Source organism: Hemiscyllium ocellatum, chromosome 3, assembly GCF_020745735.1.
Source record: "Hemiscyllium ocellatum isolate sHemOce1 chromosome 3, sHemOce1.pat.X.cur, whole genome shotgun sequence".
NCBI lineage: Eukaryota > Metazoa > Chordata > Chondrichthyes > Orectolobiformes > Hemiscylliidae > Hemiscyllium > Hemiscyllium ocellatum.
This window is the reverse complement of record NC_083403.1, coordinates 63,470,881-63,542,969: the sequence shown is the minus strand read 5'-3', so window position 1 is coordinate 63,542,969 and position 72,089 is coordinate 63,470,881. Positions and strand designations below refer to the sequence as shown.

The following is a 72,089-nucleotide window of genomic DNA, read 5'->3' as shown; positions in this document are numbered from 1 at the left end:
TGATAGGGTGGAGGATAGGAGGAGGAGTAAACAATAGGTGGAGATGAAGCCAGAGAAAGAGAAATGAGCAGGCAAAGAAATAGGTAAGGTTCAGCTTGGGAAAATGAATGGGGACCATTAGCAGCTGACAGTGTTATGGACTAGGCCAGATCATTCAAAACATTCTCAAGCAGGCAGCCTAGACCATAACTTTGCAATTTGTTTTGGTAAGTGTAAAGTGAAAATTACCTGGATTAAATTACTAAGATTGACTACTAGATTTTAAATCAGACAAAAATTTATTCACAAAATTACACAATGCAACACAAAGAACAGAATAAAGAACTCCTACAGATCTCAATGTATCCAAGTAGACTTAATTATGCTGTTCCAAATATACACAACAGTCCCAATGAGCAAACTCATTGGACCTAGTGCTATGTCATGAACCAGACTTTATAAAAAATCTTAAAGTAAGGGAACACTTAGGAAGCTGCGATCATAATATGGTAGAGTTCAGTCTGCAGTTTGAAAGAGAGAAGGCAAAATCAGATGTAATGGTGTTACAGTTAAATAAAGGTAATAATAAAGGTACGAGGGAATGAGAGAGGAATTGACGAAAATCGACTGGAAGCAGAGCCTAGTAGGGAAGACAGTAGAGCAAAAATGGCAGGAGTTTGTAGGTATAACTGAGGACACTGTACAGAGATTCATCCTCAAGAAAAGAAAGATTATCCGGGGAGGGATTAGACAGCCATGGCTGACAAAGGAAGTCAGGGAATGTATCAAAGAAAAAGAGAGATCCTATAAAGTGGCCAATAGCACTGGGAAATCAGAGGATAACAAAGAGAGAAATAAGGAAGGAGAGGATCAAATATGAAGGTAGGCTAGCCAGTAATGTTAGAAATGATAGTAAAACTTTCTTTCAATACATAAGAAACAAACAACAGGCAAAAGTAGACATTGGGCCACTTCAAACTGATGCTGGAAGGCTAGTGATGGGAGATAAGGAAATGGCTGGAGAACTTAATAAGTACTTTGTGTCAGTCTTCACAGTGGAAGACATGAGTAATATCCCAACAATTAAAGGGAGTCAGGGGGGCTGAGTTGAGTATGGTTGCATTACAAAAGAGATAGTGTTCGAAAAGCTAAACATTGACATATTTCCTGGCCCCGATGGGCTACATCCTAGAGGTCTGAGGGACGTGGCTGAGGAAATAGCGGAGGCATCGGTTGAGATCTTTCAAAAGTCACCGGAGTCCCGGATTGGAAGATCGCTGTAGTAACCTCCGTGTTCAAGAAAGGATCAAGACAAAAGATGGAAAATTATAGGCCAATTAGCCTAACCTCGGTTGTTGGTAAAATTCTAGCATCCATCGTTAAGGATGAGGTTTCTAAATTCTTGGAGGAGCAAGATCGGATTAGAACAAGTCAACATGGATTTAGTAAGGGGAGGTCGTGCCTGACAAACCTGTTAGAATTCTTTGAAGAGGTGACAAGTAGGTTAGACCAAGGAAACCCAGTGGATGTGGTCTATCTAGACTTCCAAAAGGCCTTTGATAAGGTGCCACACAGGAGGCTGCTGAGTAAGGTGAGGGCCCATGGTGTTCAAGGTGAGCTACTGGCATGGATTGAGGATTGGCTGTCTAACTGAAGGCAGAGAGTTGGGATAAAAGGTTCTTTTTCGGAATGGCAGCCAGTGACAAGTGGTGTCCCACAGGGTTCAGTGTTGGGGCCGCAGCTGTTCACGTTATATATTAATGATTTGGATGAAGGGACTGGGGGCATTCTAGCAAAGTTTGCCAATGATACGAAGTTAGGTGGACAGGCAGTTAGTACTGAGGAAGTGGGGAGGCTACAGAAGGATCTAGACAGTTTGGGAGAGTGATCCAGGAAATGGCTGATAGAATTCAATGTGAGCAAATGTGAGGTCTTACTCTTTGGAAAAAAGAATACAAGCATGGACTACTTTCTAACCGGTGAGAAAATTCATAAAGCCAAAGTACAAAGGGATCTGGGAGTGCTAGTCAAGGATTTTCTAAAGGTAAACATGCAGTTTGAATCCGTGATTAAGAAAGCGAATGCAATGTTGTCATTTATCTCAAGAGGGTTGGAATATAAAAGCAGCGATGTGCTACTGAGACTTTATAAAGCTCTGGTTAGGCCCCATTTGGAGTACTGTGTCCAGTTTTGATCCCCACACCTCAGGAGGGACATACTGGCACTGGAGCATGTCCAGCAGAGATTCACACGGATGATCCCTGGAATGGCAGGTCTAACATACGAGGAACGGCTGGGGATCTGGGATTGTATTCATTGGAGTTTAGAAGGTTAAGAGGAGATCTAATAGAAACTTACAAGATAACACATGGCTCGGAAAGGGTGGGCGCTAAGAAATTGTTTCCGTTAGGCAAGGAGACTAGGACTCGTGGGCACAGCCTTAGAATTAGAGGGGATAAATTCAGAACAGAAATGCGGAGAGATTTCTTCAGCCAGAGAGTGGTGGACCTGTGGAATTCATTGCCACGGAGTGCAGTGGAGGCTGGGACGCTAAATGGCTTCAAGGCAGAGATTAATAAATTCTTGATGTCACAAGGAATTAAGGGCCATGGGGAGAATGTTGGTAAGTGGAGTTGAACTGACCATCACCCATGGTTAAATGGTGGAGTGGACTTGATGGGCCGAATGGCCTTACTTCCACTCCTATGTCTTGTGGTCTTATGATCTTGAAAACCAGTATAAATGGAACGCATGCTTGCAGGTTGAAGTTGAAGGGCAGAAAAAGAGAAAAAAAAAGAAAAAAAAGAAAAAAATGACTGAGCTAATATGCTCAGCTAAAGAGCTGACCACTCCCCTTTCTTTATACAGGTCACTTCTAAAACATGACCACTTTGGCCTGAAGTCTCATCTGTTTACATATTAACAAAAGGCCTCTCAAAACCCTTTTCATCTCTGTACCAAACCAGGCTGATCAAAACCTGGCCTGATTTATTAGCCCTCTGAAAAAAATCAAGGCCAGAGTATCCTTGAGCCAAGGAGCAGCTTTTAGAGAAAAAAGAGACTAATTTTGTGACATTTGCTACCACACTGTTTATTTGTTCACAGCCCTTGTAGTGTAATTTCCACCCTCAGAGTGGGGAAGGTTTGTTGTGGGCGACCTAACTGCCTAATATATAATTTCATTGGGTACATTGAATACTTCCACCTCCCACCCCACCCCCAACCTTTGTGGTGCATCCTGATTATTACAAAAGGTTTTGACAAAGTTTCATATAAAATAGAAGTGCTGAATGACTACAGCGCAGAGGGAGGCAATTTGGCTAATTGTATCTGTGCTGTCAATTTGCAAGAACACCTAACGACATTCCTTCACCCTTATCTGATAGCCTGCAAATTTTTCTTCTTCAGATTAAAATGGGGCTTTTGAACTGGACAGCAATTATGGGGTTAAAATGATTCTTGTCCCTGTATTTCCCATGGCTAACTCATCCAGTCAGCACATCCCTGGACCCCTGGACACTATATGGGCAATTTAGCACGGCCCATACACCTAAGCTACACATCTTTGTACTTTGGGAGGAAACTAGAGCACCAGGAGGAAACCCATGCTGACCCAGGGAGAATGTGCAAAACTCCACACAGACAGCTGTCCGAGAATGGAATTGAAACTGGCTCAATGGTTCATGCACTTCCTCACAGCTCCAGGGACCTGGGTTCGATACAGCACACAAAGGAACCTACTATGTCGAGCTGTCCCTGGCTCCAAAGCTGACCTTCGTCTGAAGGATTCCTCTCCCAGAGTGGCAGTGGTAAATAGAAGTTGTCTGGTGTCATTTGGATGTGACAATAGCCTCCTCCATTAGATTACATGATGGTGGTTATCCTGTGTCATTACTGTGCTGTTCTTAATCCCACACCTTCTTAATAGCACCTGTTCTATTGTTGGCGGCACTGTGACTAGCATTGCATAGAAGTGACTTGAAACTCTGCAAATGTTGTAGATGCCTGCTATGGTGACCAATGTAATGTTATCTCCCAAATAGTGCAAATAGAAACAGAAACTGCTTGAAAAGCTGAGCAGGTCTGGCTGCATCCGTGAAGAGAAATCAGAGTTAACGTTTGGGTCTGGTGACCCTTCCTCAGAACCCTTCCAGTGCAAATAAAATCTGTTTCAAAGTATTAACCTAGACACCTCAAAGTTGTATGTTTATTTCAAAGAGTCTATCATTAGAGGTTAATCAAAAGCTGTTTTGACAGTTATTATTAATTAAACTCAAAGCTCTGGCATTAAGGGTCTCGGTTTTTTATGGATAGAAGGATAACAGTAATCTTCTTCAGAAGGTTTAATGGGTTTATAGTGACAGAGAAATAAGCAGTAGTGAGTATGTTTTACCAAGATGATGTTTATTGCATTATAGCAATTAAGTCCAAAATACAATAGTTTATTCAGCAGTTATTAGACTATGAGGAGGTCTGTGGATATAAAACACTGTGCAAGCCACTCAGACATTCTGCCTTATTCCCAGCCAAGCCTGAATGATATAATTAGATTGTTTGGAGCTTAATAAAATCTCCAACATTAACCTTTTTAGAACTATTACATTGTACAGTTGTGTCTTAGATCCCTAGGAATGGATAAAATAGTTGAAGAATTGAAAATAATAAATACTCATTCAAGGACATATTCAAGTAAATTTGGGAATAGTAATAAATTCAGGATTGTCTCCAGTGCTGTTTCTAACTTACATCCATAATCTAGATTCAGGCCAGTCATCAAAATTGTGGAGAATGGAATTGGAGGAGGTAGATCAGAAATTGGATATAGCAACAACAAATTAAATTTGCTGAAAAGGATGATGAATATATGAAAAAGAAACAAGTGACATTCATACTCTGTAAATGTATTAAAGTAGCTAAGAGGGTCTCTTGTAGTGCAATGGTAGTGCCGCTACCTCTGAGTCAGAAGGTGCAGGATCGAGTCACATCCTGCTCCAGAAGTATGCAATAACATCTTTGAATAGGTGGATTAGCAAATACTTGAAGTGGCTAAAATTGAAGTTGAATATGACCTGAGGACTTCAACTTGAACAAGCATCAGTCAAAGGATGTTGTGGCACAGCTAAAACAGTAAAATGAGAGATGAGAATAAGTGAACTTTGCAGAGCTGCTGTCAGACTGCATGTTGAATACTGAATCTATTTGGAATGCCAAGAAATAAGAGAGCAGCAGGGAGAGATTGCTGGCTGGATTTCTGGGTTAAAAACCTGGAGCAAATCATTTCCCTATGACCCCAGTTCACTGCAGTTTGTTTTATCTTTTTTTCTTAAGCAAATTTATTACCTGTCTAACAGACTGGCTGCCTGCCAGACAAGAAAGAAACCCAAGAAGCAGATGCCAGATAGAAGGGGTGTTAAAAATGAGGAGATTTGTGATTAATGGGGGAATCAGAGATTGTAGTACTAGCATTTGGAGGTTGAGGTGAGAGAATCCAAGTCAGAGATTGCAAGGAGTGGGAGCGTTGCAGATTGCTGAGGTGAGGATCAGAGGTTGGTGGGGGGTTGTGAGAGCATTGTCTCCTGTAAACCCCGTAAATGCTTTTCTTATGCATAGTCTGCTCATTTGTATGTATGGTGCCTTTACACAATTCTTGGTCACAATTAGTATCTTAAAGGAGGCAACTTGTGTGTAGGCTGCAGAATCCCTTCTGCATTACTGACTGGTGATGCATGTGGTTTGTTTACAGTGAATGATATTGAAGGGACAAGGCTCAGGGATTATGATGGAGTGGGGTCAGAAATGTTGGTTGGTTGGAAGGTTAGAGTTTACAAAGATGAGTACATGGAGGCCAAGTGTAGAGAGTCCTAGAGCATGAAAGGCAGAGGGTGCAAACTGGAGGTACAGATATAATTGGAGTATTAAGGCAATAACATTTGGTGTGGAAGAAATATTGCTGTTCTTAGTCTCAAGGAGTTTGTAAACGTAATAACCTCAAAGGATTTGGTATTTCTTGCTAATTTTAGCTGCTGGATTTCCTGAGCCTTGGGAAACCTGACTGACATAGACCTTTTTTCAATACAAAAATATACAACCTCCTTAAAAAAAATTGCGTTGCTCACCTCCTTTATCCTACCTTTAACCATTCCCACCAAGACAAGTCAGATTCAGCTGAAAGGAGGCAGCCTGTGGCCTGTCTGATGTCAAGTTTAAAATATTTTATTCCCACCCATCTCAAACTCACTTGACCTGGAGGAATAGAGTGCATACTTTGAACCCAGAATTTGAAAACAAATGAGTAATGTCAGGGTTACTTGAATGTTGCGAGTGTAGATTTGAGAAACGCAAATCACATTTGACAAATTTAATGGCCTTTTTTGAAGGAGACAGCATCAATGGAGAAATTAAATGCAATAAATATGAGGTTCATGAATTTCATGCGTAGGGTATGAGAGGAAATTAAAGAATCAGTTTTGCTGGGATTGATGAAGAATCGGAAGCAGTGTACCCCAGGAGCCTGTCTAGATCCACCTACCTTTTTTTGTTTTTACACTCATTGGACCTCAGTTTAGAGGGTACAATATCAAACTTTGCTGATTAATGCAAGAGTGGAGGTTTAGCCAATGGTGAAGAGGATTGTAAGAGATTTCAGGAAGACAGTTTTTTTTTGTGGAGAATATTGAAATCATCTCTGGAAGGAGTAAGAAAAGTGTCAACACTCAGCTCACTCCACAAGCATGGTTCCATGAAATATATAGCTCCATGGTCTTTGCTGATACATTTTGTGCTCATCAAAGGTGAGCAGTATTCACATCCAAGTGAGATCGTGTGTGGCATAGATTGAAGGAGGCCTCAGTGTGGAAAAATGCATGAAAAATGCAGCATAATGTGGATAAATGTGAGGTTTCTATTTTGCTCACAAAAACTGGAAGGTAGATTATTACCCGAGTGGCAATAGCTGGGAAAGGGGAATGTGCAATGAGATCTGGGTGTCCTCATACTGAAAATGAACATGCAGGTGCCGCAGGTGGTGAAAGCAGCAAATGGTATGTTGGCCTTCCTAGCAAGAGGATTTGACTACAGGAGCAAGGATGTCTTGGTGCAACTGTACATCGCCTTTAGTGAGACCACACCTGGAATATTGTGTGCAGTTTTGGTTCCCTTATCTAAGGAAGGGTGTTTTGGCTATGGAAGGAATGCAGATTGATTCCTGGGAGGACTGATATGGCAGGACTGATGTATAAAGAGATATAGGTTGGTTAGGACTCTATGGCTAAAGTCAGTTCTTCTGTAAAGCAATGGGTGTGTTCTTGTGCAATGCCATGTTATAGAAAATTCACACTTTAGAAAGAGCACTTAAAATGTTGGATGATGTAATCACATTACAGCCAACACACCTTTTAAAAGTTCACGCTTTAGAAACAGCACACGCAGTTCGTCAATTGCATTACAGGAAATTGGCATTAACAAAATGCAGATCAGAGCAGAACAACCTGTTTTAGAAGGATGAGAGGAGTCTTATTGAAACCTATCAGATTCTAACAGGACTAGACAGGGTAAATGCAAGAAAGATGTTCCTAATGACCAGGGATCCAGAAGCAAGGATCACTGTTTAAGGATACAGAGTAGGTAATTTAGGACACAGATGAGGAGAAATTTCTTCACTTAGAGGGTGTAATTTTCTGTCACAGAAACCAATTGGGACCAAAGCATTGAATGTTTTTAAGAAGAAGTTAAATTTATTTCTTCGGACTAAATGGAACAAAGATTATGGATAGAAAGCAGGAAAAAGATATTGAGTTGGATGATCAGCCATGATCATATTGAATGGTGTAGAAGGTTTGATGGGCAAAATGGCCTGATCCTGCTTCTATTTTCTGTAATTCTATGTTACCATGTTTGATGCAGAATAAAGCTCCAAAGTCTCATAAGTCTTTCTATTATTAAACCAGTATGATCTCTCAGGTAGGCTAGAGCAAGGTAAAAACAATGACTGCAGATGCTGGAAACCAGATTCTGGATTAGTGGTGCTGGAAGAGCACAGCAGTTCAGGCAGCATCTGAGGAGAAGTAAAATCAATGTTTTGGGCAAAAGCCCTTCATCAGGAATAAAGGCAGAGAGCCTGAAGTGTGGAGAGATAAGCTAGAGGAGGATGGGGGTGTGGAGAAAGATGGGTGAGTGGGGGAGGGGATGAAATGAGAGGTTGGGGGAGGGGTGGTGGATAGAGCAAGGTCTGCTGTACAGAGACTCTATTGGAGTTTTAGAATTAATTGCCCAATACTTTTGTTCCTCATCAGGATGAACGCTCAGTTCACACAAAAACATCCCACTTCAGTAAACAATGAATTGTGCGAGTAGGGCTCTATTCTACTCAACTCATTTGTTGAGTTTTGTTCATATTAGTGACTTATACCCAGCTGTTTGGCAGTATTGCTTAGAATCACTTTCAAATACGTACACAGGCACTTTCTGCTCAATTATATTGTCAGTTATATAGTGTATCTAACCCATGCTAAATTTTACTTTTTTTGTGGGCATGATGTTTAACTTCTTCTTTCATGCTGTGTTCTTACCTTAGTTAATCTTTCCCCTAGAAACACATCTCTTCATCCTTGACACAGTGTATTAACTACATTTAGCAGGTGTAGTGAACTTTTCTCATTTTATTTATTCTTTTGAGATCAATTATATTTCTTTTCCCTTTGTCTCCATTTCTTATTAGCTTGCTTTGCTTTCTTTGTTAGCCATTGTTTGTCTTTTATAGTGAACAAACGTCCTTGTGTACTAGAACTGGGGAAATCCTAAAGAGGATTTATATTTGGGACAGGAAGCAAGGCTAATATTAAAGGTGTTAAATGAATACTTTGTATTAATCTTTACAAAACAGGAGGGTGCAGCCCAGGCCGTAGTGACAGAGATGGAAACGTTGTCACTCGAAGGGTTCAAAATTAATAAGGAAGGAGTCTTGATATTTAAAGTTGGCAAAGTAACAAGACTGTCTGTGACAAATTGAAGGATTATGAAGGAAGTGAGTGTAGAAATTATAGGGGCACATCTTTAAGTTGTCTTGGACTTGGGGGAAGTTACAGAAGATTGGAGAATTGCAAACATTGTGACCTTGTTCAAAAAATGCTTGTGAAGATAACCCCAGCACCTGAATTTATGTTTTATAGTGAACTAAGCTGAAGCATGTTTACTTGAGTTAATAAAAGAAAAGCTGTAGCTGAACAATAGGCTTCCTTCAAAAGAGACATGGTTCTGCACAGTTGAGGTACATTTCCTTAAAAGGGAAAGGCAGGATAAACACACCCAGTGATTCCTCAATGAGAACGGGGCTAATGATTAAGATAAAGAACAAAAAGTGTGTTTGTATCAGATTTCAGATGGAAAATACAATTGAGAACCTAACTGAACACAAAATGTTTCAATGGGATATAAAAAAAACTAATCAAAGTAGCAAAAAGGAATTATGAAAAATGTAGGAATGAACACAACAGGGAATCCTAAAGTCTTCTATCAGCACAAATAGTGAAAGTATAAAAGGAGGAGGATGGCCTGCTAGAAAGGCTTCAAACTTCATGCTTTCTCTAACAGTGTATCAATGGTATTTTCTTTGAATTTATCTAGAAGTGCTTTTCTGAAGGATTTTATGGGTATAGAGGCAATAACCAGTTTCATATTTCATTCAGTTATGTTAACTTTGGTAAGATCAAATTCTGACTCTTCACATCGACACCACATTAACTGAGTTGCTGGATTAATAGTCTAGAGATAATGCCACGAGGCCATCACCTCTTCCCTTTAGAAGTAGCTGTTATTTTATCTCTTTCCTTGTTGTAGCTTGAGATTGCAAATGTGTTAGAGCAGGATTTTGTCTATAGGTGGTGTTCATGCCAAAAAAAGTAGTAATGACATAATGTGGGTTTTTAAACTTTCTGCATGATTTCTGAAAAAAGAAAATGGAAGAATCGATAAATGTTTTGTTATAGGATAGGCCTCCTTAAGATAAAAAACTTTTGTTTGGTGTTGTGAATTTGTATTTACTTCTAGGACCAATTAGGAGTATATCTTTCAGAACCATTTAAACATTGTTCTTTTTTAAAAATGCAGAGCAGCACTTTAGTGCAATAACAGCTTATTTCGTCTGTTGGGTAGCTGCATAACCTTGATTGTTTATAAGAACTATTCTCTTATGTAGTTAACATGGGACTACCTGGATGATGTTTTCAACTTACTGTCTCTTTTTATTAAGAGAGGGTAAGTATTCACTGTGTTTCTATATGGATTTATAACCTTTAATTTTGGTTGTAGCACTTCAGTTTTGGTTGCATTATAATTTCAGCTCTGAATGCAAATGGATTGAAGGATAACCGTTATTAAGTTTATTCTCACAACTGCTACACTGTTGTTAGTTTTTCAGCCATCTATTGCCACTAACTAGCTGTCACAACTAGCTTCTAGTGTACTCTGACTGCCACCATGAAGCTGTTTGTGGTTTTCTATATGATACCTGATGTATCTCACACCACAAAGAGTCAGGTTAGATGAGGCAGATATCCTGAAACTTATATGCAACACTAACTATTTACAGAGGTGAAATATTACAGATTTTACACACACAGTCTGAATCCTGTGCTTTCTGATGTTACTAAACACACAGCATTGACTCTGTGATACAAGAGAGAGAGAGAGAGAGAGAGAGAGAGAGAGAGACTCAAGGTGAGACAGGTAGTTTTATACCAGAACATTGCATGCCACATCATATAACCATCTTAATACACAGACCTGTATGGTTTGGAATTTATGCCTTAGAACAAAAGTAGTTCCCAACTTTACTCATCTACGTCTATTACCATAACCTCTTATTCCTTTTCTCCCTCACATTTTAAGTTGAAGAATACTAATTGCTTCATCTGCTCCCTGTGCTAAAGAGACTAACAATCTCACCAATCATTGTCTGAGATATTATGCTGCAGGAGGTAGGTGGGGTCGGTAGTTGGGTTGGGAAGGAATGTTGGATTAGGTTGGAATTGTTAGTTGAGTCTGGTCTGTTGGAAAATTGCTTAAAGATTGGAAGTAGTTGAGTGGCTGATCTGATAACGCTCATGGCCACTTTCCTGTCCTTTCCCTTAACCTTTGAGTCTCGTGGTGACAGAGAATCTATCTATCTCAGCTGTAAATATACACAAGGACTCTGCCCCCACAGCTGTCTTTGGTAAGGAGCTCCAAAGTCTTAAAAACCCTGAGTGAAGAAATTCCTCCTCATTCTCTGTCTTAAATTGGCACACCTTAATTCTGAAAATATGCCCTCAAGATTCTCCCAAGAGGGGGAAACATCCTCTCGGCATTTGCCCTGTCAATTCCCTTACGTATCCGATATGTTTCAATGAGATCACCTCTCATTCTTCTAAACTCCAGTGAGTAAAATCACAACCTGTTTAGCCTTTGCTCATAAGACAACCCCTCCATACAAGGGATCATCCTAATGAATTTTCCCTGACCTACTCCAATGAAATAGTATATTTTCTTAAATAAAAGCCACTACTCACGATATTCCAGATCTAGTCTGACCAGCACCTTATACGGTTGTAGTAAGATTTCCTGACTTTTATACTCCAACCCCCTTGAAATAAGAGCCAACATTCCATTTGCCTCCCTGGTTACCTGCTGCACCTGTGTGCTTTCTGTGTTTTGAGCAAAAGTGCAGTTTTTTTCCATTTTAATAATATTCTGTTCTTTTATTCTTCCTTCCAAAATGAACAACTTTTCATTTTCCCACATTATCCCAACATTTACCAACTTTTTGCTCACTTACTTAGCCTATCAATACCTCTCTGTATACTCTTTGTCTCCCACTTTCATCTATTTTTGTGTCATCTGCAAATTTGGCTATTCCACACTCGCATCATGCCTCCGGGTCATTAATATATATTGTAACCTATTGCAGTCCCAGCACTAATTCCTGTGGAACCCCACAAGTGACACGTCACCAACCTGGAAAAAAACCCTTATCTGCACTCGCTGTTTCCTACCCATTAGTCAATTCTCTACCCATACCAATATACTGATTCTAAACCTCATGGATTCTTCCTTATGTGTGATTACATCCTGAGTAATTGATTCCAATATTTTTTACAATAATAGAAATTAGACGAATCAGCTTATAATTATCTCTTTTTTGCCTCCCTTGATTTTTGAATAGGGGAGTCACATTGATAGTTTTCAATCCTTAATATTCTTCAGAATTCAAGGATTGTTGGAAAATTACAACCAATGCTATTGTTGTAGCTACCTCTTTTAGGATTCTAGATGCAAGCAGTCAGAGCCAGGGACTTAGCTGTCTTCAGTGCCTTTCACTTGTCTAATACTATTTCCCTAATGATGGTAATGTGATTTACTCCACTGTAATCTTTAATATTATTAGGATGTTAGAAGTATTTCCCATATAAATATTGATGCAAAACATCAATTTAATTCAATTGCCACTTCCTTGTTCCCCATAACTCTCCAGATTCATTTTCTAAGAGGTCTTTGATCACTTTTACCTCTCGACAATTACAAAATGTAAAAGACATTTGGAAATGTACATGAAAAGGAAAGGTTTGGAGAGATATGGGCCAGGAGCAGAGAGGTGGGACTAGTTTACTTTGGGATAATGTTCGGCGTGGACTGGCTGGCCTGAAGGGTCTGTTTCTGTGCCACGTGAGTCTATGACTCTCTTCCTTTTCATATATTTAAAGAAGTTCTTACTTTCAGTTTTTATATTCCTCAATAATTTGATTTCATAGTTTATTTTCCCTCCCTTTATTATCTTTTTAGTCCTCCTTTTCTTGATTCTGAATTTATCACAGTCTACAGGGTTATCACTGATTGTTACCTCTTTGTATGTCTTTTTTAATTTAATATCTTCCTTAGTTAGCCATGATTGGTTTTTCCCTCTTCTAGAACCTTTTCACCTTCTGGAATGTACTTTTACTGATAGTCATGAATTGTAGACTTAAATGTCTGCCACAGCTTGCTTAGTATCTTTTAGCTAATCTATCTGTCCTGTTCACTTGAGCTAACTCTACCTTCATTTCATTGTAATGCACCTTATTTATATTCAAAACAGTTGCTTCAGATGTAAGTTTCTCATTCTCAAAATGAAAATTAAATTGTATCACATTATGATCACTGCTTCCTAGGGGATCTTTTACTCAAATATTTGTTAATTTCTAGCATCAGGTATGGACAAGATAGCTCGAGTGAATCCTTAGAAGAGTATAAAGGCAGTAGGAGTATACTTAAGAGGGAAATCAGGAGGGCAAAATGGGGACATGAGATAGCTTTGGCAAATAGAATTAAGGAGAATCCAAAGAGTGTTCACAAATATGTTAAGGACAAAAGGGTAACTAGGGAGAGAATGGTGCCAGGCAAGGCAGCCTTTGTGTGGAGCCACAGAAAGTGGGGGAGATACTAAACGAGTATTTTGCATTTGTATATACTATGGAAAAGGACATGGAAGATATAGACTGTAGGGAAATAGATGATGACATCTTGAAAAATGTCCATATTACAGAGGAGGAAGTGCTGGATGTCTTGAAATGCACAAAAGGGCATAAATCCCCCAGGACTTAATCAGGTGTACCTCTGTGGGAAGCTAGAGAAGTGATTGCTGGGCCTCTTGCTGAGATATTTGTAATCATTCGATAGTCACAGGTGAGGTGCCGGAAGACTGGAGGTTGGCTAATGTAATGCCACTGTTAAAGAAGGTGGTAAGGACAAGCCAGGGAACTGTAGACCAGTGAGCCTGACCTCAGTGGTGGGCAAGTTGTTGGAGGGAATCCTGAGGGTGAGGATATACAGGTATTTGGAAAGGCAAGGACTGATTAGGTTTAGTCAATATGGCTTTGTGTGTGTGAAATCATTTCTCACAAACTTGATTAAGTTTTTTGAACAAGTAACAAAGAGGTTTGATGTGAGCAGAGCAGAAGATGTGATCTATATGGACTTCACTAAGGCAATCGTCAAGGTTCCCCATGGGAGACTGATTAGCAAGATTAGATCTCATGGAATAAAGGGAGAACTAGCCATTTGGATACAGAACTGGCTCAAAGGTAGAAAACAGAGGATGGTGGTGGAGGGCTGTTTTTCAGACTGGAGGCTTGTGACCAGTGGAGTGCCACAATGATTGGTGCTGGGTCCTCTACTTTTTGTCATTTGTAACAATGATTTGGAAGTGACATAAGAGGTACAGTTAGTAAGTTTGCTGAGGACACCAAAATTGGAGGTGTAGTGGACTGCAAAGAGGGTTACTTCAGATTACTACAGGATCTTGACCCCCCCCCCCCACCACCTCCCCCACCACACCCACACACACACACACACACACACACACACACACACACACACACACACACACACACACACACACACTTAGGTTTTGAGCCCTATCTACAGCATTAATTATGCAATTCACCAGGACTCTGATCCCAGCATGATTCAGGTAGAGCCCATTCCATTGGCGCAGCTCCTTCCTTTGCCAGTACTGGTGTCTGTTTCTCATGAATTTGAAACTATTTATCCAACACCAATCTTTGATTATTTTAAATGTTGGAAAATTTGACAAGTTCCTATGTGAATCTTAGCTTACTGATTCAAGAGGCAATTCTAATATATTGAGCTACAATGCTGTAGTGCCTTCAGCTGTATTACCCAAATTTTAGTAAAAGGACATTGGATAGGGAGGTTTCCTATTTAATGCCCTCCCAAAGAATGGGATAAAGTTATGATAAGGTTGTTGGAGGGAGAGAAAGTAAACATTCCATCCATTGTAAACCTGCAACCGATGACATAGAAATTTAGCCTCAGACTCCATGCAGAAATGAATTTTAGCTGGCTAATGATAGATTGATTATGTAATAAAGCAAATCAAATTCAGTATCCAGGCAATATACCTGTAGAACTGTGAGATAATTCATATTTTAAAAAAGGCACATCCTGTTTGAATAAATGAAAAGTTTCAATCATTTATACCATTTTAACTCCAGTGATATATCTCATTAAATAGTGGTAGTTTAACAAGGGAAATAGCATACAGCCTAATACAATCTTTTGTAGACAGGGTGCACTTTAGGAACTTTGGAATGTCAATTTCTGCATAGTTGCAAATGGCGGAAGCACCTGACATTTAAGAAAGACAATCTGTTAACTAACTTGATTTTGTACAAAACAGCAGTGTTTTTTTTTCTTTAATATCTAATCTGATGAACAAGAATAAACATCATAGTCATAACTGATTGTCATAAATGTATGTTGTTTCCTGTCTTGCTACATTCCACTGAAGAATAACATTCTCTGTGGTGTACTGATTAATTTGAAACATCAATACAGGTCAGTTCAAAAATATCATAATAATTGATTTAAAAAAACAGTACAGCATAGGAACAGACCCTTCAGCCCACCATGTCTGTGGTTACCATGATGTTACCATAATCCCATCTGTCTGCACTTGGCCAGTCCCTATCTATTCATGCGTGTCTAAATGACAACTAAACATTGCTATCATATTTGCTTCAACCACCTAGTGCATTCCAGGAACATTAGAAAAATTGTTTTGCACATCTCCTTTTAAACCTTCCTCCTCTCACCTTAAACTATGCCCCCTAGTATTTGACTTTTCCACCCTGGGGAAAAAGACTCTGACTATCCATCCTACCCATGCTTCTCATGATTTTATTTACTTCTATCGGATAGCCCTGACAACCATTGACTTTCTAGTGTTGCAACGTTGGTTAGAATAATTGTAGGTTGAGAGACCGGAAGACAGAATTTGGTTTGTAAAATTGTAAAGTTGTAAAATGCTTGGTGAAAAAGCATTGTGTGGTCCCTTTAAAAGATGGTGTTTTTCTCGGTGCTTATAGATTTTAAATGTCTGTGAGCAGTAGCTAGGGGGTTTGAAGGTGCACAGACTGCACCTAAACTGAAATATTTGTATTAAAAGTTAGATGGCCAAGCAGCAGTTTTTAATCAAGACAACAGGTTTTGAATTTATCCAATTAGAACCAGGCACCTGCATACCAAAAACCTATTAAATTTAAACTTGATGGTTTTGACATCAGAGGACCAATCCTATATATGAAATATTGTTATGTCACCACCGGGTATAAAAGAAGGGTACAGTTGGACAGGGACCCCAGAGCTAACACCATCCACCAGATTTAACAGCTCTCAGCTCTCACAAGAGAAATTGGCTCTCACAGTCATCTATGTATTAGAGAAAGCAGTATCCAAGTAATAATGCTATCAAAGATGAAGAAATGACAGAGAAAGGCTTTCCTGACAGAAGAATTGGAGGAGGCATTCCTGACAGAAGACTCTACAGAAGAATTCCCAGATCATTCCAGAATTCACATCACCTGGCTGTAATTTTGAGAGACTAAGTTTTTTTTAGTATATGAGTGGGACTTGTATTTATTGGAACAACATATCATTAGAATCTTGTTTTAGTTGGGAATAGTTAGTCAGTAAAAGGGATTCATTTGGTTTGTTATTGGTTTAGTTAATTTGTTCACTGTTTGGGTTAGATAAATAAATTGTTACTTGTTGATTTTAAAGTGAGTGTCAGGGACGTAATTTATTTAGCCACGAGAAGTTGCTGAAGAGCAGATAACACTACATTTCACGCTCTTTTTATGGATTATAGGGCAAGGCACTCCTCTTTGGATATTTCAGTTTTACATGTCAGAGGGGGTTCAACTTCCGCCTTATAACATTAGTGAAAACAATCCAACATGTGTCCAATATCTCCTTTTACTTGCTAACGTCTATACTCACTGCACTGACTGATGAAGAGAAGCATGCCAATTGCTTCCTAATCACCTTATCTACTTGTGTTGGCATTTTCAGGGAGCTGTGGACCTGCACCCCCAAGGTCCCTCTGTATATTAATGCTCCTCAGGATCCTGCCACTTACTGTATACTATCCCCTTGTATTTGACCTCCAAAAATTGGATCACTTCACACTTATCTGGATTAAACTCCATCTTTCTGGATTAGTGGTGCTGGAAGAGCACAGCAGTTCAGGCAGCATCCGAGGAGCAGTAAAATTGACGTTTCGGGCAAAAGCCCTTCATCAGGAATAAAGACAGACAGCCTGAAACGTGGAGACATAAGCTAGAGGAGGGTGGGGGTGGGGAGAAAGTAGCATAGAGTACAATAGGTGAGGTGAGGGTGGGGATGAAGGTGATAGGTCAGGGAGGAGGGTGGAGTGGATAGGTGGAAAAGAAGATAGGCAGGTAGGACAAGTCATGGGGACAGTGCTGAGCTGGAAGTTTGGAACTAGGGTGAGGTGGGGTAAGGGGAAATGAGGAAACTGTCGAAGTCCACATTGATTTCTCCACTCAACTCTCCAACTGATTTATATCCTGTTGTATTCTTTGTCAACCTTCCTCACCATCCATAACTCCACCGATTTTCATGTTGTCTGAAGACTTGAGTAATCAGGCAATTTATATTTTCATCTAAATCATTTATATAAATATATATTTCAAGCAACAGAGATCTCAGTGTTGATCCTTGCAGAACACCAATTGTCACAGACCTTCTTTTGGAAAAATATACTTCCACTACCACCTTTTGTCTTTCATGACAAAGTCAATGTTGTATCAGACTTACCAACTCTTTGTGAATGCCATGTGACTTAATCTTCTGGACCAGCCTACCATTTGGGACCTTGTCAAACACCTTAGTAAATGTGTAGACAACATGTAGATGGGTACAACATCCACTGTCCTACCTTCATCAATGATCTTTGTCAGTTACTCAAAAATCTCAGCCAAATTTGTGAGACAAGACCTTCCCCACAGAAAGCCATGCTAACTGTTCTTATTATTATTTCAATCCATTCTACAAAGGTTCCCAATGAGTGTAATTGCCACAGAAGGGCAATTTATCTCAATCTCTTTTGAGTGTATTTATTAGTTCTTATTGACATAAAGACCTTCAATAATTGAAGTGAATAAACATTGTTTGACCAACTATTGTTAGATGTAGTTTGGTTTCCTGATGAAGGGCTTATGCTCGAAACGTCGAATTCTCTATTCCTGAGATGCTGCCTAACCTGCTGTGCTTTGACCAGCAACACATTTGCAGCTGGCTTAAATCATGCTGCAACTTGTCACATGAAAGTAAATTCCCACACTAGATGTTCTGCGGGAATGGGAATGTTGAAATATACTCTAGACTATTTGCTGTGCTGAATCTGGGTGCACAGATTTCCCCTGAGAAGGAGACTGTGTGTGCTGGGTGGAGCAAGGAAAAGGAGGCTGCAAAGGGGTTTATTCTTGTTCTATTAAAAATGGGAAGTTTAGAAATGTAATGCATGTCTGGCAGCATTATGCGGAGAGAAGCCAAGGTCAGTGACCCTCTATCAGAGTGTATACAAATCATAGAGCTCAAGTGGATCTACTTCTCTCTCCACAGATGCTCCCTCCCTGCTCAGTATTCTTGACATTTTCTCATAGTTCATTATCCTATAATATGCTTGGTGCTGGTAAGTGAAGTTCATTTTAATTTAAAATGAGAAAAAATTGTTACTCATTGCAAAATGTAATCTTTCTGTTAAAGTCTACATGGATGGATAGATATAGCATAATATTGTAAGTGAATTGGTTAGTGCTAATTTGCCATTTTTATACTTGGAAGTGAAACCAGGAGTTACGCGGCAATTGAATATGTCACTGCGAGTTCAAAATATTTTAATTTGTTCCTGGAGTTATTGTTTGTGTGATTGTGAGGTTTTACTCCGTTGGATGTTGTTCTCTAGTCATTACATTGGGTCAATTCAAAGAAGCCGAGGTACTTCCATAATATGAACAACCAAGTTGTGTGTTATTGTTGACAAATTTGTGGATGTAGAGTGCACCACACTGCACTTTATAAATAGAGGCGTAGAGTACAAAGATGAATCCATTTTGCTGAACCTACATAAAACAATTTAACCTTATTGTGACTATGATTTCTAATTTTGGGCATCAGAAGGATGTGAAGGTTTTGTAGAAGGTTCAGAGAGATTTATTAAAATGGAGTCAGAAGCAGGAGAAGCACAAATCTCCATGTTTTCTCCCCAGGGCCCCAATTGAATCTTTATTCTAATAATAATGACTGAACATGCAAGTTATAATCATGTGGAACTGGAACCTGAGAGTTTGGGATTCCAGAGACAATTCCATAAATACACTGACTCATGGACTTCTTTAGCACAGAAGGAGGCCATTCAATTCAAGATATCTGTGCCAGTTAAAAAAGATCTGACAACATCAGTCCCGTTTTCCAGGTTTGACCAATAGCCCTGAAGGCTATGGCAATGCAAATGAATATTTAAATGCTACTTAAATACCATGGGTTTCAGACACAACCAACTCTTTCAAGTAGTACGTTTCAGGCTCATATCACCCTCTGAGTAAAAAGCTATGTCTCCAATCTCCTCTTAGCCTTTTATCACCTATGCTAATGGAAAAAGTGCTTTCCAATCCTCTTCATCTATACCGCTCATTATCTTATATGCCTCTACCAGGTTCTCTCTCAAGAGCTGCTACTCCAAGAAAGCAATCACAACCTATCTGATCTTTTCTCATAGCTCACACCCACCAGTCCAGGCAGCATCCTTTTACTCTTTTCTGGATATGGTGTTCCCTGAAGAGGATGCAGAAAGTGTGGCACAGTGGTTAGCACTGCTGCCTCATAGCACCAGGGACTGGGGTTCGATTCCAGCCTTAGGCAACTGTCTGTGTGGAGCATGTATGTTCTCACCGTGTCTCCATGGGTTTCCTCCTATGTGCAGGTTAGGTGAATTAGCCATGCTAAATTGTCCATAGTGTTCAGGAATGAGTAGACTAGGTGCATTATTCAGGGGTAAATATAGGGTAGAGGACTGGGTCTGAGTGGAAGGGTCAGTGTGGAATTGTTGGGGCGAAGGGCCTGTTTCCACACTGTAGGGGTTCTTATTCTAATTAATGGCAATCTAGCCCTGATGGAGGAAACTTCAAATACCCACAAAAGGCAATTGAGAAGAAGGAGGCAATTTATTCTGTCTATGACTGGAATTTGACAGCAGCAGTGAAGACAGCAAAAGGATCTGAGCTGGGCAGGGCTGCCTGATTCTTTACGCTACAGTCGGCATCAATGCTGAGTTCTGAAAACAGGTGGGAATATAGAAGGAAGCTCGAATAAAGTATTGAAAGAAGACATAACCAAAGCTGCAGTTGCACATGAAATGCAGCCCCTTTATGGAATCCATTATTGTGTGAAGGAGATCACTGCAATGTAAATGGAATCCCAGTTGCTCAGATGAATACACTGGAAGCATGAGCTCAAATCTGAGTGAGGCAGCTGGTAGCATTTAAATGTAATTAATTATAACATCTGAAATATAAAGATAATATGATGTAACTACAGGATTATCATAAAAAAACATTGGTTTACTAATCTCTATCAAGTGTGGAAATTTCCAAATGTGGATAATAGTTGACCCCACACCAGAAGCTAAAATCATTCTTTATTTTCCTCTGAAATGGGAGATGCAAAATTGTGAAAGCTTTCCAAAAGGATAGTTATCTATTCTGGTATGTCCTGTCTAACTAGTATGACAGATCTATCAAAGGTGTCAGCATCGCGATATACAGTCAGGAGGGAATGGACATGAAAGTCCTTGAGCTGACTCCCAATTTATAGAGTCATAGAGATGTACAGCATGGAAACAGACACTTCAGTCCAACCTGTCCATGCCAACCAGATATCCCAACACAATCTAGTCCCACCTGCCAGCACCCGGCCCATATCCCTCCAAACCCTTCCTATTCATATACCCATCCAAATGCCTCTTAAATGTTGCAATTGTACCAGCCTCCACCACTTCCTATGGCAACTCATTCCATACACGTACCACCCTCTGTGTGAAAAAGCTGCCCCGTAGAGCTCTTTTATATCTTTCCCCATTCTCCCTAAACCTATGCCCTCTAGTTCTGGACTCCCCAACACCAGGCAAAAGACTTTGCCTATTTACCCTTTGGATCCTTGTGGCACTCCACTGGTCACAGGGCTCCAGTCTGAAAAGCAACCCTCTGTCTTCCACCTTTGAGCCAGTTCTGTATCCAAATGGCTAGTTCTCCCTGTATTCCATGAAATCTAACCTTGCTAATCAGTCTCCCATGGGGAAACTTGTCGAACGCCTTACTGAAGTCCATACAGATCACATCTACCGCTCTGCCCTCATCAATCCTCTTTGTTACTTCCTCAAAAAACTCAATCAAGTTTGTGAGACATGATTTCCTACACACAAAGCCACGTTGGCTATCCCTAAGCAGTTCTTGCCTTTCCAAATACATATACATCCTGTCCCTCAGGTATTCCTCCAACAACTTGCCCACCACCGATGTCCGGCTCACTGGTTCATAGTTCCCTGGCTTGTCTTTGCCACCTTTCTTAAATAGTGGTATCACTTTAGTCAACCTCCAGTGTTCTGGCACCTCACCTGTGACTATTGATGATACAAATATCTCAGCAAGAGGGCCAGCAATCACTCCCCTTGCTTCTCAGAGTTCAAGGGTATACCTGATCAGGTCCTAGGGATTTATCCTCTTTTATGTATTTCAAGGCATCCAGCTGTAATATGGACATTTTTCAAGATGTCACCATCTATTTCCCTACAGTCTATATCTTCCATATCCTTTTCCACAGTAAATACTGATGCAAAACACTCATTTAGTATCTCCCCATTTTCTGTGTCTCCACACAAAGGCTGCCTTGCTGATCTTTGAGGGGACCTATTCTCTCCCTAGTTACCCTTTTGTCCTTAATGTATTTGTAAAAACTCTTTGGATTCTGCTTAATTCTATTTGCCAAAGCTATCTCGTGCCCCTTTTTTGCCCTCCTGATTTCCGTCTTAAGCATACTCCTACTTCCTTTATACTCTCATACTCGATCTATCCTGTCTATACCTTACATATGCTTCCTTCTTTTTCTTAACCAAACCCTCAATTTCTTTAGTCATCCAGCATTCCCTACATCTACCAGCCTTTCCTTTCACCCTGACAGGAATATACTTTCTCTGAATTCTCGTTATCTCATTCCTGAAGGCTTCCATTTTCCAGCCATCCCTTTACCTGTGAACATCTGCCCCCCATCAGCTTTCAAAAGTTCTTGCCTAATACCATCAAAATTAGCCTTTCTCCAATTTAGAACATCAACTTTTAGATCTGGTCTATCCTTTTCCATCATTATTTTAAGTCTAACAGAATTATGGTCGCTGGCCCCAAAGTGCTCTCCCACTGACACCTCAGTCACCTGCCCTGCCTTATTTCCCAAGAGGAGAAAGTGAGGACTGCAGATGCTGGAGATCAGAGCTGAAAATGTGTTGCTGGAAAAGCGCAGCAGGTCAGGCAGCATCCAAGGAACAGGAGAATCGATGTTTCGGGCATAAGCCTGACTGTTTGACTCGCTTCTGTTCTCAACTGTACCAGTCTCAGATTGATCTCTTTCCTCACTATCTCCCTAGGTCCCACCCCTCCCACCTTACTTGTTTAAATCCTCCCGAGCAGCTCTAGCAAATTTCCCTGCCAGTATATTAGTCCCCTCCCAATTTCGGTGCAATCCGTCCTTCTTGTACAGGTCACTTCTACCCCAAATGAGATTCCAATGATCCAGATATGTGAATCCTTCTCCCATACACCAGCTCCTCAGCCATGCATTCATCTACTCTATCCTCTTATTCCTGCCCTCACTAGCTCGTAGCACTGGGAGTAATCCAGATATTACTACCCTTGAGGACCTCCTTTTTAAATTTCTGTCTAACTCTCTGTAATCTCCCTTCAGAATCTCAACCTTTTCCTTTCCTATGACGTTGGTTCCAATGTGGACAATGACCTCTTGCTGGCCCCTCTCCCCCATGAGAACATTCTGCACCCTCTCTGAGACATCCTTGATCCTGGTACCAGGGAAGCAACACACCATTCTGCTTTTTCATTGCTGGCCACAGAAATGTCTGTCTATACCTCTGACTACAGAATCCCCTAACACAATTGATCTCTTGGAAGCCGACATACCCCTCAGTGCATTAGAGCCAGTCTCAATGCCAGAAACTTGGCTGTTTGTGGTATATTCCCCTGAGAATCCATCACCCACTACATTTTCCAAAACAGCATACCTGTTTGAAATGGGTATATCCATAAAAGACTTATGCACTAGCTGCCTATGTCTCTTACCTTTCCTGGAGTTAACCCATCTATGTGACTGTGTCTGAGATGTCCCTCCTCTATTTCATGAAATTTCATGCCTCAAGTAAAACATGGGCAAGGAAACCTCCTGCTGCTCATCACCTATTCTTCTTCTTCTTCAGCTGATGAATCAGTATTCCTCTGGTGAATGCCACTCAAAGGAAGTACTGCAGGTGGCAAGGGCAAAGAATGTACTCTGGGTAAGGATGTTTGAATATTGAAGTAGTTTGTATTTATATGCAGCAAGACTTAGACAACAATCAGATGTGGGCTGATAAGTGGCAAGTAATGACTGCACGATACGAGTGTCAGGCAGTGAACACCTCTAACACCTCTTTCTTATTGTTCATCACTGAACTCCCCCACCATTAACATCTGGAGGTATTAATTAACCTGAAACTTAACTGGGCCACCATATAAATACTGTGCCTATAAAAGCAATTCCAGACTTTGTTAGCACTGCCTTGACATTGAAATTGCTGAAAATGAACAGATAGCAAATAGGTCGAGTGCTGTCTGTTTCACAATCGATGGGTGTTGCTTAACTTACATGCTAAAATCCCATTATTTTCAGCACCTAACCTTTTTAAACACATGTGAGATTTTCTGGTTTCTACTTACACAAGGACATAAATCTGTTGAAATATGCTATGAATATTTTTGTCGCTCAGCTGCTAAAGCTGTTTAAATGTCGTCACAATACCACAAAGGTGAATTGTTCAAATATCACTGCCTGAAACAAAATCCCCACCCTAATGCAAGCTTTGTCATGGATCCAGTATATAATTGAGACAGAATAGGAATGTCATGAATGCAATTCAATATACATCTGTGCTCGTATCTTCAAATAGTTTAGATTCTATGAAATATAAGTTAAACAGGTTTGACCACTAAAACTTCTTCAAGCCAGTAGAGACACAACAAAACAAGCTTAATTTATGGACAAAGCTTTGTTTTTAAGTTATTAAGGCAGTACTTCCCAAACCTTTTCCCATTGCAATCTCATTTTAGTGCATGAAAACTGTTGTGGCCCTCCCAATCACAACTGTGAGAACCGAGGATAGTGTTCAGTGGCAGTGTACCTGTGAGACCAGCAGGTGTTTGGGGGAGAGTGGGTGGGAGTACGCAGGTCAGGGATCTGCAACAGCCAACGCTCTCTTGGAACTGATGGCTCCAAATTTTTAGCTTATGACTCTGCTTGGTGACCCGAAACGTCAAATTTCCTGTTCCTTTGATGCTGCCTAACCTGCTGTGCTTTAACCAGCAACACATTTTCAGTTGGTGACCTGATGACCTCTTTGAGAAGCCCTAACTCGAAAGGTTATCAGCATAAAAGTATCTGAATAAAACTGAGTGTGTTAACATTTAAATTAATATTTGTATCTTGTACAGACTTTTGCCAAATGTAGCAGTCCAATACTATCCCAGTGTGTCCACAGCTTTTGTTTTATTTCATTTGAAGATAATGTCGTAGTAATCGAGGGGAGATGATGGCCTAATGGTATTAATGCTGGGTTACTAACTCGGAGATCACCATATTGTTCTGGAGATTTGGGTTTGAATTTTGCCATGACAGATGGTGGAATTTGAATTCAATAAAAGTTTGGAATCAAGAGTCTACTGACAACCAAGAATCCATTGTCAAGTCTCGGAAAAACCCATCTGGTTCACTAATGCCCTTTTGGGAAGGAACCGTCATCCTTATTCAGTCTGGCCTAGATATGACTTGAGACCCTCGGCAATGTGATTGACTGACTCTTAACTGCTCTCAGGGATGGGCAGTAAATGCAGCCTCTGGGTTGGGCAATAAATCTCAAACTAGCCAGCCATGTCCTCATTAAAAAAAGAAAAAAGTGCCATTGGGCGAGTAATCCGGAGGTGCAGTCTAATGCTTAGGAAACACAGGTGCAAATGCCACCACAAGAGCTGGTGAAATTTAAATCTGAGAAAGAGTCGCACTAATAATGACCATGAAGTTATTATAAATTGTTGCCTAAACACATCTGGTGCATTAATATCCTTTATGGTGTACGAGGACTTAAGCTGATTGTCGTGGTGTTTGTAGTGTTACATACTTGCATCTACAGGAAGCCACATATTTTAATCCACACATCCACCTCTTTGAAGGCCGTAAGAACATGTACATGCCCTGTGTCTGTTTCAAATTATTAAAATAGGTGACAGCAATTTGCTAGTTTATTTCACTGAGCAATGCCCTAAGCAATTGGTCAAGCTGCCCTGTTTACAAAGCCTTATTGGTAAGATCAAGTAAGATCAATCAGCATTAATGAGTCCATTCTACCATAACAGTGCCTCTGTGACTCAGAGTTCAGGTGCTAACCTCCTCTTATGTAGCATAAATGTTTGAATTTATATATTACTGAATTTACGTTCTTGAATTTATATATTCTTGGAAAATGCCTTGAGTGCAAGACGAAAAGCTTTGATAAACCATGTCTTTTCTCAGCAATACTAAAGAAACCTTTTTGATAGACCTTAATATAAATAAAATAAATAATTGACCAGAACATTAACTGGTTAAAACATTTAAGTGTATGTTGTGACCAGTGGACAGGCGGGACAAGATAAACTTTGCACATCTCCAGCTCCATTGACAACATAACATTGTGGGCTCATCCAGCAACACTTAATTGGAAGTGGGGTCATACTAACTGAGAAGGATCAAAGAAGTACACCAGGTTTCTTGGCACTGAAGTGATTCTTATAAAAAAATCAGACGCAAACACAAAAATCTATAGAAAAACTCAGCAGGTCTGGCAGCAATTGTGGAGAGAGAAACAGAGTTAAAGTTTTGCATTAATCCTCATGCTTCTTCACTACTGGCTTTGTCAGTTTCCAAATCTGTTCAGAAGAAGAAAGGTTAAGCCCTGAGTGATTTGCAAAAGTTAGCCAATGTTATTTGTAGATAGTTTGTTGAGGAGTTTAATTCTGGACTGCTCATAAATTCCTGATTTGTTTTCTTAGATATGACCAATTATATTATTTATCCGTATTACGTTGAGTATAAAAAAAGCAATCATCAGCTTTCTTTGATAAACAACAAAATTATTGATTTTTGTAAAGCTGATTAAGACGTAAGAGTATATAAACATTTCGTTTTATAAATTACCCAACACAACCAAACATAGCAATTAAAAAATAACAATGCAGAAATTTTTTTCACAGACATTCATTTTAAGAAATCATTTGGCTAGTAGTTGTTAGGCCTTGAAGGAAAAAAAATCATAAGTTGTGATTGTTCCAGTTGGCTTTCAGTAGACATCCTGGCACATGTCAATGGGTGTAACCAAATGTAGCCAGATGTTACTTGGATTTTTAACAGCGTTCATCAGGAATAATCAACAATCAAGAGGCTTTTTAGGTGAACAGCTACATCAGATTTTTCACTTTGGTCTCTTCAAGGCAGTTCTCCCAGAAAAGCAGAGGATATGCTGGGAGCTGCGTAACTTCTTTCTCTCAGCAGGCTCTATACAACTAAAACTCAAGTAATGTCCAAAGCAAAGCCATGAACTGAGGCATATGATTTCCAGTAAATAAGTCCAAGCAATTCAATGAAGCCATGTGACTTGCAAAAAGTATCTTATGGGTAATAAAAATCTAGACTCTGTTTCGCAACCTCTTATTAAAAATAAACTTATAAGAATGTACTCATCACTCCAAATGGACCATTGTTGGCAAAGCTTTAAGGATGAAGCCTCTCAAAAATATTTTACTAATGAGGCATTTACATTAACAATGTCTGAGCATTTGACTCTATTTTAGTTAATTCATTTCCTTATGTGTTTACTTTGCATTTAGATGGCTGCTCTCCAGCCATCCACACGCCATTTGGTCATAACTTCTATATCATCATTTTACCCTTTGCCAAAATGCCTTTAGTCATTTAATCTTTCCTACTCTCCACCCTATTATAGACCTTTCCATTTTATTCTGAACCTTAACGCATAGATTGCACAACTGCTCAGTGATTTGTACTGCTGCATGACAACGCCAGGGACACAGGTTTGATTCCAGTCTAGGGTAACTGGCTGCACATTCTCCCTGTGTCAGTATGGGTTTCCTCTGGGTACTCTGGTTTATTCCCTCAGTCTAAAGATGTGCTGGTTGGGTAGATCGATTGTGCTAAATTGCCTGTAGTATCCAGGGATGTGTAGGCTAGATGAGTTAGCCCTGGTGAAATGTGGTGGTACTGGTCTGGGTGGGATGCTGTTTGGAAATTTAGTGCAGACTGGATGGGCTGAGTGGCCTCTTTCTGCACTGTTGAGATTCTATGTTTTTCACCCACTAATCCAAGATGGAGGATGGATTTGTGGCTATAAGACCTACTGTTTTGAGGTATTTTAGGTGTTGGAGGTGACTATTATTATTTAATATGCTGTTGTATTGTTTTGGAATGTTAGAGAAAGAAAAGTCAAAACAATGGCACTTCTAAAAGGGAGAAGGACAGATAATAGGCAGCATGCGGTTAGTGAAGGGGAGAGACAGAGAGAAAGAAAACTGACACAGCAGTGAATCAGCACAGTTACCATCGTTGCTGCTTGAATTCATGTATCTCTGGACATCGGAGTGTGTCTAGGAAAACTTAACAAACAACGAAATTCACAACTGATCTTGGAGAAAGCTATTTAAGAGAGGTCACAGCATAGAAACAGTTAAGTGCATAGCATTATTGTGAATCTACAATAGTGAGTAGAATGGGTTCTTTCTTGATTATATGTTTTATTGAGATCTGTCTCTTGATTAACTTTTAAAAATATAAGCTACAGGATTAAGTTAGCCTGGAGCAGTAATTTTTAGTGCAATAAGAGGTGCTATTTACTGGGTCATAGATTGTGAAGAAGCAAAAATGGCCTTTGGTAGAGTGAAACGTTGGATGTGGGAGTTTAGGGAGAGTTTACGTGTTACTCAGGATTATATCTGCAATAAATGCCTTTGGTTGCGAATCCTATCAGACTGAATGGATCGATAATTAGAGGCAAAGTGGAATTTATAAGAGCAAGGGGGTGTAAGGGGTGGCAGTTATAGGTAGGGAGAAAAATCACAAATACTGTGAGATAGATAGGTTAACTCTAGGAAAGGTAAGAGAGGTAGACAGAGTCTTCTGTGGCTATCCCCATTTTAAACGAGTATGTTTTGGAAAATGTAGGGGATAATAGCCTATCAATGGAATGTAGCACAAACAGCCAAGTTTCTGGTATCTAGATAGGATGTAATGTAATGAAAGGTATGTCAGGTTCCAAGCGATCGATTGTGATAGACGACTCTCTAGTCTGAGGCACAGACAGATGTTTCTGCAGCGTGCAGCAAAAAATCAGAATGGTGTGTTGCCTCCCTGGTGCCACGATCAAGGGTGTCTCAGAGAGGGTGCACTATCTTCTCAATGGGAAGAGGGATCAGTCAGAGGTCATTGTATACATTGGAACCAATGACCTAGGAAGAGAAAAGGATGAGATTCTGAAGGGAGAATATAGAGTTCAGCAGGAATTTAAAATGGAGGTCCTCAAGGGTAGTAATATCTGGATTACTTAGTGTTACGAGCTAGTGAGGGTAGAAATAGGAGGATAGAGTGGATGAATGTGTGGGAGCTGGTGCATGGGAGAAGGGTTCATATTTTTGGATCATCGGAATCTCTTCTGGGGTAGAGATTCTTTGAGAAGGTGACCAAGGAAGTGGACGAGGTAAAGCAGTAGATGTGGTGTATATGGATTTTAGCAAGGCGTTCGATAAGGTACCCCATGGTAGGCTACTGCAAAAATTACGAAGGTATGGCATTGAGGGTGCATTAGAGGTTTGGATTAGGAATTGGCTGGCTGGCTGGAAGGAGACAGAGGGTAGTAGTTGATGGTAAAGGTTCATCTTGGAGTGCAGTTACTAGCGGTGTTCCACAAGGATCTATTTTGGGACCATTGCTGTTTGTCATTTTTATAAATGACCTGGAGGAGGGGCTTGAAGGCTGGGTGAGCAAGTTTGCGGATGATACGAAAGTCGGTGGAGTGGTGGACAGCGAAGAAGGATGTAGCAGGTTACAGCAGGATATAGATAAATTGCAGAGCTGGGCAGAAAGGTGGCAAATGGAGTTCAATGTAGCTAAGTGTGAAGTCATTCACTTTGGTAGGAGTAACAAGAAGATGGATTACTGGTCTAAAGGTAGGCTACTTGGTAGTGTGGATGAGCAGAGGGATCTTGGTGTCCATGTACACAGATCTCTGAAAGTTGCCACCCAGGTAAATAGTGCTGTGAAGAAGGCATATGGCGTACTGGGCTTTATTGGTAGAGGAATTGAGTTCCGGAGTCCTGAGGTCATGTTGCAGTTGTATAAGACTCTGGTGCGGCCTCATCTGGAGTATTGTGTGCAGTTTTGGTCGCCATACTATAGGAAGGACGTGGAGGCACTGGAACGGGTGCAGAGGAGGTTTACCAGGATGTTGCCTGGCATGGTAGGAAGATCGTATGAGGAAAGGCTGAGGCACTTGGGGCTATTCTCATTGGAGAAAAGAAGGTTTAGGGGTGACTTGATAGAGGTGTACAAGATGATTAGGGGTTTAGATAGGGTTGACAGTGAGAACCTTTTTCCGCGTATGGAGTCAGCTGTTACTAGGGGACACAGCTTTAAATTAAGGTGGGGTTGGTATAGGACAGATGTTAGGGGTAGATTCTTTACTCAGCGGGTTGTGAGTTCATGGAATGCCCTGCCAGTAGCAGTGGTGGACTCTCCCTCTTTATGGTCATTCAAGCGGGCATTGGATAAGCATATGGAGGTTATTGATTCCTGATGAAGGGCTTATGCTCCAAACGTCGAATTCTCTATTCCTGAGATGCTGCCTGGCCTGCTGTGCTTTGACCAGCAACACATTTGCAGCTGTTATTGGGCTAGTGTAGGTTAGGTAGGCTTCGGTCGGCGCAACATCGAGGGCCGAAGGGCCTGTACTGCGCTGTATTTTTCTATGTTCTATGTTCTAGAAGTGACCTGTACATGAAGAATGGATTGCACCTGAATTGGAAGCAGACTAACATACTGGCAGGGAGATTGTCAGAGATGCTCGGGAGGATTTAAATTAATAAGGTTGTGGGGTGGGTGGTGGGATCCAAGAGATAGTGAGGAAAGGGATCAATCTGAGACTGGTACAGTTGGGAAAAGAAGCAAGTTAAACAGTCAGGGCAGGCAGGAACAAAGCAGAGAACAAGGTAGCTGCAAATGTGTTGCTGGTCAAAGCACAGCAGGTTAGGCAGCATCTCAGGAATAGAGAATTCGACGTTTCGAGCATAAGCCCTTCATCAGGAATAAGAGAGAGAGAGCCAAGCCGGCTGAGATAAAAGGTAGGGAGGAGGGACTAGGGGGAGGGGCGATGGAGGTGGGATAGGTGGAAGGAGGTCAAGGTGAGGGTGATAGGCCGGAGTGGGGTGGGGGCGGAGAGGTCAGGAAGAGGATTGCAGGTTAGGAGGGCGGTGCTGAGTTGAGGGAACCGACTGAGACAAGGTGGGGGGAGGGGAAATGAGGAAGCTGGAGAAATCTGAATTCATACCTTGTGGTTGGAGGGTTCCCAGGCGGAAGATGAGGCGCTCCTCCTCCAGCCGTCGTGTAGTTGTGTTCTGCCGGTGGAGGAGTCCAAGGACCTGCATGTCCTCGGTGGAGTGGGAGGGGGAGTTAAAGTGTTGAGCCACGGGGTGATTGGGTTGGTTGGTTCGGGCGGCCCAGAGGTGTTCTCTGAAGCGTTCCGCAAGTAAGCGGCCTGTCTCACCAATATAGAGGAGGCCACATCGGGTGCAGCGGATGCAATAGATGATGTGTGTGGAGGTACAGGTGAACTTGTGGCGGATATGGAAGGATCCCTTGGGGCCTTGGAGGGAAGTGAGTGTGGAGGTGTGGGCGCAAGTTTTACATTTCCTGCGGTTGCAGGGGAAGGTGCCGGGGGTGGAGGTTGGGTTGGTGGGGGGTGTGGATCTGACAAGGGAGTCACGAAGGGAGTGGTCCTTGCGGAACGCTGATAGGGGAGGGGAGGGAAATATATCCTTGGTGGTGGGGTCCGTTTGGAGGTGGCGGAAATGGCGGCGGATAATACGTTGTATGCGCAGGTTGGTGGGGTGGTAGGTGAGAACCAGTGGGGTTCTGTCTTGGTGGCGGTTGGAGGAGCGGGGCTCAAGGGCGGAGGAGCGGGAAGTGGAGGAGATGCGGTGGAGGGCATCGTCGATCACGTCTGGGGGGAATCTGCGGTCCTTGAAGAAGGAGGCCATCTGGGTTGTGCGGTGTTGGAATTGGTCCTCCTGGGAGCAGATGCGGCGGAGACGAAGGAATTGGGAATATGGGATGGCGTTTTTACAGGGGGCAGGGTGGGAGGAGGTGTAGTCCAGGTAGCTGTGGGAGTCAGTCGGTTTATAATAGATGTCTGTGTTGAGTCGGTCGCCCGAGATAGAAATGGAAAGGTCTAGGAAGGGGAGGGAGGAGTCTGAGACAGTCCAGGTGAATTTCAGGTCGGGATGGAAGGTGTTAGTAAAGTTGATGAACTGTTCAACCTCCTCGTGGGAGCACGAGGCAGCGCCGATACAGTCATCGATGTAGCGGAGGAAAAGGTGGGGGGTGATGCCAGTGTAGTTGCGGAAGATGGACTGTTCCACATATCCTACGAAGAGGCAGGCATAGCTGGGGCCCATGCGGGTGCCCATGGCAACTCCTTTAGTTTGGAGGAAGTGGGAGGATTGAAAAGAGAAGTTATTCAGGGTGAGGACCAGTTCAGTCAGTCGAAGGAGGGTGTCAGTGGAAGGGTACTGGTTAGTGCGGCGGGAAAGGAAGAAGCGGAGGGCTTTGAGTCCTTCGTGATGGGGGATGGAGGTGTACAGGGACTGGATGTCCATAGTGAAAATAAGGCGTTGGGGACCGGGGAAGCGAAAATCCTGGAGGAGGTGGAGGGCGTGGGTGGTGTCCCGAACGTAGGTGGGGAGTTCTTGGACTAAAGGGGACAGGACCGTGTCGAGGTATTGGGAGATGAGTTCGGTGGGGCAGGAGCAGGCTGAGACAATGGGTCGGCCGGGGCAGGCAGGTTTGTGGATTTTGGGCAGGAGGTAGAAACGGGCGGTGCGGGGTTGTGGGACTATGAGGTTGGAGGCGGTGGATGGGAGATCCCCTGAGGTGATGAGGTCCTGGATGGTCTGGGAGATGATGGTTTGGTGGTGGGAGGTGGGGTCGTGGTCAAGGGGGCGATAAGAGGAGGCGTCCGCGAGCTGGCGTTTGGCTTCAGCGGTGTACAGGTCAGTGCGCCAAACTACCACCGCGCCTCCCTTGTCTGCGGTAGTCCCACAACCCCGCACCGCCCGTTTCTACCTCCTGCCCAAAATCCACAAACCTGCCTGCCCCGGCCGACCCATTGTCTCAGCCTGCTCCTGCCCCACCGAACTCATCTCCCAATACCTCGACACGGTCCTGTCCCCTTTAGTCCAAGAACTCCCCACCTACGTTCGGGACACCACCCACGCCCTCCACCTCCTCCAGGATTTTCGCTTCCCCGGTCCCCAATGCCTTATTTTCACTATGGACATCCAGTCCCTGTACACCTCCATCCCCCATCACGAAGGACTCAAAGCCCTCCGCTTCTTCCTTTCCCGCCGCACTAACCAGTACCCTTCCACTGACACCCTCCTTCGACTGACTGAACTGATCCTCACCCTGAATAACTTCTCTTTTCAATCCTCCCACTTCCTCCAAACTAAAGGAGTTGCCATGGGCACCCGCATGGGCCCCAGCTATGCCTGCCTCTTCGTAGGATATGTGGAACAGTCCATCTTCCGCAACTACACTGGCACCACCCCCCACCTTTTCCTCCGCTACATCGATGACTGTATCGGCGCTGCCTCGTGCTCCCACGAGGAGGTTGAACAGTTCATCAACTTTACTAACACCTTCCATCCCGACCTGAAATTCACCTGGACTGTCTCAGACTCCTCCCTCCCCTTCCTAGACCTTTCCATTTCTATCTCGGGCGACCGACTCAACACAGACATCTATTATAAACCGACTGACTCCCACAGCTACCTGGACTACACCTCCTCCCACCCTGCCCCCTGTAAAAACGCCATCCCATATTCCCAATTCCTTCGTCTCCGCCGCATCTGCTCCCAGGAGGACCAATTCCAACACCGCACAACCCAGATGGCCTCCTTCTTCAAGGACCGCAGATTCCCCCCAGACGTGATCGACGATGCCCTCCACCGCATCTCCTCCACTTCCCGCTCCTCCGCCCTTGAGCCCCGCTCCTCCAACCGCCACCAAGACAGAACCCCACTGGTTCTCACCTACCACCCCACCAACCTGCGCATACAACGTATTATCCGCCGCCATTTCCGCCACCTCCAAACGGACCCCACCACCAAGGATATATTTCCCTCCCCTCCCCTATCAGCGTTCCGCAAGGACCACTCCCTTCGTGACTCCCTTGTCAGATCCACACCCCCCACCAACCCAACCTCCACCCCCGGCACCTTCCCCTGCAACCGCAGGAAATGTAAAACTTGCGCCCACACCTCCACACTCACTTCCCTCCAAGGCCCCAAGGGATCCTTCCATATCCGCCACAAGTTCACCTGTACCTCCACACACATCATCTATTGCATCCGCTGCACCCGATGTGGCCTCCTCTATATTGGTGAGACAGGCCGCTTACTTGCGGAACGCTTCAGAGAACACCTCTGGGCCGCCCGAACCAACCAACCCAATCACCCCGTGGCTCAACACTTTAACTCCCCCTCCCACTCCACCGAGGACATGCAGGTCCTTGGACTCCTCCACCGGCAGAACACAACTACACGACGGCTGGAGGAGGAGCGCCTCATCTTCCGCCTGGGAACCCTCCAACCACAAGGTATGAATTCAGATTTCTCCAGCTTCCTCATTTCCCCTCCCCCCACCTTGTCTCAGTCGGTTCCCTCAACTCAGCACCGCCCTCCTAACCTGCAATCCTCTTCCTGACCTCTCCGCCCCCACCCCACTCCGGCCTATCACCCTCACCTTGACCTCCTTCCACCTATCCCACCTCCATCGCCCCTCCCCCTAGTCCCTCCTCCCTACCTTTTATCTCAGCCGGCTTGGCTCTCTCTCTCTTATTCCTGATGAAGGGCTTATGCTCGAAACGTCGAATTCTCTATTCCTGAGATGCTGCCTAACCTGCTGTGCTTTGACCAGCAACACATTTGCAGCTGTGATCTCCAGCATCTGCAGACCTCATTTTTTACTCGAAGAGAACAAGGTAGGACTGATAAATTAAACGGCATTTATTTCAATGCAAGAGGCCTAACAGGGAAGGCTGATGAATTCAGGGCATGGTTAAGAACACAAGACTGGGATATCATAGCAATTATAGAGATGTGCTCAGGGATGGACAGGACTGGCAGCTTAATGTTCCAGGAGACAAATGCTCCAAGAAAGATAGAAAGGGAGGCAAGAGAGGAAGGGGGTGGCATTTTTGATAAAGGATAGCGTTGCAGCTGTACTGAGGGAGGATTTTCCTAGAAGTACATCCAGGGATGTTATTTGGGTGGACTGAGAAATAGGAAATGAATGATCACCTTAATTGGATTGTATTATAGGCCTCCTAATAGTCAGCAGGAAATTGAGAAACAAACTTGTAGGGAGATTTTAGGTATATGTAAGAATAATAGGGTGGGTATGGTAGGGGATTTTAACTTTCCAAACATTGACTGGGACTGCCATAGTGCTAAAGGTTTAGATGGAGAGGAATTTGTTAAGTGTGCACCAGAAAACTTTCTGATTCAGTATGTGGATTTACCTACAAGAAAAGGTGCAGAATTTGACCTACTCTTAGGAAATAAGGCAGGGCAGGTGACTGAGGTGTCAGTGGGGGAGCGACCATAATTCTATTAGTTTTTCAAATAGTGATGGAAAAGAATAGACTGAATGTAAAAGTTGAAGTTCTAAATTGGAGGAAGGCTAATTTTGATGGTATTAGGCGAGAACTTTCAAAAACTGATTGAGGGCAGACGTTCGCAGGTAAAGGGACTACTGGAAAATGGGAAGCCTTCAAAAAAGAAATAACAAGAGACCAGAGACTGTATATTACTGTTACAGTGAAAGGCAAGGCTAGTAGGTGTAGGGAATGCTGGATGATGAGATAGGTTAAGGGTTTGGTTAAGAAAAGGAAGGAAGCATGTGTCAGGTATAGACAGGAGAGATTGAGTGAATTCTTAGAAGAGTTTCAAGGCAGTCGGAGGATACTAAAGAGGAAAATCAGGAGGGCAAAAAAGGGACATGAGATAGCTTTGGCAAATACAATTAAGACAAAGCCAAAAGGTTTTGACAAATAGCTTAAGGACAAAAGATTAACTAGGGAGACAATAGGGCTCCTCAGCAAGGCAGCCGATGTGTGGAGCTGCAGAGATGGGGGAGATAATAAATGAATATTTTGCCTCTGTGTTTACTGTAGAAAAGGACATGGAATATCTAGAATGTAGGGAAATAGATGGTGACATTTTGAAAAATGTCCATATTATAGAGGAGGAAGTGCTGGATGTCTTGAAACACATAAAAGTGGTTAAATCCCCAGGACCTGATTCCTGAAGAAGGGCTTATGCCCGAAACGTCGAATTTCCTGTTCCTTGGATGCTGCCTAACCTGCTGCGCTTTTCCATCAGCACATTTTCAGCCCTGATCAGGTGTACCCTAGAACTCTGTGGAAAGCTAGAGAAGTGATTGCTGGGCCTCTTGCTGAGATATTTATATCATCAATTGTCACAGGTGAGGTGCCGGAAGACTGGAGGTTGGCTAACGTGACACCACTGTTTAAGAAAGGTGGTAAGGACAAGCCAGGGAACTATGGACCAGTGAGCCTGACCCCAGTGGTGGGCAAATTGTTGGAGGGAATCCTGAGGACAGGATGTGCATGTATTTGGAAAGGCAAGATGTGATCAGGTTTAGTCAACATGGCTTTGTGCATAGGAAATCATGTCTCAGGAACACGATTGAGTTTTTTGAAGAAGTAACAAAGAGGATTGACGAGGGCAGAACGGTGGACATGGTCTATATGGACTTCAGTAAGGCATTCAAGAAGGTTCCTCATGGGCGACTGGTTTGCAAGGTTAGATCACATGGAATAAAAAGGAGAACCAGCTATTTGGATACAGAACTGGTTCAAAGGTGGAAGACAGAGAGTTGTGGTGGAGGGTTGTTTTTCAGACTGGAGGTCTGTGACCAGTGGAGTGCCACAAGGATCATTGCTGGGTCATTTATATAAATGACTTAGTTGTGAACATAGGAGGTATAGTTAATAAGATTGCAGACAACACCAAAGTTGGAGGTGTAGTGGATGGCGAAGAAGGTTTACTTAGATTATAACTGGATCTTGCTCAGATGGGCCAATGGGCTGAGAATGGCAGATGGAATTTAATTTAAATAAATTCATGAGGGGCATGGATAGGGCAAATAGACAAAGTCTTTTCCCTGGGGTGGGGGAGTCCAGAATTAGAGGGCATAGGTTTAGGGTGAGAGGGGAAAAATATAAAAGAGACCTAAGGGGCAACGTTTTCACGCAGAAGGTTGTGCGTGTGGAATGAGCTGCCAGAGGATGTGGTGGAGGCTGGTACAATTGCAACATTTAAAAGGCATCTGGATGGGTATATGAATAGGAAGGGTTTGGAGGGATATGGGCCGGGTGCTGGCAGGTGGGACTAGGTCAGATTGGGATGTCTGGTCAACATGGACAAGTTGGACTGAAGGGTCTGTTTCTGTGTTGTAAACAGACCCTATGACTTCTGCCTACCCAAACTCTATTACATATTTGTCAATGTTCCAGGTCTGATAGACTCTTTTACCCAAATCTTAACTTTGTTTCTCTCTGCACAGGTGACTTAGAGTAACTGAGCTTCTCAGCACGTTCCTTTTTATTTCAGATCTCTAGTTCCCACAGTATTTCTCTTCATCATACTTTAACCTTTGCTTAGTTCCGATGATACATTGCCCTTGATCTGAAACATTATCTGTGTTTCTTTCTCAGACATTGCTGTTTAAGATTCTGAAGAGGATTAACAAAGTAGAGACTGAAAGTCTATCTTCCCTGACTTAGGAATTTGATCATGGAGGCTCAGCCTCAGTATAAGGGGTTTCTTATTAAAGAATGAAATGAAGAAAAACTTATTCATGCAGTGGGTTGTGATTCTTTGGAATTCTTTCAGACAGAGGATCGTGGATGCTTCATCAATGAATACATTAGAAGTTGAAATAGTTAGATTTCTAGTCTCTTAGGGAATTAAGAGATATAGGGATTGGCTGAGAAAGTGCAACTGTTGAAGATCATGTTGAAAGGCAGAGCAGGCTTGAAGGTTGTATTCATAAATTCTTCTGGTACTTTTCTTTGTTCAAGTCAGGATATGGTATGCACCCTACACCATACATACAGCTTTGATTATGGCAGCATTGTCAAAGCATGCTGAACTGATTTCTGCACTTATATATTTTGTCTAAAATTAAACTATAGATTGGAGCAAATAATCTGTAAGGTATTGTGATATGTAGATACAGATTCAGGTTGGACATAGATAAGATGAGTGACAAGGGTGGAGGCGTTCAAAACTAGGAGAGATATTTTTAAGATCAGAGGAGAAAGATTTAAAAAAGACATGAGGGGTAATGTTTTTGATCAGAGAGTGGTTCATATGTGGAATGAACTGCCAGAGAAAGTGGTAGATGTAGGCACAGCTACAACTTTAAAAGATATTTGGATAAGTTCACAAATGGGAAAGGTTTGGAGGGGTATGGGCCAAGCACAGGCAGATGGGACCGGTTCAGTTTGGGAACATGGTTAGTGTTTCTATGCTGTGTGACTCTAGGACTCTATGACCTTGACCCGGTGTACAGAAATTTATTTTTATACTATTAGCTAAATATAGAAATCAATGTAGATGTTCTTTTCTATGATTTAGACTTGGATGGAGTTATTCACCAGAAGGTGAAATTGTTGACAGATAGAAAAAAAACATAGTAACATAAGTACAATGATCCAAATCAGGAGAGCCCTCATGAGACAGAGGCAGATGAAGCAACAAAGTTTACAATATCAGATGCGAAGAACGTTTTGAAATTGATGAGATCAAGAAAACTACAACCATAGATAATGAAATGAAAGGACATCTGAAAACCATTGGAGGAACAGAATTAGAAGTGATAAAAGAAATTTGTTAGTTTTATTGGTGACATGAGTAACACTGGAGAAGACAGCATTTGTTGCCTTTGTCTAACTGCCCTTGAACTGAGTGGCTTGGTTAGCCATTTTAGAGGGTGAGTATGAGTCAACCATGAGGCCAGACTATTTCAGGATGGCAGATTTTCCCTCCGAAAGGACATTCGTGACCCAGTTTTTTAAAATATCAAGTGAAATCAACGATCATTGTCATTATTATCGTGACTACCTTTATATTCCAGATTTATTAATTGAATTTAAATTCCACAGGTGCTATGGTGTGATGTAAACGTATAGGCCCAGAACATTGCAGTGAGCCTCTGGACAATTATTCCAGCAACAATGATATTACATCAACATTACCCATTCAAAAACGTTCAAAGGTACAGGCCAAAATTATTTTGGGCATTCAATAGTTAAGTACTCTAAAAAATCTTAGACAATGGGCTGTAATATTTTTAGAACCTTAATTTAATGAGTCATCTCATTACCGTGATCTTGAAAATTATAGCATAAAGAAATAATAACACACTTGCAGCAGAGATTAACAAAACACAGTGCAAATTTACATCTGGTGTGGGAACAAAAGTGAAGTAAGCAAGACTATTCATAAACAGTTCAAAAACTATGAAAAAGCATTTGACTGTATTTCTCACCAAATGTTGATGCAAAAGTTGCTGAAATGTGATGTTGGCACCAAAGATCTGAGAGTTATCCAGAGCCTGTAATGGGACCACATAACAAACACCAGTCGAGGAGAATAATCAAGATGGGTTTAAGTGGGAGGGAGTACAAAAATCTGTCTACTGCCACCTAAACAATTCAATCTGTGCACTGGACAAATACTTAGTGAATTAGATATATTTTCAATTAGACAATTTAGATGTACTTAAAACCTGGAGGCAAGAACATAACAAACTTGCAGTACTCTGATGACACAGCATTTCTTGAAGATTCAGAAGAGGCCTGACAAAATATTGTGGACCTAGGGGCATGATTAACCTTTCCCTGGAATTGGCAAGCAAGGTGGTGAGGAGGACATATTTGGGTGATTGACTATAGAGAAATACTTACCCTCCTCTTTACACCTTAACAATTAAACGCTGTGAGAAAATGTCTGTTGGAGACTTTCTCGACTTGCCACCAATTTGCACCCTTCAGTGAGCATTTAAGCTCTTGGTGGAATAATGTGAGGCAAGTTACTGATGGAGGATTCCTAGCTTCTGATTTGCTCTTGTAGTGGCAGTGTTTAGACAGCTCGCTTAGTTCCATTTCTGGTCAATGATAATCCTCAGGATGTTGATTGTGGAGAATCACTATTGGTGGTACTTGAATGCCGTGTGGTGAGGTTAGATTCCCTCTTGTTTGAAATGTTCATTGCCTGGCACTTGGATGGTGTAAATGTTACTTGCCAGTTGTCAGCCTGAACCTGGACATTGTCCAGGTTTTGCTGAATTTGGACATAGACTGCTTCAGTATCTAAGGAATTGTTAAAAATGCTGAATATTGGTGTTGATCATAAGAATTTGTTGCAGAAGTAGGGCATTTATCCCATTAAGTCTGCTGTGCTGAAAAATGAGATCGTGGGTGATCTGAGAATTCTCAACTCCACTTTCCTGCCTTTTTATTATAACCCTTGATTTCTTACTAAGTAAAAAATCTGTCCATTCAGCTGTGGAAATACCACATGACTCAGATCTGCAGCCCTCTGCAGTAAAGAATTCTACAGTTTCACTATCTTCTGAGGGAAGAAATAATTCTTCATTTCTGTCTTAAATGTGTGAGATTGTGCATCCTGCTTTTAGACTCTTCCCCAAGGGGAAACAAACCTGTCCTCAACTACTCTGTCAAGCCTCCTGAGAATCTAAATTGTTTCAATAAGGTCTCCTCTCGTCGCTCCAAATTTCACTGAGGATGGGCCCAATCTACTCAACCTCTCTTCATAATAAAATCACTCCATATCTGGGTTGCTGATGGTGGTGCCTGGGACATTGTGTAAGTTATGATTCTTTACGTACGATTCTGCTTTGTTGTTGTTTGATTAGTCTGTAAGATGGATTTCCCAGTTGTGACACGAGTCCCCAGCTGCTATTAAGGTGGACTTTGCATCATCAAAGTATGCACAAATGGGTCTTAGATTTGCAAGATGTTTGCACTCAGGCTCGGCCTTTTACAATTCACATCAATGACTTGAACGAGGAGATCCAACACACAGTGGCTAAATTTGTGGAACACACCAAGATAGGTGGGATAGTGTGTTGTGAAGATGAGATAAGAAGGATGCAGATAGAGATGGATAGTTTTAGTAAGTCGGCAAAAATCTGGCAGCTGGAGAATATTGCCATGATCTTATTCAATGATGGAGCCTGCTTGAGGGACTGAGTGGGCAATATTTGGACCTATTTCACATATTCATAACAGTTAGATCTCAAGACCCAGCTAAATGTGAAGTAGTTCACATTGTTTGGAAGAACAAAATAAAATTGATTACTTAAATGGAGAACAGCAGCAGAATTCTGGGGTGCCGAAGAATCAAGATGGCCTACAGTATGCAAGTCATTAAAAAGACTAATAGGATACGATTCTTTATTATCAGCAGTTTTAAACAAAAAAGATAGCATGCTTCAGTTTTGAACATACCGAAGAGACAACACCTCCATATCTCCAGCTTTGATCTCCTTATTTAAGGAAGGATCACTTGACCCAAAATGTTAACTGATTTCTCTCCACAAATGTTGCCAGACCAGCTGAGCTTTTCCAGTAAGTACTAGCTTTGTTTATGATTTTCAGCATCCGCGGTTCTTTCAGTTTATGTTTTGTAAATACATCAAGGAGATTTACTAGATTGATAGCTTGAATGTGTGGGTTGGCTTATGAGGAAAGGCCAGGCTTGTTGCCACTGGAGTTTAGAATAGTGAGGGTAACATGACTGAAGCATGTAAAGTTATGAACAGTCTTGAGAAGGTGGATGCGGAAAGGATGTTTCTATCAATTGATAAGTTCAGAAGTAGGGGACTTAAAAGTTAGGGGTCACCTTTTTAAGACAGAAATTAGGTGCTTTTTATCCTGTCAGAGGGTTTAGAGCTCTCTGCATAAGCACTGACAATGGGGCTATTATTTATATTTAAGGAGGGTCTAGGCAGATTTTTGTTAAACAGGGAACCAAAGGTTTTCAGGGGTGGATGGGATTTTGGAATTCAAAACACACACAGATCAGTTATGATCTTATTGAATGGTGGAGCCAGTTTGGGAGGCAACACAGCTGACTTTTGCTCCTATTTCATATATTCGTAACACTCATGTCTCGAGAGCCACTGCACTAGTTATGTGTTTTCTGTCATAATCCCTTGGGAAAGCGTACTGACCCCTGAATGCCCTACTTACAGAATTGTCACAAAAGTTAAAGATTTAATCAAATTAATCAAGATACCCAATTTTTCTGTCTGATGAACCCAGTTTAAAGAAAACACTAACCAGGTTTCTGTATCTAACAAGAAATGACTATTTAATGCAAATAAATTCATTCCAACCACAAGCAAAGGAATTGTGAAATATAAACTCTGACTTAAACTCTGTCCCTCCTTAAAATATTGCACACACATGCAGACAAATAAATGGAAGAACATAGATGTTATGCCTAGAGAAAACAAAATTGAAACACCATTCAATAGCTCCAGTCCAGAGGACTTAATGAGATGTCCTCTTCTTCCTTCCAAGTCCTTCTGCTCTTCTTCCTTCCAAGTCCTCTCTTGTCTTTAGTGAAGACACAGGGCAGTTTGTTTTTAGTGTCCCACTCACTGGTTCGATGTAGCACCTTATGAGAAAATGATGAGTGAGAATAGAGTCATAGAGATGTACAGCATGGAAACAGCCCTTCGGTCCATGCCGACCAGATATCCCAACCCAATCTAGTCCCACTTTCCAGCACCTGGCCCATATCCCTCTAAACCCTTCCTATTCATTAACCCATTCAAATGCCTCTTAAATGTTGCAATTGTACTAGCCTCCACCACTTCCACTGGCAGCTCATTCTATACACATACCACCCTCTGTGTGAAAATGTTGTCCCTTAGACCTCTTTTATATCTTTCCCTCTCACCCTAAACCTATGTCCTCCAGTTCTGGACTCACCCACCCTAGGGAAAAGACTTTGTCTATTTATCCTATCCATGTCCCTCATGATTTTATAAACCTCCATAAGGTTGCCCGTCAGCCTCCAACGCTCCAGGGAAAACAGCCCCAGCCTATTCAGCCTGTCCCTATAGCTCAAATCCTCCAAACCTGGCAACATCATTGTAGACCTTTTCTGAACCCTTTCAACTTTCACAACATCTTTCTGATAGGAAAGAGACCAGTAACTAGCTATCTTTCAATTTGTTATTACTTCTCTGCAAGGAGAGAGTGGATGTCGTCATTTTTGAGTCCTGAGGCTTTCAGCTGCTGCATTTTTTGTAGACAAGGCTATCCACCTGCCCAGGAGCCAATCATGTTGCTGTCAGGTTGATTCATGCAATAGTCCTGACTGAAAAACCAATCAACTGACTGTCTCTGTTGTGCCAATCACACAATCATGGTGACAGAGTTCTGCAATCTTCTCCCATTGTTTGACAAGGTGACCATATAAATGCAACTCATAATGCATTCCAGTCTTGTGTTTTAAAATGATGATATTTCTTCCCACAGGTTCCTTGGTTGAAAACACTATCCTTTGCCCATTTGGTCCACAATCCATAAGTAAAGAAAAAATGAAAAGATGCAGTCCTTACATATTGTGGAACCTGATACAACAGGATATTTTATGTTTTCTGTTGGGAAAATGTGTCATTATAATAGCATTAATTTGAAAATCTAAATTGGATTTAATGAAAAAAAATAATTAGTTAAAATTACCTTTAACATTCTCGCTGGTGTCTGAGTTCAGTCACTGCAATACTGAATGTTGTCTGCCATGCTGAAGTGTGTTTCATTAGAGAGAGGTGATTGATGAAAAAGTATCCCTGTGGGGGAGAATTTTAACTGGAGAGTACAAATGGTTTGTCTGTGGGTTGTTTGGTTAAAAGCATGGTATTTGACTGGTTCAGGAATTTAGCTCCATCCTATCAACCCCACATTTAACTGCATAGGTGTTAGTCTGCATTTGAGAAACTCCACCTTAGGATAAATAGTTTGTCATTCAAATGTCATAATGCCTCATTGTCGGGTACTTTAACAGTAGCATTATACTTGAATTTAGCACAGTGCCTGTGATTCCTCAACCTGCCGAGGAAAGCAAGACAGACGACATGGCTGCAGTAATGACATATTAGGTATTCCCCAAAATATTGAGGCATCACAACTCTGTCTTTGCCTTATGCTCACATTAACTGTACTGAGAGTGTGACCTCACTGAGTTGGAGATCATTTTTACGACACCGGAGGCAATGTTCCATCATTGAATGTTATTTTTATTACTTGGCAGAATTACTGAAGGTCAAGATGATCAACAGCAGTTGAGAAATCAGCAGCAGAGAGAGGCAGAACAGCAGCAGAAAAACTAGCAACAGATAAACAGAAAAGCCAGCATTAGAGAGAATAGTTGCGGAAAGAAACAGCATCAGGAACTCCAGCAGCAGAGAGACACAGCATCAAGGAGTCACAGCAGGAAGTCACCACAACAGTGAAGCACAACAAGCACTCAGAGAGTCAGACAGCAGAGGAGGAGACACAGTATTAGCAGCAGCAGCAGCTGGAATAGCAGCAGCCATCTCCAAAGGATGAGCTGACCAGGGCTCTCTAGTCCTTCGAAAAGAATAAAACTCCCGGAAGCGACAGCTTACCGGTCAAGATCTATTCTGCTCTTTGGGACTTGATTGGCCGGGACCTGCTGGAGGTGTACATCAATATGCTTCGGGCAGGTACCCTGAGTGTGAATCCATGAGGAAAGGCATCATCACTCTCATCTACAAGCAGAAGGGGGAGAGGGAGGAAATTAGAAATTGGAGACCGATCTCACTGTTAAACACAGACTACAAAATCTTGTCAAAGGTCATCGCCAACGGGGTCAGGTCTGCTCTGGGATCAGTGATCCACCCCAACCAAACTTGTGCTGTACCGGGCAGGAAGATCGCTGAGAGTCTTGCACTCCTCAGGGATACGATTGCCTACATGCAGGACAGAGGGTTGGACCAAGAGAAAGCCTTTGACAGGATATCGCATACATATATGAGGGATGTCCTCTCCAAAATGGGCTTTGGGGAGGGAATCGGAAATTGGATCAGACTGCTCTACACCAACATTGTCAGTGCAGTCTCAATCAATGGGTGGGAATCAGATAGCTTCCCTGTAAGATCTGGAGTCAGGCAGAGCTGCCCCCTCTCACCCACCTTGTTTGTGTGTTGCATCAAGCCATTTGTCGAAACCATCAGGAAGGATGAGAGCCTGAGAGGGGTGACTATTCCTGGCAGCAGGGGCCTACAGGTTAAGGCCTCCCTGTACATGAATGACGTTGCCGATTTCTGCTCTATTCTGCTGTCCGTGCACAGACTTATGTGCATATGTGACCAGTTCGAACGGGCCTTGGGGGCCAAGGTAAACTGAGGCAAGAGCGAGGCCATGCTCTTTGGGAACTGGGCCGACCGATCCTCTATCCCTTTCACCATCAGGACTGACCACCTGAAAGTGCTGGGTATTTGGTTCAGGGGGGCTGGGGCATGCGCCAAGACCTGGGAGGAGCAGATCAGGAAGATGAGACAGAAACTAGGCAGATGGGAGCAACGGTCGCACTCCATCGCGGGAAAAAACCTGGTCATCAGGTGTGAGGTACTCTCTGTATTGTTATATGTGGCACAGGTCTGGCCTATCCCTAGAACCTGTGCCGCCGCAGTCACCCGGGCCATCTTCCACTTCATGTGGAGATCAAAGATGGACCGGGTCCAAAGAGACACAATGTACAAAGACCGGTGCAATGGGGGAAAAAACACTCCCAATGCCAACCTCAACCTGATGGCCACCTTTGTGTGTGGCTGCATCAAGCTGTGCGTGGATCCCCGGTACGCAAACACCAAGTGTCACTATGTACTCAGGTTCTACCAAGTGTTGCGAAGGATGGGCCTGGCCTCGCTGCAGCGGAACGCTCCGAGTAGTTGGACCGTTCCGTACCACCTGTCCTTCATGGAGAAATTTATGAAGAAAAACACCTTTGACTACAAGTCCATGAGGAAGTGGTCAGCACATAGTGTCCTTGAGACCCTTCAGGAAAAGGAGAGGGCGGATCCTGTTGAGTGGTTCCCTGAGCAGACTGTCAAAGCTATTTGGCAGAATGCCTCATCGCCAGAACTTTCCAACAAGCACCAAGACATGGCTTGGCTGGTGGTGAGAAGGGCTCTGCCCGTGGGATCCTTTATGCACGCCCTAACTCTCTGCCGCACCGCACGCTGCCCTCAAAGCGGCTGCGGGGGGATGAGACTGTCACACACCTCCTTCTGGAATGTGCCTATGCAGAGGACATCTGGAGAGGAATGCAGTGGTGTTTGTCGAGGTTCATCCTGAGCAGCGCCATGACGCTGGACTCCGTGCTCTACGGCCTGTTCCCTGGGACTCACACCGAGACGAACATCAACTGCGCCTGGAGGATCATTAACTCGGTGAAGGACGCTCTCTGGGCGGTCCGAAACCTGTTGACCTTGCAGCTGAAGGGGTTGACCTCGATTGAGGGTTGCATATTCTAAGGTCCAGGGCTACGTGTTGAGGGACATGCTGAAGCTTGGGGCAGCTACCGCCAAGGCGCGGTGGGGAAAGACCACCATGTAACATCTGCCTGCCGAAAGAAGAACAGGGGGCCCATGCAGTTGTTTGGGCTCTGCTGACGCCTCAGCTAAATAAATGGGCATATGACCTGTATATAACAAGGATAATTTCTGATCTGTGTATGTAAATGTTGACATATGTATGGCATGACTAAATGTACAGACCATCAAATTATTTTATGAATAAAGTATATTTTTGAAATTAAAAAAAAGCTGTTAATAGTTGTACCTTTAATTTCTACCCTAAACCATTCCAAATCATTACCTCTTTTCTCCCCCTTCATAACTTTCATTAAACCTACATCTTCTACCCAATGTTTGGTTAGTGGCCTGGTATTTCATCGTGTGATGAGGTTTCAAATGTTGCTGTCCAATGTTGCTTTAAAACCTTGAGCATTTCATTTTGTTAAAGGCATTATATAAATAAAGGTTGCTTAGAGCTAGTGAAAGAACATAGTGGTGCAATTTAAAGGAGACAGTATTTCAGTAGAGGCACACTTCTAACATTCTAAACATTCCTCCAGAGGTCCATGGCCTGTAACTGGCCATTACAAACATTTGAAACCTAATAGGAATCATATTGTGAATTAAGGGTAACTATGTCTTTAAACTAAGAGCTACTCACATGTGTATAAAGACCTTTGTCATCAAGATGGGACCCAGGTTTGATTCCAGCCTCGGCTGACTGTAGCGTCTGGAGTTTTGTATATTTTCCCTGTGTCTGGGTGGATTTCCTCTGGATGCTCTGGTTTCCTCCCATAGTCCAAAGATTGTGCAGTTTAGGTGGATTAGTCATGCTAAATTGCCCAAAGTATCTGAAGATGTTTAGGCTACGTGGATTAGCCATGGGAAATGCAGGGTTACAGGGCTAGGATAGGAGAGTGGATGTGGGTGGGATGCTTTTCAGAATGTCAGTGTTGACTCAATGGGCTGAATGGCCTGCTTCCACACTGTAGGGATTCCAAGGTTCCATATCAGAACAAGATGGAGCCACACTGACTGACCAAAGGATCTGACATACATGCTTTACCAATGTCTATCGAAATGACCACCTTCTTTACTTCAGGCAAATTCTGGGGGAGTGCAGGAACTTTTTTCGTAGAATTCCATCGTCTACTATCCATTAATGATTCACACAGTTGACTGTTGCCATGTTTTTGAAGTCAGGATGTGTCAGTTCACACTCCCTGATCTGTTCAGGTGTCAAAATAGACAATGACTAGTTACCCGGAGACAAGAAACACCCACTTAAAATGTGGTAGATTACACCCATAAGGAGTTAAAGAGTTTACAATCGTAGCTACCATGAGACAATGAAATGGCAATAGGAGCTAAGGCGCCCAAAGAAATATTGATGGATTCAATCTTATTCACTGGCCAAGATCATCAAATTATTCTTTGAATTGAACAATCAGTGCAGCAGTAAGGTTTAGGATTGAAAGACCAGAAGGCCATAAGACATAGGAGCAGAAATTAGGCCATTTAGCCCATCAAATAAGCTCTGCCATTCAATCATGACTGATAAGTTTGTCAACCCCATTCTCCCACTTTCTCCCTGTAACTCTTGATCCTCTTTGTAATCAAGAATCTATCAATCTCCATCTTGAACATACTCAATGACCTAGCCTTCTATGGCAGTGAATTTCATAGATTCACCACTCTCTGGCTGAAGAAGTTTCTCCTTAACTCCATTCTAAAAGGTCTCCCCTTACTCTAAGGCTGTGCCCTCAGGTCCTCATCTCTCCTATCAATGGAAACATCTTCCCAACATCTGCTTTGTCCAGGCCATTCAGTATTCTGACTGTAGGAAAAGCAAAACGCAGAATGCAGTTCCTCTTCAGAAGAGGAAAAAAAAACAAAAGGAAGTTGTAGAGGAATATCAACCAACCTTGGAACCAGTAAGAAGCACAAAGATGCTGGGAATGTTCACATCATTTCACAGTTCAGTTTGATTGCACCAATGCACCTATTTGGAAGCTACATGCTGCACCCATTTCCTCCTAACTTTGATAGCTCCAGCATCTCAAGATTGGGCAATCATTGGGCACTGTGTGCTGTCATCAGCAGCAATACTGTATTTAAAAGCAATCTGCAACCTCATAGTCTGGCATATCCCCGCTCTGCTGTTATCATCAAGCTAGGAACAAAGTCTGGCTCAAGAAGGAATGGAGCAGGGTATGTCATGAGTAAATAACACCAGGCATACTTAATAATGAGGTGTTAGCCTGGTAAAGCTAAAAAGCAGGTTTACTCATGTGTCAAATAGCATAAGCAGCAAGTGGTAGACAGGGCAAAGCAGTCCACTAGTAATACCAGTGCTAAATGATTCCACGGTCAACGGATCATATTTAAACTTTGCAGTTATCCCACATCCAGTGGACAATTTAACAACTCAACGGAGGAAAAAAAGGAATGGGGTCAAGTATGTTTTTCCCGCTTGTTGCTTCCCTACAGTAATTGCCCAGAAACAATGTCACATGAGAAAAACATGAATACAAAAATGATGCAGAACAATTTAGTTGTATTGTATGCTAAGTGCAATCATCTGTAGTCTGCATTGTTTAATGATGCAGTAGGTAATCTCTGTTTACTTCAAAACTAAGTTATGTTACTAAGGACCTTATGTCTGTGCCTAAGGCTGAGTAATTGTAATTCCCCAGAATTTTGGATAAAATGTTACATTGTGTAATATGATCCTTCATATGTTATTACATTCCTGATGTTAACTTAGATAGCATGAAAGATTTAATGTTCTTGCTCAATATTGATACAGAGGAACATGATCTGATTGTACTTGGTGTTCAGGTGTCCAAAGTAATTTACAGATTTATGATTTCACTGGATTAAAGTTTCAGCAATATTTTAGATATCAAACATTGACATTTTGAAGTTTTTCTCACTCGCTGACTGACATTGGCTCCCAGTCAAGAAATGTTCATTTTAGAATCTTTTTCTTTGCTGTCAGCAGTTTGATCCCTTCCTATCTATAAGACCATAAGACATAGGAGTGGAAGTAAGGCCATTTGGCCCATCGAGTCCACTCCGTCATTCAATCATGGCTGATGGGCATTTCAACTACACTTACCAGCATTCTTCCCGTAGCCCTTAATTCCTCGTGACATCAAGAATCCATCAATCTTTGCCTTGAAGACATTTAGCGTCCCGGCCTCCACTGCACTCTGCGGCAATGAATTCCACAGGCCCACCACCCTCTAGCTGAAGAAATGACTCCACATTTCTGTTCTGAATTGACTCCCTTTAATTCTAAGGCTGTGTCCACGGGTCCTAGTCTCCTCGCCTAACGGAAAAAATTTCCTAGCGTCTACCCTTTCCAAGCCATGTATTATCTTGTAAGTTTCTATTAAGTCTCCCCTTAATCTTCTAAACTCCAATGAAAACAATCCCAGGATCCTCAGCCATTCCTCGTAAGTTAGACCAACCATTCCAGGGGTCATCCGTGTGAATCTCCACTGGACACGTTCCGGTGCCAGTATGTCCTTCCTGAGGTGTGGGGACCAAAACTGGACACAGTACTGCAAATGGGGCCTATCCAGAGCTTTATAAAGTCTCAGTAGCACATTGCTGCTTTTATATTCCAACCATCTTGAGATAAATGACAACATTGCATTTGCTTTCTTAATCACGGACTCAACCTGCATGTTTACCTTTAGAGAATCCTTGACTAGCACTCCCAGATCCCTTTGTACTTTGGCTTTACAAATTTTCTCACCATTTAGAAGGTAGTCTACGCTTTTATTCTTTTTTCCAAAGTGCAAGACCTCGCATTTGCTCACGTTGAATTCCATCAGCCATTTCCTGGACCACTCTCCCAAACTGTCTAGATCCTTCTGTAGCCTCCCCACTTCCTCAGTACTACCTGCCTATCCACCTAACTTTGTATCTTCGGCAAACTTCGCTAGAATGCCCCCAGTCCCTTCATCCAGATCATTAATATATAATGTGAACAGTTGCGGCCCCAATACTGAACCCTGCGGGACACCGCACGTCACCGGCTGCCATTCCAAAAAAGAACCTTTTATCCCAACTCTCTGCCTTCTGTCAGACAGCCAATCCTCAATCCATACCAGTAGCTCACCTCGAATACCATGGGCCCTCACTTTGCTCAGCACCCTCCCGTGTGGCACCTTATCAAAGGCCTTTTGGAAGTCTAGATAGACCACATCCACTGGGTTTCCCTGGTCTAACCTACTTGTCACCTCTTCAAAGAACTCCAACAGGTTTGCCAGGCATGACCTCCCCTTACTAAATCCATGTTGACTTGTTCTAATCAGACTCTGCTCTTCCAAGAATTTAGAAACCTCATCCTTAATGATGGATTCTAGAATTTTACCAACAACCGAGGTTAGGCTAATTGGCCTATCATTTTCCATCTTTTGTCTTGATCTTTTCTTGAACAAGGGGGTTACAACATGATCTTCCAATCATCTGGGACTTTCCCTGACTCCAGTGACTCTGTAGTTTCCACCAATCCTGCAATTTACCAAGATATTTACAATCCTCTAATACTGGCCTAATTTGTCTGATTTTAATGTCTTCAACATTTGTAGTTGTGTCAAGCTTCCATGCTCTGGAATGACTTTTCTATACCCTGCTGTGACTCGACTTCACTTACCTTGCTAGGGCTTCTTGTTGCTACATTCGGTCAAGTGTGGCCTTGATGTTAAGGACTATCACTCTCACCTCATCTCTGTGATTCAACTCTTTTGCCCAGGTTTAAAAGAAGGCTGTAAAGATATCAAAAACTGAGTTGCTCTGGCAGAACCCAAACTGAGCATCTTTGAGGATGTTTTGCGAATTCAGAAGTGCTTGATCACACTGTTGATGATCACCTTCCACCAACTACTAATGATTGAGAGTAGGCTGACGGAATGATAACTGACTGGGTTGGATTTGTCTTACTTTTTATGTACAAGACATACCTAGGCAAATTTCCACATGTTAGGGTAGGTGCCAATTTTGTAGCTATACAGGAATAGCTTTGCAAGTTCTGGAGCACAAGTCTTCAGTGCTATTGCCGGAATACTTTTAGGGTCCAGAGCCTTTGCTGTATTCAGTGCCTTGAGCCATTTCTTAATATCACATGGAGTGAATTGAATTGGCTGATACTGGCATCTGTGCTGCTGGGGACCTCTGGCAGAGGCTGGGTTGGATTACTTGCCATGTCTGGCCAAAGATTGCTACAAATGCTTTAGCCTTATCTTTTGCATCAATATGCGGGGCTTCCCTGTGATAGAGGAAAGAGATTTTTATGGAGCATCCTCCTCCATCAAATTGTTTAATTGTGCACCACTATTTTCAATTATATGTGACAGGACTGAAGAGCTTAGATCAGATCTGACAGTTGTAGAATTGCTTAGCTCTGTCTATTATTTACTGTGTATGCAGTTTGACATGCAAGTAGTCCCATTTTGTAGCTTAACTAGATTAAAACCACATTTTTAGTAAGCCTGTTGCACTCCTGTACCCCTCATTGAATTCTGAATGGTTATAAGCTTTGCTCAAACTGTTACTTGATGCAAGACCCTAAATAATTTTTCAGGTGCTTTATTTGCTGTTGATTCTCTTTCAGCAATCTTATTTAGAATTGCATTGCATTTTGTTATATCATCAATTATTTGTTTATGGAGTCAGAAACTATTCAATAAAAACGCAGTTGGACAAGCTGGAGTTTCTGCTAACTATGTTGATATTTTTAACCACAATTCACCTAAAATAATACAAAATGGTTGAAACATTTTAAATACAATTGTGTTTAACTGGACTTGGGCTCAAATCTGGCTCCACCTACACAACTGGTACACTTGTAAATCAAACTGACCATTGCTAGATTACACTAATAACTTCTGTTTATTGATCATCAAGGGAACTCTTAGAACTAAACTGTTTTAAGACAAGGATATGAATAGGAAAATTATAACTTTTGAATGTATTTTTTCTTAATTGACATATGCCAATATAACTAACAAATGGTCCTGGACACAACTTTTTAAAGTCATTTTGCATTATTTAAAGTTATGTTAATTGCAGTTAACGCACACACACTGATCAATAATATTTATAATTTCTGATAGACACACCTTAAATAAACCAAATTGCATAATTTATTATTCTTTAGAAATATTTTAAGACACTCTTCTTCTTCAAAAAACTGAAATATTGCCAAATATGCAAATGACGTGAGCAGTAACTCGACAGAAATAAAATCCCTCACGCATTCAGGGCAAGTTTGAGTGCACCTTATGACTGGATAAGTGATGGCTCCAATGGTGAAAACTTCAGGCTATTGTGTTTAAAAGCTCTTAATGATGTTCTGATGGCTTTTTATTGCATTAGTGAGACAAAGCATGACCTAAAGAAGAAAGTTAGCATTTGTTTTGTGTTTTCATTAAGCCACTTTTTTTTATGTATAAGTTCCTACTGCAAATGTGATGTGAGAAACTGGTCTAAATGTTCATGTAAACACAAATCAGGAAACTCCTGGCCAATTAAGAATACCACTAACAAAGAAAGTAATTCAAATTTAGGTTTACTTAAACAGTAATTTTCAATGCATTCAAAAATATCAATGTGTTAATTCTGTACATATTTTTGATCAGGTATTTATACATACTTTGTTATATTTAAAAATTAAAATTAAAATATATTAATAAAAATAGAGCGTAATATACACAACTGTAAAAGTAATAATTGAACTACTTAACATGAATGTGATTCCAAGTTGCTAGTGGCTAGACTCTAGTGCTATCAATATTACTTAGAATATTAGGACTTTCCGGTTTCTACATTTTCATTAGTTTTGCCGATTTTATTGGCCAATATTAATAGCCATACAGTACAATTGCACTAAATATGAGATATTAATAAACAATATACTCAATAATTATACAAATTTCAGAAACCATAGCATATTAATTTAAAAGTAGTTTTGATTGATACATAAATGGTTGTAGCATGTTACTCATCCCTTTCCTGTATTAACTTGCTGGCTTACTCAACCCCATCTACCATTGCTGCAGGTGAAACCATTTCAAAGTTTATTTTGGCAAATTTCTTTCTCTGAAGTATAGTCAACAAACTGTAAGTTGTTGATCATCCTGTATGATGAAGTATAATGTACTTCAGGATCACCTGCAGGTTTTCCATACCAAATAAATGCATCATCATTTACTTTCAGACAGAAAAGTCAGCATTTTTGCTGACCAGCATCTCACCCAGAAGTGAAACTTTGTGAAAGATCTGAAAACAGGCCAGCAAGCACCACCCAAGTTATAAAACGAGGTGGAATTAAGATGTGAGTCAACACCTTTTTATATGTTCTTCTGTTTGGGGTGATAACTAACATCCTTGCCATTCATGAAAGGATGCTTTTGCTCTTCCTTATATTACTGCAAATTGCTTGGTGGTGGTGTGCAAATGATGGTATAAAGAAGGGAAAATTAAGAATAAGAGATATTCATTTTCAAATGATACTTATGTTTCCATAGCATCCTATAGAAAGAATCTTAGTCATTGTTTCACATTGGATAAGATATAAAATTAATATATTAGAAAATATATGTAGTAAAATATGACATTATATGCATCCTCTGATATCTAATAATCTCAATATTTAGAAATTTTACATTCAAATAACTTGGATCATTTAAACTCTAATCTTTAAAAAGGTAGGAAAGATTAGAAATATTATAAACATTCCTTCTCCGGCCATGATCATTAATTATATGAATTATTTCCTCATCAGGAGGACAGGTATGAGGTAAGAAGTGACTTTGCTTCTGTAAATTAATAATGCCCACTACGTGGAACTGATGTGTTACATTTGTAATGTGGGGAAATCAATCTCCAATCTATCATAAAAGTGCAGTTTGTTTGTTGTGCTGAACCACTGTGTTAGGCAACCAAGGCCCAAAAATTACAAAGTGAATAATGCTACCGGGCAGGATTGAACCGACCATAATGTAGACTCAAATGTAAAATAGCTTCAATGTGAAGTGATTTAATCTGTGTGCAAAACATTTTTAGTCAATTTTTGCAAATCGACATTTACCAACTAGAACTTCTCTTCCTTGACACACAAGTGAATCCATTGTTTTGTGCAGCAGAAGTGATGCTAAGTATCTTTTGACTGTTGTTACTTTTGATGGACTTGCAGGACTTGTTATGTCCTGAGCAGTTCAGTGAATGTTGACTGTTTGTTATAAGATTTGTGCTTTTTAGTGAATAGTCATACAAATTTTTCAAAAATGAGTTGGTAGTGTTACATTCTTTCTTAAACAGAATAATGTAACACTTTGGAAAAAACTGACAGCATAATATACCGTAGGTGGAAGATAAAATTGCAACTACTTCCACTGCTGGGAGATACAAGCCATGAGTGGTTACATAGACAGGTACAAAGGTAATCCATGAAATAAAGTAAATCAACATGCTAAATGTAATAAATTTAGCTTCATTGTAGTTTTCTGGCAACTTTCTTCCTTTAAAGGCAAAACTAAAACATATCAGCGCAAGAAATGCTATGTATCCTAACATAACAGCAAATGCCACATAAGAACCCTCATTACATTCTATCAAAATTTCCTTTTGCATTCTGGTATCATCTTTGTGCATTTTCGGTCCATTGAACACCAACCACATTGTACAAATGATAACCTGAAGTCCAGTACAGAAACTTGTAATGAGCCCAGAATGGTAAAAGTTCCTCAAATTATGTTGATTAGCTGGATTAAAGTCAAATGCTAGTAGAATTTTAAGTGATTTTGCCAAAGCACATGAAACAGAAAGAGTAAAGCTGATGCCAAATAAGCATTGTCTGATATTGCAAGTAATGTCATTTGGTTTTCCAATGAAAAAGCCAACACTTAAAAAACTGAACAGCAAAGAGATGAGCATAATGAAGCTTATGGTACCACCATTGGACTTAACAGCTGGTGTACTGACATTCTTGAAAAAGATGGAAATTATTATAATGATTAAAACAATTCCAAAAGCTGCAAGAGTTAACAGTACAATAGAAAATCCATTGCTCCAGTCAAGAAATATGATGCGTTTTTTGTAGCAATGTGCACTTCCACTTGGTGCCCACTCATCAGGTAAACAAAAGTCACATTGCAGTGCATCTGAAATGAAGAGGATAAAAGATCTTACAAGTTAATACATCAAGTTATTAATTTAAGCTATCCTCTGGTCTTAGTGGTAAAAGGCCTTTTGTCATTTAACCAGGGACCCTCTAACTTGATTCTTATTCCAGAGTTTTGCTCATGCTTCCTCAGGATGAATTGATATTTATGATGATCAGTTGATCCTTATTGTCTAAAATGATTCCAACTTCCTTCCCTGAAAATCATTTAGCTAAGCTGAGCTGTAGTGAGGATAGGAATGCTACAGTTGTCCTTAGTTCTCCTGCAGTAGGAAAGGAATATAGATGTTTGCTTCTAAACATTGTTCATGGAATTTTACAACAGAAAAAAAATATATTTGTGTGAATTGCAAATAAAAACTAGAGAAAGTAACTGGGATATTCTTGGTTGAGTATTCTGCCTGCAGTCACTCCTGAGTTTCAGATAAATAATATGCACTTGAGCAAAATATTGAGGACATGTAGCAATTTATCAGTTCCCTGTAAGTGAGTCAAGAATGAGGGAAGAAAATTGGTCAAAAGTGTGCATGATTGTGAGCTGTATGTTACCATACAACTCAAATTCTACAACAAATGTTCTATTAGGATAGATTTAATATAATTTAAGATTTCCTCTTAAAGTTTCGGGGGTTGTAAGCCACAGTACCTAACTGTGAAGTGTCTGAGGAGGTGGAGATCTTTTTCTGGGAACAAATTACACAACTATTACTGTCATTGGAATCCTAATGATGCAGTGATACTAGCCCTCCTGGATATTTCACATGTAATTTAATGTATGACTGTACAAATAGATGACACATACAATAATTTAAAATAGACTTATTTACTACCTACCTTTTGTTTTGGAGTAAGTATTGAAAGTGCAGTTTATGCAATCATAACAACATGTATGTTGGCTTTCAGATGACAACTTTATTTGTCCTGGCTGGCACTGCTTTGAGCACTTAGACACCACAGCCTTTTAAGAAAATGCAAACAATATTTATCAATGTTGAAATGTATGATAATCATAAAATGTGACCTCCAAATATGCTCTCAGCTAATATGCTTGCAAATTCTACTTTTGAAAACAATTTGTGTTTGAAAAAAGTTCATTTTGGAGTAATTCTGAGGTCAACTTAGCTTTTCTGAATTGTTAAGCAAAATAAATTAACAATATCAATCAAATAGGAAATTTAAATTACATCAATGAAAAAATAATATTTTCCTAGTTCAAAAGTAACATTTTGTCTCCTTGTCCTCCTAAACGTTCCCTCTCTCACCTTAAACTGGTGCCCTCTTGTAGTTGTCCTTTCCACACTGGGGAAAAAGCCTCTGACAATCTATCCTATCTAGGCCTCTCGTAATTTTGTAGACCTCTATCAGCTCACCCCAAACCTCTGTATTTCCAGTGAAAAACAAGCCCAGTTTATCCAACCTCTGCTCATAACTAAAACTCTCCAGAACAGGTGACAGTCTGATAAATCTTCTCTGCAACCTCTATGAATCATCCAATGGGTCAATGGGCTAAAAAATGGCAGATGGAGTTCAATCTGGGTAAACGTGAGGTATTGCATTTTGGTACAAGAACAAAAGGTGTGTTTTATACATTTAATGGTAGGGCCCTGGGCAGTGTTGTAGAACAGAAGGACCTAGGGGTGCAGATACATAATTCTTTGAGGTTTGTGTCACATATAGACAGCATGGTTAAAAAGGGGTTTGACATGTTTGGCTTCGTTGCCCAAAACTTTGAATATAGGTGTCAGGAAGTCAGGTTGAGATTGTACAGGACATTGGTGAGGCCTCTTCTAGAATACTGTTGAGAGTGTGGTGGTGGAAAAGCATAGCAGGTCAGGCAGCATCCAAGGAGCAGGAGAATCGATGTTTTGGCATAAGCCCTTCATCATTCCAGCACCACACTTTTAACTCTGATCTCCAGCATCTGTAGTCCTCACTTTCTACTACTTCTAGAATATTGTGTCCAGTTATGGCCACTCTGTTATAGGAAGGATATTATCAAGGTGGAGAGGGTTCTGAAGAAATTTACCAGGATGTTGCCAGATTTGGAAGGTTTGACTTATAAAGGAAGGCTGGATAGGCTGGGAGCATAGGAGGTTGTGAGGTGATCTGATAGAAGTTTATAAAATAATGAGAGGAATAGATAGAGTTAATGGTAGTTGCCACTACCCTAGGACAGGGAATTTCAAGAGTAGGGGTTACATTTTTAATGTGCAACGGAAGAGATTTAAAAAAGATATGAGAGGCAGGTTTTTTACACAGAGGGTGGTTTGCGTATGGAATGAACTTCCTGAGAAAGTGGTGGATGCGGGTACAATTACAGCATTTAAAAGACATTTGGATAGATACATGCCTGAGATAGGTTTGGAGGGATATGGGCCAGGAGCAGGGAGATGGGACTAGTTTAGTTTGGGATTATGTTCTGCATGGACTGTATGGACTGAAGTGTCTGTTTCTGGGCTGTATGACTCCATGAAGTCCTTCTGGGGGTCGTGTGGGTGACCAGAACTGAATGCAATATTCCAAATATGGCCTAACTAAAGTTTCACGTAGCTGTAAAATTTGTCGACATTTGTACTCGATGCACTGGTCAATCAAGGCAAGCATGTTGTATGCCTTCTTCCACTTCTCTACCTGGGTTGCCACTTTCAGGGTTCTATGGACCGGTACATCCAGATCCCTCCGTATATCAGTGCTCCTAAGGGTTCTATCATTTATTGTATAATTTGCACCCAAATTTGATCTTCCAAAATACATTACCCTGCATTTGTCCAGAATAAACTCCATCTGCTGAAATCTGCAATCTATCTATATCCCCTGTATCCTCTGACACTATCTGCAACTCCGCCAATTTTGGTGTCACCCACAACCTTGCTAATCAGACCACCTACATTTTCATTCCAGATCATTTATATGTACTGCAAACACTAGTCTCCATTCAAAAAAAATCCTCCCATTTCTATTGCCTGTCTTCTATGACCAATCCAGTTTGTATCCATCTAGCCAGCTCAATCTAACTCCTATTTCACTCGTCCTTTTGTATCAGTTTGTGATGATATACCTAATCAAATACCTTACTAAAGTCCATGTTGACAACATCCACTGCCTTTCCCTCATCAATCTTTCTTGTCATCTCCTCAGAAAACTCAATCAAGTTGTTGATTCCTTCCCCACACAAATCCACACTGTTGGTCGCTAACCAGTCCATTCACTTCAAAATGTGAATAAAGTGTGTCTCTCAGTATCTTCTCCAACAACTTCACCATCACTGACGTCAGGCTCGCCAGCCTGTAATTACCTGAATTGTCCCTTCATAAACAAAGGAATAACATTGGCCATTCTCCAGTCCTCTAGAACTCACCTGAGGCTAAAGAGGATGCAAAGATATCTGTGAAGGCCCCAGATATTTTCTTCGCACAGTATCCTGGGATGAATCCCATTTAGGGACTTGCCTACCTTAATACATTTCAAAACACCTAACACTTTCTCCTTCATTATGTTGATCTGCCCAAGAATATTCACACACATTTCCCTAACCTCAACTAGCCTCACATCCCTTTCTTTGGTGAATACCGATATACTCGTTAAGGATCTCACCCATTTCCTCTGGCTCCACACATAATCTCCCATGTATAATACGCCAATCCTATAACATGTCAAATACCATCTGAAAATCCAAATATCCCACCTTCACCAGCTCCCATTTATCTATCCTTTTAGTTATACCCCTCATTCAACTCATTATATTGGATTCTGAAAGGTTCTTTGTGGTTTACAAGCTCCTTGCATGTGCTATTGGAGGTGAAGGTGTAGAAAAGAGAGGATCTTGGAGACTTGTGAGAAAATAAGGTGAAGGTTGTCCTTTCTCTCCAGTGTGGTCCTGGAGCAATGGACAGTTTTGGGGAGTAGTGGTCTGATGACACACTGATGTAGTGCAGCCAGATCTGGTGATGTGATTAAAACCAACATGTTTGATCCTACATTTTTGGATGTAAGTGAAGAACACTGAAGACAGAAGTTGTGCAGCAATGCTGAGAAAGGTGTGGGCATCACGGGAGATAGTGGGATGATCAGGGAAAGGGGAGGGAGTGGTCAGGAGGCCCATGATCCTTGTTTTGCCACCTATGCCTCCAATTGCCCCCATATGGGACAAACAGAGGTTCCCCTTCAACCTGGCAGGCAGGCCATCCTAGTTTCCTGATGGAAAGGCAGTTACTTTTCTTAAGAAGATATTTGATAATATTACTGACAATAATATTTTGGTGCTATGTGAAACTCTAAAAGGTAAGAGATAAGAATGATTGATATTGAACAAAATTACCTTTAAAGAATTGAGCTTTGAATCTCTCACTGTAATTTTATTCTCCTCTATATCATATTCAGCAACTTTCCGATTGATCTCCACTTTGCCTTCCGTGAAGTTCCACATCACGATATCATATCCAGACATTAAATCGCCTGAAGGATCAAAATGAATCTTTGTTCCGCCATCAGTCATGTTTACTTTCTTCAGGTATTCCAGCAACTGCAGGAAAAGGTAAGGAATAACTAGAATGTTTTTACTTAATATCATCACACTAAGCTTAACCAAGGTTGAACTTAATTATATGAATCAGTATTGAATTTCAGACTATCACCATTATGAAGATGGTGAAACTTCATTTTGAATCTTCAAAATAATTGCTTGAAGGCATTTAGTCCATAAAAAGCTTTTATTTGTGTTCACTGACTTATTTTCAGAGGCATATCTAGATAAACTATGGAATATAGAAAAGGACAATTGAGATTAACGTCATGAGGAGAAATCTTAAATTGACTAAATGATTTTTTTGTGTTCAGCAGCATCTAATGCCATCTTTATTTTTAATACAAAATCTGGTGTTGCCTTTTATCCATTAACACTTAATGTAACTCCATACTCAATCTTACCTTGTCATTCTTCCAGAACCCTGACAAACCTTGTCACAACTCACTGGAACTGAAAATCAAGGCCCACTATTCCCAGACCCGTCCCAAAGTGACAGTTTGATTAAACCACCAAATTGCCCAATTTTACCTAACTGTCTAACATAGATTAAAAGTGCACACGCACCAATTATTTTTTCTATCAACAAGAAAATGACTATTTTTATAGTCAAGATGTTTAATTAATCAAAAGCAAAGAATAGACACATCAAATTATTAGTTTATAGCTTCAGAACTTAAATGGTACCCCTTTTAAAAATGCAGATGCACCTCTAAACAAACAACAAAACAACAAGACTAGACAAATATTGTGAGTGGGAAAGCAAAAAGAATTAGAGACATGCAGTTCTGGCACCAATCTGGATCACAGATGTTAATGAATGTTTCTTTCTCACAGATTTCTTTTGACTCTTGATTCTTTGCAAATGTGGATACAGGAATTCTGGGTCTTTCATTCACTGGTGAGGATTCAGTTCCTCTAAACGTGCTTTTAGCCCTTTTCCTTTCAGCAAGGGATTTGCAGGGAGAACAAGTTACAGAAAAAGACAGGGGGGAGTGATTAGTTACTGGGGACTTTCTTTTACTTCTCCACAAAGATGTGAGAGAGAAAGCTGGATGTTACCATTATATTTTTCACACCCAAGTCTGCCCAGGAACCAATCCAATGGTTGTTGCTATTCTGGGCTCTCTTGAGCTCACAACAACTAATGTCAATTGAAAAGCCTTTCAAAAGATTGTTTCTGAGCATAGTTATCCTGAACATAGACATAGTACATTGTGTCTGGAGTGATCCTTCATTGCTTGAATAAGGTAACATTGTAGATACAACTCACAATGTGTTTAAGTGACTTGTTTTTAAAACTGCAAACATTTTACAGGGTTTCTTTGGGTTAAGACATCTCCCAATTTTAGTCTACAGCCCAAAATAAGTAGATGTGAATTTTACGGTGAATATTGTCACTTCTGACCTTATGATGGAGAAAAGGTCATCAATGACACAATTGAAGATAATTGGGCCAAGTACACAACTCTGAAGAATTCCTAGAGAAATGTCCTTGGGTGTGGATGATTGATCTCTATGGCCACAATCATCCTCCTTTGTATTAAGTATAACTTCTACTAAAGAAGAGTTGTGCTCTTGACTTTCATTGACTCCCATATTACTGGGTCTCCTTGATACTGTGTCAAATGAGGCCTTAATTCCAAAGACAGTCACTCTCACCTTGTCTCTGAAGTTCAGCTCTTTTGTCCGTATCTGGACCAAGGCTGTAATGAGGTCAGGTCAGTGGCCAGGGCAGAAACCACCTCAGCATCAATGAGTAGGATATTATTCAGCAAATGCTACTTGAAAGCACTGTCAATGGGGTCTCCCATCACTTTGCTAATGACCAAGAATAGAGTGACGGGTTGGTAATTAACTGAAATGGATTTATCCTGTTTTTTTGTGGCCGTGACAGCTTAGTAATTTTGCAGATATTGCTCAGTCTGTTCCCGAATCAAAGCTGTACTGAACAATTTGGTTAGGTATGTGGCTAGTTCTGGAGCTTCTGCCTTCAGTACTATTACTGGAATGTTGTCAGGGTCCACAATCTGTGCAAAATCCAATTTCTTTATAGGACAAGGATGACATTCCTTTTACCAGTAGCACAAATAGCAAGTGATATGTTGGAAAAAAATATTGAAGTTATAAATTCATATTTAGTTTTGTTGGCCCTTGGAGAATTTAACTCACATTTTTGGATTAGGTGTAAATAAACTGGAATGCTTCCACAGACCATCAAGAGAATGAAAGTAAAGCTGAGGAAAGTGAAAAGAGGGATATGGGCAATATATAGCAGGTCTAAATAAGGATTAGGAATCGGGGCAAGCTGGATGGGCCGCATTGTCCTTTGTTCTTTGTAATTATTTCAGCAGAACCATTCATTCTTGATCTCATTGTTACACTGCAGTACACAACTATATGCGTTCAGCCTGTCAACATGCATTAATAAGAGAGATTGTATTGTGGTTCAAAACAATTTCTTAGTGTAAACAGTGCTAATTACCTGCTTGCCCCAAATAGAACTGTCCTGCATAACACTATGCACTGTCAAGGCCGAATTGCAGAAAAATTGTTAATATTGAAACTGGATATTGTATACATAGCATGCAGTTAGACTGAGTGTCACATAGTGTAATTCATTTTTGTGTCTTAAGATAAGGTTTACCTCCCAAGGTGCAAAGTTGAATGACTTCTGGCAAATTCCTTCATTACATTTTAGTAGCATTTTAAGAGCATGTGCAAGAGCAGTCACCGACCACTGTATGTTGGAAGTAACACCTGGGTCAATATAATTCACCAGAAAATCATCCTCCTGGTATTGTATCTCCATGGAATTGTTGACAGTAAGCAGGCTATTAGCCATTACATGATGTGTATGGTTTGAAAGACATGAATCTAAGTTATAGGTTTGTACATGCGCACAAAGTTTTCGAAGGTTATAGTACTCTGTTAAAAATGTGTTCGAACTTTTAGGATTACTTGGTAAATTTTTCACATAATTTTGAAACATGGAAACATCTCCACTCTTAAATGTAAATCCAACAATATTCCCGAGATTTTGAATGTTCTCTAAACGAGTAATGTTACTGTTAGTTGACCAACTGTCACTGGCAATCCATACTTTACTTATGTTCTGATTGCTTAATTCCTTAAATAATTGGGCGACATGAGAGCTTTTCCCAAAACTAACAATGACGTTCACTCTTGTTTGGTTGATGATAATGTTTGCTATTTCTTTTATTCTGAAATTAGTTACTTGAACTGATGAGTAAAATGGAATAACTTCTTGAAAAGCAATGCATATGCCTGCTTGCTCTGCTTGTGTGATGAAATTATTTATTCCAGAACGGCTGTATTCTTCATCACTTGCGATAGTTCCAATCCAGTTCCACTGGAACATTTGAACCAGTTTGACCATGCCTTTGGTTTGATACTCATCACTTGGAATTGTTCGAAAAAAAGCAGGGAATCGAGCCTTATCACTGAGGATTTTAGCTGAAGATGAGTAGCTAATCTGTGAAAGATAGAAATGTTCAGAAGTATCAGTTTTGAAGTCTACATTTCTTACATGCTACATAATTTAGGACCATTAGTCCACCATTTATTAAAACTCTAATAGTATAAGGTCACATAAAGAAAGTTAGTGTTTGCTATTTTTTCCAACAATCAAACCTTGTTGTTTTAGTTTTCTCAGTGACTTAAAAATGATGTTGAACATTACCAACTAGAATTTAAAGTGTCGAGATGGGCTGTGTTAAATGTTCTTATAGAAAAAAGGTATCTTTTGTCTGTCAATTTCTTATAGAGCTTTGTTTTCTAACTAAACAATACTGCCTGATCTTATTACTGCTTATTAGAAGATGATGTGCTGTACAAAAGAAGAGAATGATGCCCACAGTAGTACGAACCTTTTTAAAAAAACAGTCATGAATATTGGACATGCCAGTGTGAAAAGTACAGTATCAATTTTCACAAGGCCAAACTCTCAGTATCATATCAATCATGTGCTATTACAATCCTGTAATTCGCAATCCCTTATGGCAATGTGATCAAGTCAGTTTATCTTGAGGTCAATAATAACACACAAAGATGTTATTTTTGAGTAGGAAATGAAATAAGAGTGCATCTCATGGCAATATAGCTCATGATGAATTTTACTGAGATTTCAGCCACCAAAAAGTGTGCCTTTCTACACAATTTCATAAAACTGAAAGCAACTATGTACATCATGGCCAGTACTTGTGGGACATTTGATAGGATATTATTTGCCACCCTGAAGTGGTTGGATCTGCCCACAACTTCAGAGTTTACCATGAGCACAAGTTAACTTGGAAACCCTGAAATTATAATCTGTCATTCATTGTTCCATCTCCTTCATCCCCAACCCCATCCCAGAGCTGGTTAGCAGTGAAATCAGCTGAACTGGTAAAATGCAGCCACTTCTGTTCTCATGTCAATGTAAGAAACTACACAAAATGTTGAGCTATGTTCGATGAGAAGGAACTAGCTTTTCTGCCAGGAATTCAGTAATAACTACTGCTAAGCAACCAATCGGATCTTGAAAATATAATACAATATGAGTGAAATAATGTCAAAAGTCTGCATTATGATTAATTGCTAGGTTTTTCAAAAGTAGATTTTTAATGACTTTTTAAAAAATTCTATAATATTTCAGTTTCAACCTCAACGCCATGAGAATGTTCGAAGTTTTATTTCATTGACAATGAAATGTATTAAAAATTATCTAATTCGTTATGCTTTTCATTTCCTGGTGGCTATCTGTGAGAAATCTTGAATGTGATGGTGTGATGATGACAGCAATTTGGCTTTTTGAAACCCATCAAAGATTGCTGCAATCGATGCTACGTCAAGAGAGTTAAATTCTTCAGCATAGAGATTGTGCAATATTTCAATGCAGCTTTGTTTGAGACAGAGTGGCTTTTCCACTGACTACAAAGGTTTGGCCATCAGAGTGAGGGCCAGGGAGTGACGTGCTACAGAACTTCTTTTTCTGGTAGTAACAATATTTAACATATTTAAGAAGGGAAAATTATAGGGAGAAAATATCACTGCTGAATGTAACACAAATATTTCAGGAGAGACAAAAGTATTGAGGGATATGAAGATTTTATAGGATTATTATCAATCATAAAATGACAGGATAATTGGCCTAGTATTTTTTTTTCCTTTTTGTAGTTTTCTTTCATCTGCCACCTGAACTCAATAGTGCATTCCCATATCGATACACAGCTAGATTTGTAATATTTTTTTCTGAATAAGAGTATAAGATTAATACAATCATTTCTAAAATACCTTAACAGCAAAATAACATGTAGATACAATTGAGAAAATGTCCTTACCTGAGGTATCAGTTGGATGTTCAACAACCTTGCAATTGCAATGCTAACCTCTGATGTAGCAGCTCCTACAACTGCCTGGACTGTTGGTCGATAATCTGTATAGTTACACTGTACTTTGACACAATTATCTGTGGAGTTGGAGTTAGAAAGGAACCTCAAGGTTGCTTTTAGTGCTTTTGTAGGATCTGTGCAAGTGTCATAAATTTCATAACCAAGTTTGATTCCAGGCAATAGAGTTGAATTATTCACCATTTCTATGGAGTGGATCAAGGCAAGGGCTTTCATCAAGCCTCGGACATCGTACCTGCACATCAGAGTGTAAAGGAAATAGAAACACAAATAAAAAGTTATTAAATAAATGTATGATATTATTCCAATAATTTAACATTATATTGCTATCATTATGATTATTTTAATAAGATATAATGAGATATAAAATATTATTATGATTTCTGTTGTTGTTATTGTTTACCATTGTTGCTACTAGAAAGAAAGCTTTCACCAATGCAGTGGAAACAAAAAAATGCTGGAGATCGCAATGGGTCAGTCAGCATTCATGGAGAGAGTGCAAGCTAACATTTCGAGTCCAGATCACTCTTCATCAGAGCTTTGATAAGCTGTGATTTCCAGTACTTTTTTGTTTTCAGTACAGATTCCAGCATCTGCAGTAAGTTGCTCCTATTTTCACCGATGTAGCACATTCATTGCATGAGAACATCCCAAATTATTTTGCAGTCAATTAAGTACTTTTTTATGCTTTGTACTGATATTATTTAGGAAATATAGCAATAAATTTATACACTGCTATGATAGTTGCAAAACCATACCATCAATTTTTGACTCGTCACCTGATTTTCAATACCTGGGACCTTTTATTGACTGAAGTATTTTTTAAAAACGTACTCATTGAGGTGAAAATCTGACCATGTTGACCCCGGTTCATGAAATTATCATTCCCCAGATTGAAATGAAATTGATATATCACTAAGTTGGTTGTCACTCAGATCTGTATCACTTGTTTGATTTATACTGTTCTGGAAATTTTACATATTGGGATAAAATATCACCTGCAGATTATCTAGCTTGGGGGAAAAAAAAGAAGCCAGAGACAGGAATATACAGAAGAACTGTATTTCAGACAACAGCTTTTGAACAGAGAGAGACCGAGGAAAGATAGATTTGCAACAGCAAAATTGGGAAAGTTTACTCTCTTAGTTTTCCTGTTTTTCTCTCAACGTCTCAGCAGTGCCCAGTGTAAAACAAATCAATGAAATGTTCATTCATCTAGAACTCACAGACAGCTACAAATTTTACAAAGGATTCAAATCATCAATTGAGCAACTATGGTCTCTGGTTAAATCTGGCACCTCAGGGACTCTAAGGACATTTTAAACAGCATAGTCTTGATTTTTTTCTTACTAAATGCTCTCCCATTTTTAAACTTTTATACCTGCATTTGTTTGGATATTTTATAGAATCATAGGGTATCGAAACAGGCCCTTTGGCTCAATGAGTCCATGCTGGCCAGATTTTCTAAATTGAACTAGTTCCATTTCCCTGTGTTTGGTCCATATCCCTCTAAATGTTTCTTATCCATTCCTGTCCAAATGTCTTTTAGATGTTGCAATTTTATGTGCTTCTACCACCTCCATTGATACCTCATTCTATATATGCACTACCCTTTGTGTGAAAACATTTCATGTCATATTTCATTATTTTTCTTGGGACTAGCAGTTTTTAAAAGTATCTATTTCATTCATAGAAACCTAATAATTGATTGTTTAATTTTGTATGATATTTCATTTTAATTGACGTATGATACAGCTGTGACTAAAAAATTAAAAACCTTTGTGAGGTCCAACTGCATGGATTAAAAATAGGGAAGCCAATTCATCCCTCCTCATCCAATTATGACAGCACATTAAGCTTACACTGCAGAAATTAAAGAAATGACCAGATTCTCTGATTTTTGGGGGGGTTTTTTAAAGGGATAAATATGAGCCACAAATGCAAAAAATATTCCTCTCTTCTTCAACAAGTGAGCTAATTTGATGTTTTACATCCAGTAGAGAGTGCAGAGAGGCCCACAAATGTCTTACCCAAAAGATGACGTCACTGAAATGCAGCACTCTTTCACTATTGTATAGAGCTGTCAACCTAGAGTACATACTCAAACCTTAGTAATAAATAGCAAATTCTCATCTTGCCAGAGACACACTGAAAGAATTAAAAAAATTATTGGGCAAGATTTGACAGAAAGCCATACCATGTGATGAAGATAATTGATCAAAATGATTTAGTTGAGGGATTTTTAAAAAATTTCTGTGTTTTAAAGGATGAAACAGATTATAAAGTCAAAGTATTTAGTGAGAAAATTCCAGAGCATATTGCCAAGGTAGCTGAAGGAATAGTTTTGCAGTGATGCAGTACAGGGATATCGAAGAGGTCAGATCTGGAGAAATGGTGGATATCCTGTACGGTTTATGGGGTGTAGAAAGTTACAGAGGTTGGGAGGAATAAGGCTATGAAGATCTTGGGTAGGGATGACAATTTTAAACATTGCATTAGTCGTACACATAGTAAAGTCAGAGAGCTTTCAAAGGATGGTCAGGCCAAAAGTTCCACAGCAATTGGGTTGACTCTTAACAGCCCTCTTAAATAGCCTTGTGCCAACCACTTAGTTGCATCAAACCACAATACGATGTGATTAATTATAAACAAGTGCTAGCATCCTCCTGTCCTATGGAAAAAAAAGTCTGGTTTTCCATTATATAACTTAACTAAACAACTTCCTTGTTCATTAAGGGTTCTAATCTCGTAAATGTCTTACAAGATCAGATGGGTCACAGCAACAAATATCATGAAATTTGTTGCCCTATATAACTTTGTGTTGCCAAGGGATGTAAACCAATCTAAACCTATGCTCAAGTGGTATTTAAAGGGTTTGACCTGATTTTTAACACAATATCTTCATTTCTATCCTAAAGCAAAATTATGTAAGTAATTTGATCCATCAGCACTTTTATTTTTATGAAAATTTATAATTTTATTATAAACATCTAAAAGTTTTGAAAAGACGTACTATGTTAACTTCAATTGTTCAAAATATCTACTTTGGTTACAGCATGTATTATAATGAGCCAAATGTTTCCGCTTGAACTCAACGCTTCAAGAACCTCATATCTCACTATTGAATTTAAGATAATATCGTAAACTATTAAAAAGTACTTTTAATTTAGAATGATAATCTTTTATACTAATTATACTGATTTAAGTTATTATTAAAAGCACATCATTTCTTTTGTTACATTTTAAATCAGTCACTTACCCTGTACATTTTTGACTCTCTGGTTTTTTAGCAATTACAACTTTTTCATGTACTGGAATGAGACCTCCAATGATGATATCTCCTGGATCTCTGGTGTTGTCGAAATCATCAAGAATATCACAAGCAAGTACTGTAGTGATAGATAATACGCAGAAAATGGGAACCATGTACAGAATCATGCTTTGGAACATTTCTAAACTGTTTATGATAATGATAGGTTTAAATCAGATTGTGACTGTTCTTTGCACAATCTGCTTTCTGATATCTGCTGGTTATAGGAGAAAGAAAGCCTGAAATATTCAGCCACACCTTACTTAAACGTTTCTACTTCTTCATTGGTGTTCAGTGTGGGCTCCTGGATTGTAGAAATACAATAGGCACCAATCAAAATGGTATGGTGTGTCATCATTGTGCAAGTATTAGATTACAGTTTCATTTGTTTACATCATGTCATGACAAGTTTTACTCTTGACTGCCTTGCCAACTTTACGAACGTGTCAAAAAAGAAGACTGTCACCAAATGGTTAGCTTTGTGTTTAAACATCAGAGGAGTTTTGAAGAAACTGTTAGTTTTTCAGTTTGATTCTTGCCCTCCCACTGCAATATGACTTAAGTCCCAGGGCTCTTGGCTAATCTGTATGGGTCACAAAATGGGCTGGATGTGTGCAGGTGTCAGATTCCAACTTTTGGAACATTAGGTGGACATTGATCTTCTGCCAGCAGTCAGCTAAGTATGGGAAATTAATTTTGCATAGAAGGGAAGGCGGGGTGTTCTGAACAGTTGAGGTTGTATGTGTTTAAAAGTTATCCTGTTGATCCTGCTCCTTAATGACTTTCCGCATCAGCAGTGCTCTTATACAGGGCTGAACAGAAAATTGTGGCAAGAACGTCATTGAAACCAACTAAACTAGAAAGCACCACAGAAACTCAGCAGGCCTGGCAATATCTGTGGAGAGAAAAGCAGAGTTAACCTTTCGAGTCTAGTGAGCCTTTGTCAGAACTGAAAATAGCTGGGAAAGGGTGATATTTATGCTGATGATGGAGCTAAAGTGTGATGGCTAAGAAGTGAGATGGATAGATGGAGACAGTGCCAAGAGAGGGAAATGGCCAAAGGGATTGCTGAAGGTAAGCCAGGCTAGAAGGAAAGCTGAATAGATGATACTGGGCAGTGTGCACAGTTAGGATTGGTTGTCTGTGTTACAAGCACACCATATTAAACAGGAGCAGGGAGTAGGGCTGTGAGTAACAAACATGTGTTCACACACTGAAACTGTTAAACTCAATTTTCAGTCCAGCCGGCTATAAGGTGCCTCTGAAAACTAAAATTGCTGGAGATCACAGTGGGTCAGATAGCATCCATGGAGAGGGAGTAAGCTAACATCTCGAGTCTAGATGACTCTTCATCGAAGCTGAAGTGAAGTGTGGAGGGGGCAATATTTATATAATAGTGAAGGGGTGGGGTAGAGTGCTTGGTGAGAAAGGATGTTGATAGTGCAGATTAAATACTCAGAATGTAAGAACAGCAGAACAATGGCGTGTCTAACTGCCAAACTGGAGAGAACATACAGTCCCATTAGAGTGGGGGAAAGGGAGAAAGAACATATTGACAGAGAGTGCAACAAGTAAAGCCAAGAGAAAAGGAAAGAATGGGATCAGAATTTGAAGGTGAACTCAATATTAAGTCCAGAAGGTTGTAAAGTGCCTAGTCTGAAGATGCGATGTTGTTCTTATAGTTTGTGTTGTGATTTGCTGGAGCATCATGGCATGCCAAGCTCAGAGAACTGGGCATGCGAGCAGGATATTGTGTTAAAATGACCGGCTATGGGAAGTTTGGGGTCATGCTTGCTCAAGGCTGTGCCTTGGTGGAAGATGAGCTGTTGTTCCTCTAAGTGAAGCACTGCAACAGGCCTGAGACAGAGATATTGGGAATATGGCGGTATGTTGAAGTGGCAAACAACTGGAAGCTGGGGTCATTTTTATGGTTTTAAAACAGTCCTCAAAATAATTCCCTCCAAAATTACAGAAACCTTTAACACAATCATTAAAATGAGCAAAATGAGGAGGCATTAAGTGACTCCAGAATGATTTTACTCTGGTTCAGAGAGTGGGTCAGCTGACTGCCTATTTGTACAGTGGGAGGTCAGATTTATTTTGATTGCTGGTCCTTTATTATCATGTTGCACACTCTGCATGCCACACTATTGAAAGTCTCAGAGACTGATTCAGCCAGCAGGAAGGCCATTCAGGGACATATCAGTGGTGCCAATTATAGAGTGAGGTCACTCAAGAAGCTAGCCCTGCTTATCTCAGTTCCACAAAATTTAGTTTACTTTTGACGGCCATCTTCCACTTCACCATGTAACGCAAGCAGTAGGCTGAGTGTGTAGTGTGTGCTTCATTCTATTGTCCTATGAAATTGTTCAGGTGTTCGATGTCATGAGTTATACAATATCCTGACTCCCACATTCACACGGATGTGGAGCACTCATGGAAAACTCAGCAAATACATGGTGCTGGTGTGGAAATTGGATGGCAAACACACCACAACCTTTTTACTGATACTGTCTAGCTGCTGCAGAGGTCAAAATCCACCTGAAACTAGAATGGCATTGAAAAGTAATAGTTAAATATTATTTCATAACTACAGAAAGACTTCCTCAAGGCTTGTTGTTTATTATTTTCCCATTAAATTCTGAGCTTTATCTGCAGATGATCGACACCCACATACAAGAATGACCATCTTGCTCGCTTGCACTTTTCCAACACAATCTCAGGTAATATTTCCAGAATGGTACTGGTGAAGTACAAAATTGCATTTGTTAATTTTATATTTTAATAAAGCCACCAAACGTTTCAAGCTTTATTTCTATTAAAATTCTATTAACAATTGTTAGCAAAAGGTGCCAATTTTTTGTATGTAATGACTAATCATAAAATATTTACATTAATTATTATTTATGCTCTATTTTTACATTGCAAGCCTTTGGTCTTTTTGTTATTAGTTATAGTCTCCTGTCTGTCTTTCATAAATTTAAACTTGCTAATTCAGGTATCAATGATTGGCTTTGGTAAAGACATTTATAGGCTAGCAAGGTAATCAAATTGTCCTCCAGTTACAAGAAGTGTTCACACCATGAAATAAAGGAACAAAGCTTTTGCTTGTAAGGAGGCTTAGTTTGATTTGAAAGACATTACTTATGTTGAACCAAATTAAAGGTTCTACATTGTTCCTCAAATTGCTTCCTGAACACAGGCATATCAGGTAGCAATGTAGGAGGGAGAACAAATACGTTTTTGTTGATAAGCTTATAATGGAGTTTTCTGTGCTAGGCACGTATATCATAAGTAGTCAGAATCATTTTAAGATTCATTGGCAACTGTTTGGGCACTTCTCATACTAAGAACTTCCATCTGCATAATCTTGAAATCTTTATTTAATATCCATTGATGAACATTATAGGCAAAGCCAGCACCTTTTTGCCCAATCCTAATTGCTCTTCAGCAAGTGGTGAGCTGTTTTCTTGAACCACT

At 40.6% G+C, this 72,089-nt stretch overlaps 1 protein-coding gene across 1 annotated transcript; it reads right to left on the bottom strand.

Annotated features, from left to right (window-relative positions):
* Positions 1-52,826: 52,826 nt before the first annotated feature.
* gprc6a (G protein-coupled receptor, class C, group 6, member A) lies at positions 52,827-68,762 on the bottom strand. The gene is made up of 6 exons (XM_060821049.1): positions 68,559-68,762; positions 65,231-65,534; positions 62,536-63,384; positions 59,685-59,888; positions 56,201-56,324; positions 52,827-55,346 (listed from the first exon to the last, which is right to left on the bottom strand). The coding sequence occupies exons 1-6, from the start codon at positions 68,747-68,749 to the stop codon at positions 54,271-54,273; spliced, it is 2,748 nt and encodes a 915-aa protein (XP_060677032.1). The 5' UTR covers positions 68,750-68,762; the 3' UTR covers positions 52,827-54,270.
* Between the last annotated feature and the right edge of the window lie 3,327 nt (positions 68,763-72,089).

Coding starts and splice junctions, on each gene's coding strand:
- gprc6a (XM_060821049.1), bottom strand. CDS start 68,749: ATGTTCCAAAGCATGATTCTGTACATGGTTCCCATTTTCTGCGTATTA. Junction 63,385..65,230: donor ACATCCAACTGATACCTCAG/GTAAGGACATTT, acceptor TATCTTTCACAG/ATTAGCTACTCATCTTCAGC. Junction 59,889..62,535: donor TCAACTTTGCACCTTGGGAG/GTAAACCTTATC, acceptor CTTTTCCTGCAG/TTGCTGGAATACCTGAAGAA.